Here is a 72,089-nt window from a genome sequence, read left to right on the forward strand (position 1 = left end):
ACTTCTAGCTCGAGGAGGCAAGGAAAAAAAGAAATAAAATAAGCGATGTCATTAGCTAAAATGCTTTTTAGTCGTCACATCATTAACATTCCCTTGGTCGGTTCTTTGATGAGCTGAAGTTATACAGAATTTTGCAACTACATTACAAATACTGGTCAGAGACAGTTGTACTTGGGCTCGAGAGAGCCTATACAAAACATAGATAATAGAATTTCCTATTCTATGTAATTCAAGTGTACAAGTACTTTCGTCGCCTCACAGCAAGGAGGTCCTGGGTTCGAATCCCCGTCGGCCGGGGCCTCTCTGTGCGGAGTTTGCATGTTCTCCCCGTGTCTGCGTGGGTTTCCTCTGGGTACTCCGGTTTCCTCCCACAGTCCAAAGACATGCACGTTAGGCTGATTGGAGATTCTAAATTGCCCGTAGGTATGAGTGTGTGAGTGAATGGTGTGTGTGCCCTGAGATAGACTGGCGACCTGTCCAGGGTGTATTCCTGCCTTTCGCCCAATGTATGCTGGGATAGGCTCCAGCCCCCCTGCGACCCTGATCAGGATAAGCGGGTTCAGATAATGGATGGATGGATGGATGGAAGTACTTTCGTAGAGGTATCCAACAGCAAAATGAAATTATAAGTAAACAATGGACTTTCTATCAACTTTTCCTAGAGTTGGCACATTTTTAGAATGAGAAACTATTATGCATTTAGTCTGCTGGAAACTTGTTGTGAAAAAGACACTGACATTACCTTATTTCTTGAAATATCTAAAGCAATGGCATCTTAAAATAGGTTATACAGAAGAACCGTGAGTTTTAATGCTTGCTGGCTGACACTTATCTAAACTAGTCAGATAAGGACATGCATGCACTTGAACTGATTTGATGAAAGATGTATGATCAGGTTCTTGAGAAATTTTCAAAAATAATTTATTTCAGTTTGATTATCATATATTTTTTTAAAATAATGATTTTATGTCAAAGTTAGTTACAAAGATGTTTTTGGACAGTTCGATGCAATTTCACCAGCAGTTTTTTAGCCTTGCATCAGGTTTGGGTGGGGGGTTGCCCTCTCAACTTTATTTAGTTTTTTGGGGGAGGGGGCGGAGGGATGAATCAATTCCCCCAAATAGATGGTGTATATGAGGAAGACCACACTCCCTACTTCATATAACATGCCTCCCCAAATGACACATCTAAATGTCACTGTCTCACATCATGTAGCTGGTTATTTATGTTAATGTGAGCTGTCTCTACACTTACACTGAGTGTGGTAGTGTAATATTTCCCGGGTTGATGTTAGCTTTAGGGCTTAATTTATTGATTATAAATGTAATTTCTTGTCCTTTGAGGCCTTAAAGAGCTGTAAGTAACAATACAGGGAGTTCCAAAATTGTTACATTTTAATATTTTTATTGTGAATATTAACTTTAATATTTTTATTGTGAATACTAACTTAAATATTTTTATTGTTAATACTGACTCCTACAAAACGCATTGACATGCCAACGCAAGTATTTCTTAAATATTCAAGTATGGATTCCACTGGATACTTTCATACTTACTAAGTGATAATTCTGGAGGTTTCCAGATGAGGAGCATTAAGGTTACCCAGCTGAAACCACCTTGGAATTCATAATAATTGAGCGGCTAAAATTCAGTTAATATGAGTCAAATGGGTTCCAGCTACTAATGATAACATAAATACATTTTCTGCTTTTGAAATAATTTGTCTTACCTTCTTTGTTCATTATTACAATATTTAGTGGTCTGTCATTATTTCGTTTTTATACTTTCTTTATTAAGCGGAGTTGACAGTAAGAGAAAGTGCTTTGTGATTCAGTGGGAATATAGAAGGTGCCTCAATTCAGGAGATACTTAAAGCCACCATGTAGCAGCTGTAGGACAATCATCTTCTCCTAAAGATTTGAGGACAATGGGTGTAACAAGTGCCAGAGATCTAATCTTTCACATTTATTTGATTAACAGTTGAGTAGGTGTTGGAGGTACTCTGCATTTCAACATTCAGACTTGAACACTGAGAATATCTTTGCATCAAACTGCAAATGGGTCTGTATAATGTTTTCATTCTAGAAATACGAATATTGAACATAACACAATTTCATGTCAGCTGCAAGTGTTTTATTGCTGAGCTACTAATTACTCACCCAAAGGGTCTCCAACCGCTCCTGTCTGCCATGGATCCTGAGATTATCCCAGGGGACCAGTGACATAATCAGTGTTCAGGGATTATGTCAGAATGTCTGGAACAAATTTTAAACGGATGACAGGTATTCCCTAAAGTTTCGGCATCGTCTCGAACACCTGGCACGCGTTCCAGCTCAGAGCATCTGCTGATGTGTAGACTCCCAGCATTTCGGGAGGGTTGCGGCCGCACCCATCCCTTCCGCCTGCCCTTTATGTAATGGATTCAAACAACTGTCTTTAGCTATGGCATTTAAATAAATGGTATATCAAAGGTGCATCATAGAAACTTTCTTGGCTGCCACTTAATATTGTCAACCAGATGCAGTTGTAGCTCCTTGTTATGTTGGATATCTAGCCAGCTGTCTGTCTCCCTAGCCTCAGTGGTTTTCATTTGCTAATACATTCAGTGTGCATTGCGGCATATCACTTTTTCCTTTAACACCTGAAACAGACTTATTATGGAGAGTTTTGGACATAAACTTAAATGACTCAGTAGTTTGTCCGCCCTCGCCCCATGGTGTTCATCGTTTCGCTGTGTTCCTTTATAAATGCCTGTAGAGAGTGCTTACCGTTAGTCATCTACAAAGTGCTGCCTTCCATGTGCTAATTCTGGTGACAAATGTTACAACGCGGCTCAGTGGTTGGAACAAAAAGGGAGACAACGGAAAAGATTGAAAAACCAGGGAAATGTAAGAAAAGAAATGATCAACAGAACACAACATAAACATAAAGTGTTTGACGGCAACAGGCCATTCAGCCTAACTTGGCTCGTCATTTAATTTGTTTGTTTTTCACATAAAGCATAAAGCAATTTATGGGGTGCGTACATCAGTAAATCAGCAGTGTAGAGGAGCGGCAGCAGTGAAATGCAGAGGTGTTGTAAAGTGTGCGACTGAACAAACACACACACAGGCAACACACCGAGTGCCCGATGGGTGGAAGGGAAGAGTGGGATCCCAGCTGAAACTCCCGCTGGCCCAGGTGTATCCAAACAGCCTAACGATTCCCAAGCCTGCACCTGCCCACATACGACACAGCCAAGCCAAGAGGAGAGAACCACACACCCGACCCACGCCCTTTATTTTACTGAAAATAAACAAAACTGTAAATGACTCTCAAGTTAATCTTCCCAGACTCATCTGGGATGACCACAGTTGAACAGGAGGGAATGAGTGCTTGAGTGGGATAAAGTAGAGCTGCTCAAGAGGATGTGATGCCGTGTGACACTCATTCTGCTTCACGAGTCCGGTGCAGGACAGTGGACAAACGTGGCCCACGTTTTAACACAAGTGCTCACTAAACTCACTTTACACATTCCTAATTGTCTTCAACAACAGTTTAAAAGGTCTTCAGCAGTGCTCTGACAGACGTTTTCCCTGCTCCACACTGCCTAATCAGCTCTGATGGGTCAGCACCTGCAGCATTTCTCCAAACACACACATCTCCTGCCCTGTAATGCTTTGCTGATTGACGGTTAAAAAAAGCTGAACTCAAGTTTCACAGATGCAGATTAAGCCTAGTTCAGGATGAAATTAAATTTTGAATTCTCCATACAGAACTCAGAATCCAGTTTTTTATTTTTTATATGATGTGAATAATTATATTCAATTGGCTTATTAAAATGCTGCCACTCTAAAAGAAAAGAAAATATGAATGAATGGAATAATAAAAGCACAAAACAAGCTTTTCATTTCATTACCACACACAATATGAACAGCTGAGACCACTCAAGTCTGTTTGGGTCCTTCTAAAAAACTGAAATCCAAAAACTTTGATAAATCCCACATTATTTGTGTAGATGCGTTTCCCAATTCAAATTGATTTGGCACACGTTTGATAAACGAGGCCCTTTGTTTACCAGTGGGAGTTTCCTGGGGCTTCATCATCCAGTTAAAAGAATGAGGTGCCTGCTGGTTTCATGATTCCACCAAGCGATATGAGTGGAGTGCTGTCCCACTACCCTGAAACACAGCAACTGCATCCATCCATTAACAGTCGACTAACATTTCTCCTCATCTTTTACATTGATCCGTGCGCAGAAAAGAGAATAAATAGACTGAGAAACAGTGGAGAATGAGAGAGGGAGAGAGACAAGGGCCCTGGATCATCTTGTTTGTGAGAAAATTAATGTCAGGGTTTTCAGTTGCGAGTGAGACAGGGAAAAGAAGCAATTTGAACATGGTATACTGTTTAATCACTGTTCATTTTTCAGGAAGAGAGCAGAACGGTTCAGGTGTTTTATTCATTTTCTTTTATCAGCTAAGATACATACAACCTATCTTACATGACACAGGGACAACATTCATATCCATATTAATATACATCACCTTTAAATAGTTACTGATCACCTTCAGCGCCGATAGAGACATCTGAATGCAATATGGGCACCAAGGTGAAAAGTCACATATGCTCACATACATAATAGTGATTATTATATTATTATTATTATTATTATGTAACTGGAAGGAAAAGAGGTTACCTGTAAAAATACACACACATTTTTACAGTGACCAGGGCATTTGTGTTTTAGGTAGTGTTTACAGGTGCCTGCCAGGATGTGGTCTCTGTACCTGTGTATTGAAGGGAACTGAAAAGGCCATGCCAACAGCACGAGTAAAAATATCCAAGCATCTGACCATAACTATCCCCAACTAGTTATGAAGTTGCAGGGATGATTAAGTGAAGAAAATATTGAGCATTGTTGCTGTTTTTTTTATTGAGCATTGTTGTGGTTCCACCACTTCCATTGTAAATAGGTCCATACCATGCTGCTATTTTTCAGCAGAATTTTATTTTGCGACAAGTCATTTCTTGGATGGGCTAGCAGTATATATGCATAAGTGTTACGTACAGTTGCAGAATCTTTCAGTGCATTTTCCAGTGTAATGTTAACACCAATGTGGAAGTGATACTCGTTGCATAACAAAGCATCGTCTGCCAGCTGTTCTGTGAAGGCCTATGCTGCTCCTTGTTGGGGCATTACATTTAAGTAGACACAAAATACGTTGATTTGATATTGTTTTCTGGCCCCGTAATCTCCTACAAACCCCACAATGCACTGGGTGCTCACTGTCCAGACTGAGCAGTGGGGCCAGTGGGTGACAGAGAGTTGCAGAATTGAAAAGCTTGCCGTCTGGTACACCGATGCACTCTTTTCAAGTCTTCCCCCGCAAAGACAGATTCAGAGTTTATGTAAACACCATGTAAAATCTTGAAATAAAATTTCAGTAAGTAATAATGCTGGTGAAAATGCACGTTACTTAATTATCTCAGGGCAGCCACCATTCACGTGTTAATATTGAGAATGCAAACATTCTGGAAATCAAATTTCGTTTGACAATAAATGCAATCCACACACTGCTTTCAGAATAGTATAGGCCAGTGGTTCCCTAACCTCTCCTCCCTAGCCGGGGTGTCAGGTGTCCTTGAGGTGGAACACGTGAAATACCTGGACCAGATGAGGGTACGCGAGGAGAGGTTTGGGAACCACTGGTGAAGGCTATGTAGGAGAATGTCTGGCCTGCATGCTCCATTTTTAACAAAACAACGCTCCATAATTATCTTCAGCACAATTTCTCTTGTTGGGCAAAACCTGTACTCTGTAGCAGGAGTCATGTTGTTGTCTTCTGTTTCTGCTCTCGTTATGGGTAAATTACAGATCGCTCAACACACGCTTGAACATTTTTACACATAGCCCTAACAAGGCCTTGTGGCGTAAAATCAAAGAGGCTTGCGGCTTTCCCTCTGTTTCTGCCGGACTCTGATGTGATGTGCATAGATATAATAAATCTGCCCAGAATTGTTTGAACATTTTTAATAAGTCATACATCGCTGAAGTGTGTCTTTGTGCTTTGTGAATAAATACATGTTTGTATGGCTTTCCTGTGCATTTCCTGCTGTGGTGGTTTGGACAACATGTGCCCAGTGATCCAGCAGCCCCCCTGCCTGCCCCCTGCTGGGCCGGATAAAGGTCAGGACTGGACAAGACTAATGAGATGAAGGCTCCCTTCACAGCCACACTGTGGTCTGAGATCCTACGACTACAAGAGGGATTAACGGTTTGCATCTGAAGTATTTCTCTTACATTCGCCAAAAGCAGTTTAACATATGCTAATGAGAATTAAAACTTTGACAGTTTTCGCTTTAAGTTCCTTGTGCTATTCCAGTGTGTGTCTATGTTTGTCTCGTCTGCCACCAATTAAGGACGACTCTGATGTCATTTCATGGAAGGCTGAGAGGTGGACTCTCTCTCTGCTCATACCCAGTGCCTCCAACTGCCTACTTCCAGTACCTGTTCAGACTCGGTTCCATATTAAGTTAAATCCACAGTTCAATTCGCCAAAGGAATGAAATTAAAAGTCAAATTAGCATATGTGACAGATGTATTCACCATGCCTGTTTTGCACGATAACCACAACATGTAGATTTTTTAACTCCTGATTTTACATATAGAATGCACTGATGAGTTCACACACACACACACACACACACACACAGGCACACGCACAAACATACATGTGTTCACACAAACAGATGCGCACACACACATACATCTGTTCACACATTCATATAAACATGTTGCATAATCCTCTACACACTGATATTTTTTAAATGAATATCTACTGTACTGTACAAAAGTTTGGGGGATTGCAGCACACATTTTTTATACAACTGCAGTCAGAGATGAGACTGGAACACTCGTAGCACACAAGCATACATTGTACAATAGCAGCGCATCTTAAAAAATGCTAATCATCTTAAATACACCCCAATTAAGAAATTCTTTACCAGTCAAATACCCTCTATAATGAAGACGGTGAATGTCTGAAAAATGTATTGTAATTAACTTTGAGCAATGCAATGATATGCTAGAAGTCATTAATGTGATATGACAGTGAAACTGCCTTTTTTTTGGTAGGCTTAAAGCAATGGCATCCACAGAGGACCGATGGCCTTTACACTAGCTCAATGAGCTAATTATCTAAACACAGCAATGCCAGTTCATAGGTTAGACCACAGCAAAATGGCATGTTTTAATCTATAATTTCATGAGCTGAGTTAAACACATAACAGACGATGTAAATCAGGACTGCCAAACCCTGTTCTTGGAGATCTACCTAACTGTAGCCTTTCATTTCAACCCTAATTTGGCACACCTGATTCTAATAATTCGCAGCTCAACAAGATCACTAGCTGTTGAATGACTTTTTTATGGTTTGACTGAAAACCTGCAGGATGGCTGATCTTTAGGAAGAACATTGGGTAGCCCTGCTCTAGCTGGTGAATGAGGTGTGCTTCATTAGGGTTTGAATGAAAACCTGCAGCTGATCTTCAGGAAGAGGACGGGGCAGCTCTGTTGTAAATCATTTGCCTTAAAACAGGAACAGGCCTGGAATTCAGAATGGAAGAAGCCAATCTCCTGGCTTAAAGAATCCACTGATTCTTGATTAATATCAACCCTGTTGCCTGAAACCCATCTGCTATGTTGCTCATGTGACTAAGACATCTGTAAGAAATCTACAGCCTGGTCAGATGGATATGTATTCACTGTATAGCCTGGTCAGATGGATATGTTTGAGTGTGTAGCCTGGTCAGATGGTTATGTTTGAGTGTGTAGCCTGGTCAGATGGATATGTTTCAATGTGTAGCCTGGTCAGATGGTTATGTTTTCGACCCTCGTGTGAGATGGCTGCAGGCGTAGTGGAAGTCTGTGCTGGTTGGTGCACGGAGGCAGAAGGCCATTGTGGGTATCACTGCTTTCAGCCCCCCCTCCCCCCCCAGGCCTGTGAACCCGTGGGCAGCCTCAGTGTGGGAGGGGGGACTCACTGTACATTTATTTAAATCTGCTCCCTGTGGCGGTCCTGTGATGCACATCCAAACCTTTTCTCTTTTTTTTCACATTACATTTTTTAAACTTTTCAATTTTAAGTTGGAAAAATAACACTCACTCCTGTCCATTGCTTCCAACATCCAATGAACACCGATATAAAGAAGCAAACACAATTTTCGAGTACTAGTGCACTACATATGTTACCAGTATACAGCATTTATGGAGCAATTCTTGTACACACTTGAACACGGTTTGTGAACTGGATGAGTTTTGGTCACTGTAATGACAGGCCATTGCTGTGAAAGGCCGCGGCAGTTTGAGCTCAAGAGTTCAAGGGCTCACCAGGCCCTCGGTGTTCTTGGCGTGAACTTGCTGTAATGTCTCTTTCACACAATGGCAGGGTTTTTTTTTGTTGTTTTTATGTACGGTTGTTGTTGTTGTATGCAGTGAAGCTCGTCAGAAGCTCCAGTGTCTGAACAAGGAGAGGGTGGGACACGGGGGAGGGGGTCTTGGTTGGTGAACAAGCTGAAGAAAGGGCTGTATTTATAGTGGAGCTTGCTTGCAGGCCAGAGAGAGAGAGAGAGTGTGTGTGTATCTGTACGTGTATGTGTGCCTGTGCATGTGCTAGTGTGTATGCATGTGTGTGTGTGTGTGTGTGTGTGTGTGTGTGTGCGTGTGCGAGTGTGTGTGTGTGTGCGAGTGTGTGTGTGTGTGTGAGTGTGTGTGTAATATCAGGCTCAGTCGGGGTAGATGAGGAACCCAGAGAAGGTGCTGTATTTGTTGGTGTTGCCCCCGTGCACTTTGCCCCCGTCCAGCTGCACACACACCTCGTCCCCCACGTCCAGGTGCAGGATCACACTGTTGGAGGCGTAGTCGTAGTTCTGATCCGCGTCCTGGGCTATGGCACTCGCTCTCACCTGAGAGACAGTCAGAGAGACAGAATTTAGCTTTAAAAACTCCTTTAACCCTTATGTTGTCTAAAGGGTAAAAAAAAATGATCCCGTAAATGATCTTTTTTCAGCTTGAAATTTCATGACAAAGTTGACAGGTTGTTTCTTAATGCAAAATAGATTTGAGGGTCAAAATGAAATTAAGCTGCTTTATTTCAGGGGTTTAGAAGGCGGGTAATTTTTTACCCTTAGAACAAGGGGAGTATGCAGAATGTTAAGACTACAAGGGTTAATTGAGAATTAAAATAGTCTTCCTTAGGTATAAGTCAATTCATGGACAAGAAAATATATTCAGAAATTAAATTCAGGAATTAAATTACGTCAATACACACTCACAAACAAAAATAAGACATGGGGAAGAACAATATCAAAACGAAAGCATATTATCTTCAGCGGTATATTACCTATACCCAAAATAAGTAAAGAAAAAAAAGTGTCAGAATCAGGCTATAGTAAGAATGCTCGATTCAAAGTCTGGCTGCCAGCATCTGTGTCATCATTCCAAGAGACCCTGGTTTCTGGTTTTTCAAATGGCCAGTTTGGCCAGTCCTGACAGGTGGTTCAATGAAACATGTACAGACTTCATACTTAGGCCCATAAATAAGCATTTCAAGGGAAAATGTTTCCCCCATCTTTCTAAAAGAATACATAAACACAGTCTGCACTCTACCTATGTGCTAAACAGCCAAGGGTCTGTGTCTTATCCCGAGTCCTCACGACTGTGCTCCCCAGTCCACGCTCCAGTCAGTGTCCGGGAGTCCACACTTGGAGCGTTCAGAATGTTTTGTTCATCAGTGGGACACACTTTGTGGCGACATCTGACCCGTTACCTTCAACCTCTGACTGTAACTATTGGAACATATACCAATGGCATTGACGTTGCACTTAGTAAATGAACATCAGATGAATGTGTGCCGTACAAGTACAACTGAAATAGTCCGATAGCTATATTTACACTCAGAAATAAAGGTAAAATTAAATGTGTCTAGCTAACTGCTTCAGTTGAAGAAGAAGCCAGGTCAGTGGATGCAGTGATAGCTGCCTGATATTAATTGCAGCTTGGGTCAACTTTCAGTGAAAATGAAAATAAAGCTGTTATTGTCTTGTGAGTGACTGTCTGTTTTCATTATTTTCGTGTTGTTTAGGAGCTGGGAAAGCGTCCTTATGGGGTCTGATTCACGGTGAAATGGTGAGATGGGCTGCAGGCGAGGATCCTTGCTAAGACTGGACAGCAGTACTTCCCCAGAGAGCAGCGCTACTTGGCTACACTGGTGAACATTATCACAGTACATACGCTTCATCTTTAAAAAGAGTGTTGCTTTAGGTCACATATTGTTTTGTTCATTCACATTGTACCACTTCATTAGCATAGAAGATTATCATTCTGTCTTTCCAGTATCTCAAAATATTAGAATATTATATAACACCATAATACAGAAATGTTGACCTTCTGAAGTATGTTCATTTATGCTTGGTCGGGCGATCATGGGGAAGACCGCTGACTTGACTGTTGTCCAGAAGACACTCATTGACACAGAAGGTCATTGCTCAAAGGGCTGGCTGTTTGCAGAGTGCTGTATCAAAGCATATTCATGGAAAGTTGGCTGGAAGGGAAAAGTGTGGTAGGAAAAGGTGCACAAGCAACAGGGATGACCGCAGCCTTGAGAGGATTGTCAAGCAAAGCCGATTCAAGAACTTGGGGGAGCTTCACAAGGAGTGGACTCAGGCTGGAGTCAGAGCATCAAGAGCCACCACACACAGACATGTCCAGGAAATGGGCTACATGTGTCCCATTCCTAGTGTCAAGCCACTCCTGAACCAGAGACAACATCAGAAGCGTCTTACCTGGGCTAAGGAGAAAAAGAACTGGACTGTTGCTCAGTGGTTCAAAATCCTCTTTTCAGATGAAGGTAAATTTTGCATTTCATGTGGACATCAAGGTCCCAGAGTCTGGAGGAAGAGTGGAGAGGCACAGAATCCAAGTTGCTTGAAGTCCAGTGTGAAGTTTCCACAGTCAGTGATGATTTGGGGTGCCATGTCATCTGCTAGTGTTGGTCCACTATGTTTTATCAAGTCCAGAGTCAACCCAGCCGTCTACCAGGAGATTTTACAGCACGTCATGCCTCTGTCTGCTGCCCTGCCCACAGTGCCAAAACTACTATTAACTGGTTTGCTGACCATGCCATTACTGTGCTTGATTGGCCAGCCAACTTGCCTGACCTGAGCCCCAAAGAGAATCAATCGGTTATTGTCAAAAGGAAGATGAGAGACACCAGACCCAACAATACAGAAGAGCCGAAGGCCGCTATCAAAGCAACCTGGGCTTCATAACACCTCAGCAGTGCCACAGGCTGATTGCCTCATGCAACCCCGCATTGATGCAGTAATTTCTGCAAAAGGAGCCCTGACCAAGTACTGAGTGCATAAATTAACATACTTTTCAGAAATTTTTCAATACATTTCTGTATTATAAATCCTTTTTTTGATTTGTCTTATGTAATATTCTAATACTTTGAGATACTGGATTTTGGATTCTCATGAGCTGCAAGCTGTAATCATCAAGATTAAAACCAAAAAGGGCTTGAAATATTTCACTTTATGTGTAATGAAAGTTTCACTTTTTGAATTAAATTATGGGAAAAAATGTTTTCCATGATATTCAAATTCTTTGAGAGGTACCTGTATGCAGGTGTGAGAGGTCAAAGAGACACTTAACAAAGCACTTACTTCATCAATCAGACTTTCACAGCAAAACTACAGGCTAATTATTCCTGTTAAGCCCATTTCAGCATTTGAGAAAGAGAAAGAAATACAACAAGACTAGACAAGCCTGGACCCCCATTCCGAGCTGGACCCTGGGTACTACCTGGGGGAGCAATTTCTCTGAGAAACTGAAGCAAGTCGAAATGTTGAACCTCAGCATTTCAGCTAAGCAGAAAACCTTCAGCATTTTAATGGATTCTGGGATAAAAACGAGCATAACTCTCAAAACAAATCTGTTAAAAACTACACAAGACTCTCGATACAAAACTCAATTTAGTCCAGGACTAAGCTTGGTCTGTGCCTGTGAAACTGCCATGTCAAGACCTGTGTTAAAGTCTCCCTTTCTAACCTTTCTACACGTACAGTGCCCTGCATAATGTCTGGGACAAAGACCCATTATCTCTTGATTTGCCTCTGATTTGCCACAATTTTAGATTTGGAATTACACAAGTAACATTTTATTAAAGGGTACTTGTATAGATTTTGGTTTCACCATCTAGAAATTACAGCTGTATACATAGTCCCTCCATTTCAGGGCACCATAATGTTTGGGACACTTGGCTTCACAAGTGTTTGTAATTTCTCAGGTGTGTTTAATTGCCTCCTTAATGTAGGTATAAGAGAGCTCGCAGCACTTAGTCTTTCCTCTAGTCTTTTGATCACCTTTGGAAAATATTATTGCTGCATATCAAAATGGGGACCAGTTGTGCCAATGAAAGTCAAAGAAGCCATTAAGAGACTGAGAAACTAGAATAAAACGGAGACATCGGCCAACCCTTCGGCTTACCAAAATTAACTGTTTGGAACTTACTTAAGAAGAAAAACAGCACTGGTGAGTTTACTAAATGCAAAGGGATTGGTGGCCCTAGGAAGACCTCCACAGCAGCTGCTGATGACAGAGGAATTCTGTCCATAATAAAGAAAAATCCTCTAACCGACAGCTTTACAGAGAAACCGGTCCCCAAGAGAATGCCTAGGGCAACAGTGGCAAGCAAAAACTCCCTGGCTAACAGGAAGAAACCTTGAGCAGACCCTGACTCAGTAGGAGAACCCATTTGCCGCTGGTTTGTTAAAAGAATGGTCTTAAATACAAACAGATGAATAAAAGTACATAAATGTCCAATTAAATGTCCAATTGAGATGAGGTAGAGGGATGGCAGGGGTGGCTCTCTCGGGCGAGGAGACAGGCCTGGTGCTACAGCTGAATCAGCAGTGGCAGGGGGGGTGAACAGCTGGTCTTGGGCTGGAGCTCCGGGCCAGGAGGGTGTGCTCAGGAAAAGTTGGACTCGTGTTCCGGGCAGGAGCCCAGAGCGGGGAGAAGAGGAAAGTAAGATTGTTAGGGGGTTCAGATGGTAATTGGTCAATCACAGCAGGAGGGAGAGGTGCCTGCGTGCGATAAGGAGAACCCCGGCAGAATAAGGCTATGGCAGCATATCTAAGGGAAACAGAGGCAGTGGCCAACACAGCTATGAGGGCAGGCTTGAGACGGTCACCACCATACCATGACTGGTTCAGCATGACCAACAATGATCCACAGACAGCAGTGACCGCAAAGTCCATCAGAGACTTGGTATATATACTAATAAATAAAATATGTATAGAACTGTATATAAAATACTGAATATAAAAGGCAGTTAAATGAATCCCAAAATGCATATTCCCATAGCCAACAGTACAGCACTGTACAAATAAAACTGTCAATCAGACATCATTTGGTGTACGGTCAGCGTAACTGCTTTATCACATGAGAGTAGTTTGTACTCAGGACTGGTTTAAAGTTTGTTGTGAGGGTGTGACTTTTTGAAAGAAAAGTGGCATTAAATCTAAATGGCACAATGACATTAAATCAAAATTTGCTATGCTTTTGGTAACTCCATGCTCTCTACGCTCCATCCCTGCGCACCCCCACTGTCTCTCCATCAGTGTCTATAAAACTGACACTGTGTCTCATAAATCATCAGTCACGTAGCAATGCGGTCAGCCAGATTAAACTAGATTATGGTCATTTAAATGTTAATTGCTGGGGTGGGGGGAGGGAAAAGGTTTATGTCTTATTTGTGTGACATTTCACAACTTTGCTGCCAGCAGCCAGGCCACCTTGCACTGCCCCTCACACACTGTCTGTCTGCTCGCTGTTCTCCGTAACCGTCTCTTTCCTTGATCAGATCAAGTCGCCCTGAAAGGTCATTTCGGACCTGAGAAACACGGGTTGCGAATCTTCGGCTCTGACTACCCAGACTACACTGTTTTCTTGTCTGTTCACCAGTGGAGGCCAATCAATAGTCTCTCTCCACTCCATCGAGGAATGTTTATGTTATAATCGCATCACTCTTAATGTAAATACAGTGTCCAGACTCAGAAAGTAACAATATTTGCATTTTAGTTCAGCCAAGGATTAGTACACAGCCGTCCAAAATCATGATAATGTGGTTTATTTTACTTTTTTTTGCTATATCAGGGAAAATCTGAAACAAATTTTTAAAAATCAACAAATAACCACGCATTACAACAGTGATATACAGAAGAGCATCTCTGAACACACAACGTATCAAAGCTCTAAGTGGATAGGCTACAGCAGCAGAAGGCTTAATGAGTCTAAAAAAGAAGTCTAATAAATACCTAATAAAGTGCTCACTGAGTGTATGCAGTATGTTTTACCATTTTACAGGGACAGCATTTCATCGGCTTGAGCCTCAGCTGTGCAAAAGAGAGTTAAAGGATATCCGATCGTTCTTCACTGTTGCTCACGTGTTTCCTTTTGCATGGATTATTCACACGTAAAGGAACACTGTGTGTATAATCTTGGTTTTCGGTGCAGAGTGCATTTGGTCTCAGAAGGCATACACTGGCACAAAGACCAGGTAACTATGGCTGAAAAACAACTGATCTGATCGCTGAGCGAACAGAAGAAGTCATTAAGAAGGATAGCACAGAAACTGGGCATATCGACTGCAGCAGTTTAGAAGGTCCTGAAAAAGAACCCACTGGTGGATACACAGTCGGCCAAAAACCCCCTAAAATAACAGGCAGTGACATCACCAGCAGTCCACAGAGGCCGGGGGTGGAAATATCACAAGATTTCTTGAGCAGAATAATAGAGGCTTGCATGGCAGCCAATCGCTGTTGGTGTGTGAGTGTGTCTATGAATGAGTGAATGAAAAGCATCAATTGTACAGCACTTTGGATAACAAATAAATGCCAGCCATTTACCATTTACATAGCATTACATAGATTTTTGAGTTAAAACATTGTTAAAAGACCATTGTAAATCCCTTCCTATTATTGAAAAACGCTCACTGAGTTGTTGACTCAACCTCTGCCTGTGTTTATAGTCCTTAAATTCAGGTGTACATCTGAGTGTACTATCCAAGCGAAGACTACATATCTAGTTATAAAACAATACCAGTTTGCTATCAGTAGCAACAAGAAAATTAGCTCTCGTTAGCTTGACAAATTTACAAATATCCACTTATGGTAAAATATAGGCAATACGAATATATTAGCGATTGCACAAGTGTTGTGCCTCAGGTGGATATTTGTAAATTCGGGAAGCTAACTAGTAATAGCTAATTTGCTTGTTATAGCGAACTGGTATCAGTGATCGCTTGTCTGGAGTGCAATCTGGGCAGCTACACGTTCCTTTTATCTCTTTACGTGTTCAATCATCCGTGTTCAGAGTCCAGTTCTATTCATAGACTGTGGGAACAGTGTTGTGGTTTGAGGTTGTTTGTTGCTGCAATTCCTCTCTTGACCGTTAGGAGTCCGAAATTACCTATTGTACCTTTAACTCATGTCATCTATGTATACATGAAATAGTACCTTTTACACTTCTTTAATATTCACAAAGCCAGGGCCTTTAATATTCACGAAGCCAAGCCAGTTTGTAAGAATTTTAGTTATAGAATGATAGCATTGTTTTTGCCAGATGGAGATTTTAAGGAGGGGAAGTACTTAGGGAAGTCTGCACAATGCAATGTGTGCGTACACAGCCACCTAGTGGGTGGACAAAAACCTATTTAAGATATTGTTTTCTTAACCAAATGTTTTAACAACGATAAAATGTAGGCTATACAATCTCAAGAAATCTCATAGATTGCCTATGAAACTAATTTTTTACTTAATGTAGTAGGTAAACTCATATTGCTATTTAGTGATTATCCATAGCAGTGGTCCCCAATTTCTTTTTTAATGTTACATATTTAAATACATTACATAGCTAACGTTAATTTTAGATACATAGCTAGCTATGTAAAATGCTGTAAAGTTAGCAGCTAGTGCTAGCTAGCTGCAACAGGCAACACTAACGATACCCTAGGTTAACCTCATTCTGTCTTCGTAACATAACTTACTCCCTCAGAATTGACACTTACTGTTATTAACTGTCATATATGTTTTTTAAACCTTTTTGGTATAATGAAGCCCCCGCTTCAATCATTACAATATCAGAGTTAATGCGGCGTTCCAGACAACCCAGAAGTATGGTTTTTCCAACCTCCTACACGGAGAAGTGCAATAGAACGTCACCCAACTACTTGTGAACTTGGGGCAAATCGCAGCACCCATGGAGGCACACATCGTAAATAGTAAACCATCAACTAAGCCTGAAGCTGATTATGCCAGAGGGAACATGACATTACATTACATTATTGGCATTTGGCAGACGCTCTTATCCAGAGCGACGTACAACATTGCATGACGACAACCTCCTGGTGTTCTTGCATCACTGAAACCCCAAAGTTTAATAGGACAAAGATGTTACCGTACCACTCACACTAGGATCGTTTCGTGGAACATTGTACATCAGAAGCACTGTTCATGGCACGTTCATGCTTCAATCTATACGTCTGGCCTGTTGAAATGATTTACTGTTCTTCTGAACAGACCCTTTTACTGTGGATTGAATCACTGCTTCCCATTGTTAGGGTGGCAGTTGCGAGCACTTCCATTTGTAAGGGAAGATCCTAAACGGCCACAGGAAATGAGGCGAGCTGCCTTTCACCCCCCCCCCCCCCCCCCAACCCCCTCCCTCTCTCCCCCCCTCCTCTCCTCCTTTGTCACACGTGCAGCCTTGATTATTTCCTCGCCCCGGCTCTGGGGCTTAATGTCATCCATATTGGAGATGGCTCCGCTGACAGGGCCCCCTGGCTCTGTGTGAAATGGATGAGCCGGCTGCTGACCCCATGACCCCGGCCCTGCATTGAGAGGCATCCCCACTCGCCTTTATTGACCACGGGGGAGCCGGCCAACTTTCCACAGCTCTAACCTGTTGAAATGGGCTGGGGGGTGGATGGGTGCCAACCATGCGCAAGGAATGCTTATACGTTGATATACATTTGTGTACGTGTCTGTGTGTGTGTGTGTGCGTGTGTTTGTGTGTGTGCGCATGTGTGTATGTGTTTGTGAGTGTTTACCCATGTGTTGTGTTAATGTGTGTGAATGTTGTTATATGTCTGCGTGTGTGCCTGCTGTATGTTTGTGCACACCTGTGTGCCTGTGTGTGCATGTGTGTGTGTGAATGTGCATGTCTGCACCTGTGTGTGTGTGTGTGTGTGTGTGTGAATGTGCATGTCTGCACCTGTGTGTGTGTGTGTGTGTGTGTGTGTGTGTGTGTCTGTGTGAATGTGCATGTCTGCACCTGTGTGTGTGTGTGTGTGTGTGTGAATGTGCATGTCTGCACCTGTGTGTGTGTGTGTGTGTGTGTGTGTGTGTGTGTGTGTGTGAATGTGCATGTGACTGTATGTGTGAGAGTGGGTGTGTGTGTGCACATGTGTGCGTGAGGGTGTGTGTGTGTTTGCGCGTGTACACGTGTGCACATGTGTGAGGGTGTGTGTGTGTGTGTGTGTGTGTGGTGCTGTAGAGGGAGTGTGGACATGTCTTCCAGTGGTATCGACCTGTTGCATATATTCCTGAGGAGAAAGTCATTTGCATAATATCGAGTGGTTGTGCTCTGGCCAGAGTGAGCAGACACATCTACGTGCCGTATTGACCTGTAACTGCAGAACTGTTTACTTATTTGTACAGTGTATCATATTATTTCTGCACTGGCGCACTTACACGCAGGTTAAGCATTGCAGTGATACCACTGACACAATGCTTTATTCTGCATATATGTCCGTTTTTAATGCCTCAATATTCTTTCTTTTACATCTGCTCTAGCAGCAATTACTGAAACTGTTTCTGTATCTTCAGTTACTACCACTCTCATGGTCTGTGCTCAAACAGCATATTAGTGCTGCATTCAGCATGGCATGGCCTGACAGCTGTTGCTCTCTGCAGTGCTATAGAGCGAGCCGTCACATCTATATGCTGCATGTGAGTTGCACTGTATTGACTGCAACTATTATTTTGAACTATTTTATTTTCAATTCCTTAACAAACACCTAAAATGATTATCCAGCATGAAAGTACAGCAAAAGCTAGTTTGTAGTGTTCACTGTCACAATTTTCTTAGCATAAACCCTTATTATCCTCAAAAAAGCAAAAACCATGTAAACCATTTCTACTAATACTGAAATATTTAATAACATGAAATACTAATAATTAATACCTATGTAACTGAATCCTATATATATTTTTTTTTTTTCCAGGAGTTCTAAATACAGTCTTTAAATGCAGAGTGAATATACTGGTGCTTCAAAGCCAGACCCATTTTCACCGTGTTTGTTGTCTTCACCACTTCCTGACCCAGCAATAACCAATCTGTTCAGGACCGGACGCATGGGATCATAAATACTGTGATACGTGACGTGCATATGGACAGGCGATGTACTCGGGAAACAGACAGACAGCCGTGATCACGGCAGGGACACTCAATCACTGTCACGGGTCCCACACGTCCAGGCCCAGCCACCCCAACCCCAACCGTGCGCTGCAGCTAAAGCTAACGGCTAAGGCAATCAAGCCACTGTCTGCTAACCACCCATAAAAATCCTTGTCTCTTTACATTTTTTGACACGTGTTGAAAGTTAAAAAAAAAATTATATTACCCCTTCTCTCTGTATGTCCCCTGTATATGCTGTGCCCAGCCAGCATCCCACATGTCTATCGGTGAGAATATCCGTCTCTGCTTCTACCTTTCCCCCCGCCCCCCGCCCGCCCCCCCCCCAGTCTGGAGCCATCCATCCATCTTACCCGGAATGAGATGCGGGTCACGGAAGCTTCTGGGCTGTGAAGCGCGTCGGGGAGCAGCAGTTAAGCGTGTCCCTGTCCAGTTTAAATCGGATTGATTAACAGCCGAGAGGTGGCCGGTCTCGGGGGACTCCCAGTTTCCCGCTGCTCCTGCAGCAGGGCTCAGTAATTGCTAACTGCGCGGCCGTAGCGGTAAAGCTAACAGCTCGTGCTTTTTTATAACTCTATACAACTGCCATAAACGGCGACGGCAAGAGATCCCGTGGTCAAACAGAACAACTGGTGAAAAAAATTAAATATTATAGGCCGGCACACTGGATGATAGACACACCACTCCTAAAATATATCCATTACATTACACTGCATTACATTACATTGCATTTATTTAGCAGATTCTCCAAAGTGACAATCCAGGCTGCCTTTATCTTTTAGTAAGATACAGCTATGAATATGCTTCATTGAAATCACTGAGTAAGGAAACTTACGATCAACTAACAGCCTAGAGAGGTTAAATTATTTATTTCTGTAGTGGTTAAGGCTATTTATGTGTGAAAAAAGGCTATTCATGAGTGGGTTAAGGCTATTTATGTGCCAGTTAAGGCTATTTCAGGGAGCAAAACGCTACTCAATGCCACTTCAATGACAGAATTATGTGGATATCTATGTGTGTGTTCGTATGGATGAGTGAGAGACTTGTGTATACAGTAAAAATATTTTGAAGGCAATGGACAAAATGCTGCGGGTACATAGTTTTAACATTTGTACAGATAAATGCCATAAGATGTGAGCAGCCTACCACATAAAGAATATTATTATTATTATATAATAATAGTCACATATTTTACAGTATGATTATGAGGTACAGTGTTGCAATATGCAAGAATTCTTAAGTGTGATTTTTTCTCATTTTGGGTTCAGCTCTACAAAACTTGTATTATCTCTTACAGAAGAACATGCTGAAGCTTGGTCTTATGACACCGTATGTGTTGTATTGGTCTGAAATAAATTATAAGCCTTATTATACAGTGGGGTGCAAGAATTTGGGCATTATTATTTGAATTTTTTACTGTTGATGAATTATAAAAAAAGGAAAATGGCCCTGTGCAATAGTTTGAGAACCCTTTTGGATTATTCTTTGTAAGTAAAGTAAAGTAAAGTAAAGTAAAGACAATTACTAAGGCCCAGACCTAAGTGATTTACTTGTTAGGGCTTCAATGAGTCAGGTGAATATAATTCCAGGGCTGAACTTTTTATTCTGAAGTAACTGAAGTAAAATTTCAGAATGAAGATGGTTAATTTCAACCAAGAAGGAGAAGGCCACAAAGACTCTCCCAATGTTTCAGAGAAATTTCCACGGTCAGAAACATTAGAAAATGGAAGATAAATGGAACAGTTGAAGTCAAGGCAAGGCCTGGAAGACCAAGAAATATTTCAGATAGAATGGCCCAAGACCTGGTGAGACTTTTGCACAGGGACTTTTTTACTTAAATTTTTATTTTATTTTTATTGTATCAAATTTGAAGAAATGTATCATGTCTAACACTGTATCATTTAGAGGTCAGGTTCGCTTCTGTTCACATAGATATTAATTGTAAAAGGCTTTTTGACCATGGGTGCCCACATTTTTGCACGCGACTGTAAGAGACAAAACAACCAATGTGGCACCACCCTGATTCAATATGTAGTCAGAATGCCTTGTCTAGACTAATTACACAATAATGTCTAATTTTCCACAATTCACAGACTTAGTTTAATTAGTCTGCAAGTGAAACGTGCAAAGTACTGTTCTTTGTCAACACCTTTCTTCTTCTAATCTTTCTTTTTTGTAAACACATCTAGTCCTGCATTTTCTATACTGCCCACACAAAATAAATACAAATGCATACCATCATTTTGTAAAGTATGCATAGTATTAAAGCTGAGATAAAAATATTTTTACAGTTACATGTATAATAAAACACAGCTTGTAGCAGCCTTTAAACAAATACGCCTTCCAGTCTATCGGTCTAACCGAAGCCCACCATCTATGCTACACTTTGCTAACATTTAATTTATAATCCATGTATGAAGAGTTTTATTCATTTCATTGTGTTATCATTACATCATTACAGAATATGATTAATAATAATAATGATACAGTAATAACAATCACATCAATAATGCCATAAAGAGTACTACTACTGCTACTACTACGACTAATAATAACAATAATATTAACCATAATAATAATAATACCTTTCCATGATTCATCCTACTCACACACTATTTCTTGCCAACTAAATGAACCCTTACAACACATGGTCATAATAGTCTATCATTTGTCTTTCTGTAGGGAAGACGTTTTGTACCTTATCATACAGTACCACACACAATGAATACATATCCAACACAATACCCAGGGAAAAGTGCTATGACATGCAAACGCAGAGTTTCTGAAACTCTCAGGACCAGTTTCCCAGACTCCCCGGGCCAGGTTCCCAGACATGGATTAAGCTTAGTCGTAGACTTAAAGAAGAAAAATCAATGAGGATCTTCATTGAAATAAAAGATTGAGATCCAGGACTGAGCTTAATCCATGTCTGGGAAACCCACACCTAAATCTAGTTTATCTGTCCTCAAGCTAGTGCTTTATGCTGCGCTGCTTGTATCTGTATAAACATGGACTTGTGTGTGTGTGTGTGTGTGTGTGAGTCTGTGTGTGTGTGAGTCTGTGTGTGTGTGTGTGTGTGTGTGTGTGTGCGTGTGTGTGTGTGAGTCTGTGTGTGTGTGTGTGTGTGTGTGTGTGTGTGTGTGTGTGTGCTATAATTCTTAGTAGTATAGCTCTTATCATGATATTAAAGCTATTCTTATTATATGGCATGCATATTTATGATCCATATCGGCCAGTTGTACATTAAATAATTAATACTATTGGGCTGCACCACCAGGCCATGTACAACTCCTGCCACCGCTGGCCATTCAGGCCGAATACGGCTGATCGGCTTATTACTGTTTTGAACACGAATATTAAATATACACAAGCATGAATCAAACGTGATTACATGAACCATAAATGACCGCTTGAAATAATGGACACTGCAGTATGATATATGAACCCTTCACACAGTTCTGTGGTCGTTTTCATGATATAATCCTTTCGATTGTTCCATTTTTATCGGTACAGTTGAATTGCTAATAATTTCTTGCAGTGGAATGTAATAGGCTCTTGTACTTGTGAGCAATAGAGATTGATGAGTGTGGCACAAGGGAGGCAGAGATCCTGCCTTTAAACACACCTCACCTATCAGGTTTTTATAGCTACAGTACTATAAATTACCAGATTGACCCTGTGACTTGAGTTTGTCCAGTTCTTCAGGATATGTATGTTCTGCTAAGAAATCAGTGATAAGTTACTCATGACGAATTATGATCATGGCAGCATCAGAACTGGGGGCAGCAATTCAAACCAACTCAAACACTGCCCAATGTAATACTGGCTAAAGCTTGTAGAACCAATTTACCTAGCCGGGCGCTCTGCAAAGAGGTGTCTTGATTCAAGGCAATTGTTAAACTCAATCTTAGACGGAAAAATCTTCGCTTCCAATTAGTTTTCTTTTACTGTAGCAGACAAACTTTGAGACTTTGAACATGTTGGTGCTTTTACATGGGAATTTAACCTGCTGATATACATTAATGGATCTTTATTTTATCAGTATATGTGGAGAACAAAACAGAGTGCATTTGTCCACAAGTTTACATAATAAGTACATTAAGGTAATAGATATAGCCTAATTCGCCAAAGTTACGGTCTAATGGAAAATAATGGTCACAGAATGGAGTTGGGAAGATGCATCGATATTGATTAACTGCTTTATTTGTTGGCAGCAACGTGGGCTGCAGTTTGACCCGACCCCGGTGTACTTGCACCATCACGTCACACAGATCCCCAGTGTTTCTCACCCAAACACACATCTTCAACTGATCTCCATTAGGGCCTCATGCCTTTCCACTCCCAGGCCACTGGTCCTGTCAATGTGCTAACCTCTATTATAAAACGGGTAGTTTCGATCCTGGATGCTGATTGGCTGAGACGGCCTTCTACAGTGAAATCCAATACAGTGACAGTTAATCAAACAGCCTGTTTGTAAACAGTCACACCACACACAAAACATTACTTTCAAATAATATTAAAAAATAAATTATATTGTGTAAATTATATCATCAATTAATTATTGCTATATGTAACCATTTTCTAAGAGCAATACGACACTCTGGGCCATGCTGTGTCATGACTGTGACAGAATCACAAGTGTGACATCAACCGATCGTTTCCTGTTAGTCAAAACCTACTCAGGCAACTTGAAACTTCACCAGAAGACCAAAAGGTCTGCAGTCTTTTAGTATGATACACTAAATTTAAACCTTTCATGAATAACAAGATGCATTGTAATAACATTATCTGCCAATGTTTTCAAATTAGGCAAGAATGCCTCTGGTTATGCCCATTTACCAGATCTGATCACAGATATACCCCTCCTAACTTCCCACTTACCATATCTGATCACAGATATACCCCTCCTAACTTCCCACTTACCATATCTGATCACATCTACATTACATTATTGGCACTTATCCAGAGCGACGTACATTTACTTTGACTAAGCAGAAGACAATCCTCCCCTGGAGCAATGCAGGGGTAAGGGCCTTGCTCAAGGGCCCAACGGCAGTGCAGATCTTATTGTGGCTACACCAGGGTTCGAACCACCAACCTTGTGGGTCCCATCGTGTACCTTAACCACTACGCTACAGGCCTCCCTCCCAGATACATCTAACTGCCCGCTTACCAGATCTGAACCCTCCTAACTGCACACTTACCAGATCTGATCACAGATACACCCCTCCTAACTCTGCTAGCTCTCCTAAAGTACCCTCAACACTGAAGATTGCAAAATAGCCAGTGCCTTGCTGGTAACTGCAAGACTAGAAAAATGATTTAGCTGTGATGCGAAGCTGTATATTGATATAAATGATTTTGCGAGTAAATCAAGCCCAAATTGTCTGTGATGCCTTGCTGGATGCCTCCATTGTAGAAGTGCTTTAGAGAGGATCTCAGAGACGTGGCTACGGAGAGGGCCAGTGTCAGGTTCTCTACTCAAACAGGGACCCACAGGGGCCCTGAAATCAGACGACACTCTCAGGGCAAACTCTTTCTCTTTGTTTTTGCATTGACAGGAAAAACGGACGGTTATCAGTTTGCAAATTGGGTCGCCTGCCTAATGCTAATTTGCAGACGGAGACCCTCGGCTATATCCCCTGACACAGCCACCGCGGAGCTGTCTTCCTGAAACCAGATCTCTGTCAGCGCGGAGAGAGCGCTCTGCTTTGACACGTCCCGCCAGCTGTCACCGGGCGTCCAGACTGCGGAATTGAGCACCATATTAAAGGACCGCGCTTCGATCCAGAGGCAGGCCTTCTGAGTGAAGGTTATCGGTACTGTCTGTCAGCGACGTCTCCTCGCTCTCAGCGAAATAAAGGATGTGCAAGGCGATCAAAGGCTATGTCATGCTGTGTATGGCAGGGTAGTGTACGTTATGCTGTTTTTACATTTCACTTTTGTTTGGACGAGTCCCCCTCTGGTATTTTTTATCTCGGCCTTTTTGCTGTCGGCAGGATCTTGGCTACTCGCACAGCCACTGGTCGCTCTTAAAGGCGCTCAAACGCACAACTGCAACCTTCATGAGTTTCACTCACTCCAGTCCATGTCCACCAGGTGAAATGATATGAAAAAGCCTCTGTATAGGACAGCACATTGCAGAAGATGCAGGAAGGGGAATGTTATGAACCCAGTAAACATGAATTGGGCCTGGGTCCAAGCAGGGCTTGGCTACCATTCTGTAATTCTACTTGTTTCAAAAGCAGATTTTGGAAATACAGAAGTCCTGACCCATATGATACATACAAAATTGGGTACATACTGTAGGTACCATTGGGTACATACTCTACTCACAAGGAACACACTGGCCTTGAACCGATGCCAATAAAGGGCACAATATCGGATTTTCGTCCATATTGCACTTTGTAAAATAGTTCTCTCTTCAAAAATAGTACTCTCCTCTTCAAAAGTTGCCCTGTCAGAAAAAACATAGCCTTTTAAAGTCTTAATTCATTACAACTGGCTTGATCCAATGAAGTAACTTGTCATTCACATTGGCTTCATTAAGACTCCAAGCATACAGCATTGGCCAAATTGAAACACATAGTGGACAAAACATGAACTTTTTTCACTTAAAATCTGTATTACTGCAGAGGTTTATTTATATATTCACCATTTCTGAAGGGTATCTAACCCAGCGTATTTCTGAAGGGTACCTAACCCAGTGTATTTCTGAAGGGTACCTAACCCAGTGTATTTCTGTAGGGTACTTAACCCAGTGTATTTCTGAAGGGTACCTAACCCAGCGTATTTCTGAAGGGTACCTAACCCAGTGTATTTCTGAAGGGTACTTAACCCAGTATATTTCTGTAGGGTACTTAACCCAGTGTATTTCTGAAGGGTACTTAACCCAGTGTATTTCTGTAGGGTACCTAACCCAGTGTATTTCTGAAGGGTACCTAACCCAGTGTATTTCTGTAGGGTACCAAATCCAGCGTACTTCTGAAGGGAACCTTACATTTACTCTGTGGCTGCCACTCATTCATGCTTTGAACTGCAAATTGATAAAAATCATTGCATAACATTAACACCATTTACTGTATTGTAATCACGATCAAACTAGTAAAACAAAAATTCTTACAGTACCTGAAGTTAATTAATACTGATCCATATATGGGATGTCTCCTGTCTGTTCTACCTCCCCCAGTGGTGGAATGAGCTTCTGCCCATCTCCCCACTGCAGTCAGAACAGCAGAAACCCTGCCCATCTCCCCACTGCAGTCAGAACAGCAGAAACCCTGCCCATCTCCCCACTGCAGTCAGAACAGCACAAACCCTGCCCATCTCCCCACTGCAGTCAGAACAGCAGAAACCCTGCCCATCTCCCCACTGCAGTCAGAACAGCAGAAACCCTGCCCATCTCCCCACTGCAGTCAGAACAGCAGAAACCCTGCCCATCTCCCCACTGCAGTCAGAAGAGCAGTTTCACCAGTTTGTGGATTGACGATAAACCCTTGACCTGCTGTATGCTAATACAGTGGTGCATGCAGTGCCACTGCCCTCCCCCCTCTTGGCAAATCCAGATCACAGTCTAGTTCACACGCTCCCCCTCTATAAACCCCTGGTACAGCTTCTGCCTGTGGCCTGCCGTACCCTCAGGAAGGGCTCAACGGAGGGTGAGGTTCCTCATGACTGTTTTGAGTGTAGAGGCTGGGAGGCATTGCATGGACCACAGGGTGAGGATACAGAGGGGCTCACTCACTGTGCAATGGATTATATTATAACTCTTGCTATCCCAACTACGACTGTTCGGTGCTATCCAAAAACAAATCCTGGATTACCAGGGACATAAAGGATCTGCTCAATAGTAGGAAAAAGGCTTTTGGAGTGGGGCATAGGGAGGCCCTTAGGGGCACCCAAGGGCAGCTTCCAGCATCAACGCAGGTAGACAGACAGCCGTCTCTCCTGTCCCCCGGTGATGGGAGGGGTTCAGCCACTCCGGGTGGACAGCGTCTCGTTGTGCACCAGTGACCCTGTTTGCTAATTGTCTCGTTGCAGGTGCACCTTTGAGCGGAACGTGAAATGTCTTCCTCTGACTGGGCGACGTGTGGAGTGTGGAGCGATAAGAAGCCGACAGGCTAGGGCCGAGTCAGCACTCTCTCACGCAAGACGCAAAGCAGGGAGCCATGAGCACGGGTGAATAACACCGCCAATTCCACAATGGGTGGAAATAAAGAGGAAAGTAATAACAACAACAATACTACTACTACTACTACTACTAATAATAATAATCATATTGCCAAAATAAGGCTTTTTGCAACTTCAAGCTGCAAACACTTGCTATAATTGTTTAAATGTATTCTATTCTCTTCACTGGTAGCCAGACAAAACCCATGCCAACAACCATAGGGGTGATATCTGAAATACCTCAATGATAAACAGTCATACATACATAATATTCACATCACAAAAATGCTTAAGGGAATCATGTTTGGCCTGAATGTATATGTTGTCAATATTTAAATCAGAGATTAAGGGCAAGAATAAATCTCTCCACAATGCATTCTGTTCAGCACTTTCCGTATATGTTAATGAGTGTCAGTTTTTCATTTTAGCCCAGAATGTTTGTATAATTGTAACAGGATTGGACTGCAGACATGTGGGGTGAATGGCTGCTCCGAGCTTTCCTGCTGTAACTGGATACCCAAGCAGGGAGCTCATTATTTTAGCACCGCTGGGAAAAAATAGCTTTTTTCCGAGATACATGAACAAATAGACAGTACTTGTCACAAGCTCACAGAGATTTCAAAATGTTCACAATCACCAGCAATTTTAAATTAGGATGTATGTATTACTCATTTATTTCTTGTCTTCTACAAAATCTTTCTTCATATAATGTCATTTAAAAGCTAAATTGTGTTCGCATGGCAATTGACATAGCTTCCCACTGTCCTTTGGGTGTAAAATTAAACCTGACAGCAATGCAAATTTTTATCTTCCCAGTTGCTGCTCTTTCACACACGGTGAACACACAGATACAGTTCTGGATCTTTGATGGATTGTTCTTATGTGAGGCTGAGAGGCAGGCCAAACTAGGTATATAGTATTTTTTAGTATTTGTTGTTTTCTTACCATAGATATCAATGAAACAAAAAACAGCACTCTGTTTTGGGGGAAAGGGAAAGGAGAGGGAAAGCTGGATCATTTTCAGCTGTGAAGTAGATTGATAGCAACGTGGGAGTTGGTTTCAGTCTCCTGCAAATCTGGGGGTGGGGTTTCTGTCGAAGAATTTCATTAGATGGCTGTGCTAAATACAACTGAGAGGGTCCAAGCAGGTCTCATTTTGGTGATGTCGGGATGATGGGGTTTGGTTTATGTTGTGTTAAGTTGACCTGCTCTACTGACAGTACTCATTCACGGTGGTGTAAAGACCCATTGGGGCGGAGATGATTGAAAAGCAGCTCTTAAACCTATGGGCCTCTGTGCTGAGAGGCGGGGAAGAAAAGAAGTATGGGGTATTGCATGTTTATAAAATAGCTTTTCCTCCACTTAAGGGGGTGGGAGTGCACTGCAGCAAAGGAGCTCATGGCGCAAATCCACCTTCACCAGGAGTCACTGAGAAATGTCATGCCAAATGCCCCAAGGTGTTTAAACAGGATCTTCACTCTCCACTGTGGCTAAACTAATTTCTTTCACATCTACACTGTGGTTAAAGTAGCTTCTTTCACATCTACACTGTGGTTAGAGGAGCTTCTTTCACATCTACACTGTGGTTAGAGGAGCTTCTTTCACATCTACACTATGGTTAAAGTAGCTTCTTTCACATCTACACTATGGTTAAAGTAGCTTCTTTCGCATCTACACTATGGTTAAAGTTGCTTCTTTCACATCTACACTATGGTTAAAGGTACAATAGCTCATTTTGGACTCCCAACTGTCAAGAGAAAAATTGCAGCAACAAACACCTTCAAACCACAACACTGTTTATCTCTTCTCTGTGAATATGCAGATGTTGATAGCCCCCCCCTCGCTCCAGGTTTTGGAAAGCTGGCAGTAACAAGTGCGTTCTAGTAAGAAAATCTTTGAACATGAAACTTGATGCTGACTTTATAAAATGTTGACTTTATTCTGCTACACAACACTATTTATATTTTTGTCTTTTTGAAGTTTTAACTAACCAATTATATTATGAGCAAGCGAATTATTTGGCTATGTATCGAGCTGGTTATATAACTAAGATATGATGATATGATAGTCTACTGCAAACAATGCAACTGAAACTTAGAGTTTGAGACAAATATAGGTTTAGCTAAACACGCCCCGAGATTTGTCGCTACGCACACGACACATAGGTCTCATTTTCTTTGGTTTAACCACAGGAGGTGTAGGATCTAAGGATCGCTTGCTTGGTAGGCTCAGTCATTGTTGATGGGCAAGGTTATGGTCATGCATGTTTCAGAATAAGGCCCCCCCCCCATGCCATTGGCCGTGGCAATTAGAACCAATTTTAAACCAATGAGCTTGAATTATTGTACAGCTGTACAATGTTTTGGTACAGTGTGTCATCATTAACTGATTTAAAGACTATAACCACAGGCAGAGGGTGAGTCAACATGCCAGTGAGCCTTTTTCAACGATAGGAAGGGATTTACAAATGGTCTTGAAACAATATTTTAACACAAAAATCTTCCCATTAAACAAGCAGATGCCTTTATTATATTGATAAGTACAGTTACAAATTTTGATTGATGATGAATATTTTTTTTTACCAGGATGGTCTGGAAAATGTATAACATTTCTTTTGCAAAAATATTTGTGTTTGCTGGGCTAATGCACATGAAAACAGTAACAGAGTAACTACCCTGCAAATCACATCTCTTTCAGTTTGATTAAATCTTTTGATTGATTGACCGATTTGATTTGAATCAACATAAGCATACTTTTCAAATTATAACATATTTATTAGTTCCCCATAAAGGCTAATTTCATGAGCAGAAGTGTGCTCATGGCTGCCCAGAGCAGGCACACATTACCATGGATGACCGACTCTATCAGTTGACATTTTTAATACTCCTGTGTGAAAGAACCTGACCTTTATGTGATCTATTAAAAGAGCGTATGACGTTTGAGGGAGAGAGAAGAAAAAAAACATGCACAGGAAAAAGACAAAAGAAAGTAAAGGAGATGGGGTCTGTTAGTTCCGGGGGATGGAATAACAGTTTCCAGCAATTATTTTAGCATTTTAATATTCAGGGTGATGACGAGGGAAAGGTGAGATCGGACATGTCAGGGAAAACATGCCCTGTGAGAAATAAAGCTAAAAAAAATCTCCATTATCACCCTGGCTCCATTTATTACCTCAGCGCTCCACCCTTGAAAAGACGTAGTTACTGTAAATAAATGAATTAAATAACCTCAATACTTCTACTTCTTTTTCTCGGTGGTGGCTATCTCTTTCATTCCCCAAATGAGCAATTACAATTCTCATAAACCCCTTATGAAGAAATAAAATTTCAAAAACAAATTATTTTTAAAACTACATGAGCGTTCACATGTGGGAAAAAAAACACTTAATAATAAAGGTGAAAAAATGGTGACTATGTGATTTCAAGTCACATGTTTTGTTTTCACATGTGGAAATTGAAATGGTCATTCACATTTTAAAAAGTGAGGTGTGTAAATGTGAAGATGAAATTGACTCATTGTGTCCTATTTACTTTACACATGTGGAAACTTTCACATGTGAAATAATCACAGGAGAAAATGTCAGGTGTACTTCACTGATTTCCCTATAATTGTAATAGAACAGCAATATACATTTAACCAAACAGTTGTTACATTACAGTGTGAGGTGGCCTGTAGCGTAGTGGTTAAGCTGCATGACTGGGACATGCAAGGTCGGTGGTTCTAATCCCGGTGTAGCCACAATAAGATCCACACAGCTGCTGGGCCCTTGAGCAAGGCCCTTAACCCTGCATTACTCCAGGGGAGGATTGTCTCCTGCTTAGTCTAATCAACTGTACGTCGCTCTGGATAAGAGTGTCTGCCAAATGCCATTAATGTAATGTAATGTAATGTAACATTACGTGACAGTATTGGGTATTTGTATAGGTGTATATTTTATCTTGAGAAGGCAAGACAAACGCACAGCCCAGTGTCATGGCATTTACGTACTTCAGAGAACTTTTTGCAGAAAGCAGATTACAATTCTCACAGGCACACTTTGCCGCAGTTTTAAAACAAAATCTCCACTAGGGGTGGTAATTTGAGGAATGTAGCATTTTTAAATCCTCTGGAAGGTCTCATTTTTATAAATGAGGTAATGTGGTGGCTGTGAAAATTTAACAACATAACATAAGATTAATAGAATTAATAGAAATGAAGCTTTCCTCCTGCTTGATTAGTTTCGATATAATAGTTGTTTTATTTACCCCAAGCAGTCCGATATATTATATAAATGTCTTTTTCGACGGAAGATCACAAATGGGAGAAGCTATGGTGCTGGATTAAACCACTACTCTAAACCAGTGGAGTTGTCACACCCGGCTCCCAAGCAAACATGCCCCTTCTCCAGTAATTTATGTCTAAGCTTCCCTTTGGTACCATCAGTGAACATTTGACTTTGAAACTGCAGCAAAGAATACCTGTGAGCATGTAATCTTTGTTCTGCAAAAAAGTGTGTATTTGCCATGAGAGTTAGAAAATGTAGTCATTAAGCTGATGTACTGTATGACATCTTATCTTAAAAAATGGCGCTTTCACATTTCTGATGATATAAGGAAACACAACACCAGTAGGAGGGTATGCTTATCTTATCTGGTGCTGTTATATTTAAGTACCTAATTATATGTTAATCTCTCAATTTAGCAGTTTTCAAATGATAAAAAAAATACAATACCCTCCATAATGTTTGGGGATAAGACCTATTATGTCTTGATTTGCCTCTTATTTATCAGAATTTTAGATTTGGAATCACACAATTAACATGCCGTTAAGTGCAAAAGGGCATTTTTATATTTTAGTTTCACCATGAAGAAATGACAGCATTGTTTATACATAGTCCCCCCTTTTCAGGGCAGTATAATGTTTGCTCAGGTGTGTTTAATTACCTCCTTAATGCAGGTACAAGAGAGCTCTCAGCACCTAGTCTTTCCTCTAGTGTCTTTCGATCACCTTTGTAAATTACTATTGCTGTTTATCAACATGAGGACCAAAGTTGTGCCAGTGAAAGTCAAAGAAGCGAGACTGAGAAACAAGAATAACACAGTTAGAGAGATCAGCCAAACCTTAGGCTTACCAAAATCAACTCTGGAACATAATTAAGAAGAAAGAGAGCACTTGTGAACTTGCAAATAGCAAAGGAACTGGCAGGTCAAGGAAGACCTCTACAGCTGATGACAGAATAATTCTCTCCATAATAAAGCTCCCCTAACACCTGTCGGCTAGATCAGAAACATTCTTCAGGAGTCAGGTGTGGGTTTGTCAATGATCAGTGTCCGCAGAAGACTTCATGAACAGAATACAGAGCCTACACGGCAAGATGCAAACCACTGGTTAGCCGCAAAAACATGATGGCCCAGGTTAGTTTGCCAAGAAGTACTTATAAGAACAACCACCATTCTGGAAGAAGGTCTTGTGGACAAATGAGACATAGATTAATGATAGCTAGAGCAAAGTATGGAGGAGAGAAGGAACTGCCCAAGATCCAAAGCACACCAGTTCAACTGTGAAACACGGTGGTGGGGGTGTTATGGCCTGGGCATGTATGGCTGCTGAAGGTACTGGCTCACTCATCTTCACTGATTATATAACTGCTGATGGTAGCAGCAAAATGAATTATGAAGTGTACACCCACATCTGCTCAAGTTCAAGCAAATTCCTGAAAACTCATTGGTCGGCGGTTAATTCTACAGCAAGACAATGATCCCAAATGCACTGCTAACCCAGCAAAGGAGTTTTTCAAAGCAAATAATGGCCAAGCCAATCACCCGATCTGAGCCCAATTGAGCATGCCTTTCACATGCTGAAGAGAAAACTTAAGGGAACTAGGCCACAAAACAAGCATCAGCTAAAGATGGCTGCAGATGGATCGCAGACTTCAAGCAATTATTGCATGCAAAGGATATGCAACGAAATACTGAACATAACTATTTTCATTTATGTACACATTTCTGTGTCCCAAACAGTACGGAGGGACTATGTATAAACATTGCTGTAATTTCTACATGCTGAAACCAAAATGTATAAGAGTGCCCTTTAGTAAAATGTATACTTTAACCACATGCAATTTTGTATATTACAAATCTCAAATTGTGGAGTACAGAGGCAAATAAATAAATGAGGGGTCATGGCATTCGCGTGACAGCAGCAGAATGAATACCAATGCACCCGTGTTATCACTGTATTAGTGTTGGCTGATGGCGGGTTGGAAAAGTGGTCATTAATTCAGGAGTAACTGACAGTAGCTCACAGCACCTGCTAACACCTCCTCTCAAACACTTGGTAATTAGTACCTTCTAATCCTGATGAGGCCTGCATTATGCTGCTACATGAGAAGTGAACATTAAGTGCCATTCTATCAATTGCTTCTGAAAAATGAACAACCAGCTGATTTAATTAATTAATCTGGGGCATGCGTCATATTAAAGACACTGATGAGCCTGTTTGCATATTGCTCTGTGTCTTCTCCCACTCTTTACCAAGAAGTATGGCATAGTGTATGTCAGATTATATGAGTATATGAGTCATTTTCTTCTAATGTTGCTTAAAAATATGTAAATTAAAGAAGTACACTGTTGTGTTTTCTGATAACGGTGTCTCTTAGTGTTTTACGAAGACTTTGAAAGATATACCTTACTAAAGTTGTTCACTTTTCTACGTGTGTTCCCCGCACTCTCACTTAGGCGGTTGCTTAAGCTTCTACATGCGACGTTACCAGGCCCATCGATGGCTCCACGATCGATTATGCACTCCATGCAATGACTGCTTAACTGTGTTATGAGAGAAAGTTGTGTTCTTTATAAATAAATCACTGCAGGAATACTTAATAATATTGTATTTATCACAAGTGGTGGGAACTTATCAATAAAATTAAAAACTTATAAACTGAATCCTAAACTTATCCAACTGTATATATATATATTGGCTAAATGGGTGCAAGAACCCGGTACCAAATATTGTGGTATCACACCTCGTCCCACGACGCTACCTGGCAATACGGCGTTTTTGGCATGTCGTATTTTATTTACATTATTTTAATATCTTTGACATGGTGCCTTAAATTAATTCAGTGTTGATCTGCCAGAAGCACCATCACATGACGGCTGTAATTCACTACTTTCTCTTGATTGGCTGACATTTTCAATAAAAGCACACCAACAAGCAAAACGCACCAACACGAAAACAACAAGCTATGGTGGAAAAAACAAAACACAAAGCTTCACAGAAACGAAATTGAAATATGGGTAGAGGAGGTGGCGCTGAACAAAGAAACATTATTTTTCAGTCTTAGGGCTACGGTGTCCAATCAAACAAAGAAAGGACTGTGGTTAAACATCTCTCCGGCCCACAGACAGAATGGGAAATCGTCAGTTTATCAATATCATTTAAAAGGCAATTTGGCAACATGTTCAATAACGTGCAACATGTATTCATCGCACTGTACACTATTATTCTTTGCATGAAAGTACGATGTACAGAAGGTATACTTAGCTAAGAACGTTTCGGGAAACATGCTGAAACATTAAGGTACAGCTTAAGGTGTAGCACACGAATGACGTAGCATTAAGAAGGCTTCGGGAAATGCAGGCCAGATCCTTGAGGTCTTGTGATTTAAGAGGGTTAAACAGAATCTCCATTTCCTGTAAAAAAGTGAATTCTTGAAGCTGAACTCCAGGGAACATACTCAGCACATGCATATGCCTGCATTCAATTATTATTTTTCCTCAATTTCAGCCCAGATTCTACTGAGCAATTGTCATAAACTTGTATTAAAATGCCAGGGTTATTTTATTAAATTCAAAGGTTACCTTTTTCAAAAGATCTTTTTGAAGAGTTTAGCAATCCCCAGACTGAACATGTCAAACCATATTTTTGATGAAAAAACCTTTTAGCTGTGAATTAAAATGAAGGATAAACTCCTAGTTTTATAAATATCATGAGTCCCCAGACCTTTCATCTACTTATTCATGTTATACATTTTTAATCCCCATTTTCCTGCTCAGCCTGGAGTGCGCTGTGGTGGTCTGAGGGTGTTGGAGTGCCCTGTGATGGTCTGGGGGTGTTGGAGTGCCCTGTGATGTCTGAGGGTGTTGGAGTGCCCTGTGATGGTCTGAGGGTGTTGGAGTGCCCTGTGATGGTCTGAGGGTGTTGGAGTGCCCTGTGATGGTCTGGGGGTGTTGGGAGGGCCCTGTGATGGTCTGAGGGTGTTGGAGGGCCCTGTGAGGGTCTGAGGGTGTTGGAGTGCCCTGTGATGGTCTGAGGGTGTTGGGAGGGCCCTGTGATGGTCTGAGGGTGTTGGGAGGGCCCTGTGATGGTCTGAGGGTGTTGGAGTGCCCTGTAATGGTCTGAGGGTGTTGGAGTGCCCTGTGATGGTCTGAGGGTGTTGGGAGTGGCGTGTGGGGGCAGCAGGGATGCCTTCAGCCAGGAAACACCCAGGTGGGAGATGCCCAAGATTACCAGAGGATTAATACTACTGCTTACAAAGGCATATATAGACACAGAGGCGCCCTACCAATCCATTTAGCAATCAGCTATTCTACTCATAGTTATAAGCTCACTAGCTAAACTCGGTACTGTTTTTGGTATATTTTTTGGTGTCAAAGAAATTTTATGTACAGGGGCTGATCGGCAGGTATTTACATACACTATGATTGTAATGTAATGATTAAGGCTGGGTATTTATCATGGACAATTAATAGATCATGTACACAGCAGTGGGAAACAACTGAAAAAGCAAGCACACAACTGTCGCAACAGTAACAACTGCTTGAAGTTTAAGAAAATCAACAGGATGGAGTGCTTCTTGTCCCGGAATGTTGCCAACGTAGCTGACAGGCCATCACATGTCAGACTGACGATGACGGAAATCTTCATCCCAGCACATTCCAAATATCTGTCACCATTTTTTCACTTTTTTCTCCCAGCCTTTGGAAAAATATACATATACATGTACGCACATGGTTGTCACTGCTCTGAAGAGTATGAAGCGGCTCTTTCAGAGAGGGTTGGAATCTTAAGCAATCTGCCCTGTGGTGAGCACATTTTGTTGTTGTTTGAAGTACAGTAGACATAGAGGGCTGTAGAAAGGCAGAGATCTGTGCTGATACACCTTGATGGAGACCAGGCTGATGTTAGCATTAGGACTGATCAATTTCAAGTACTTTTGAGGCTTTTGACAAACACAAACATTTCACTTAAAACATAGTTTTTATGATTTTTTACACTTTTTACACTTTATGAGTGTTTACACTATGCTGAATCTATCATTGTATCCTTTATGCCCCCTTGTTCTACTAAGAGAAATCTTTATAAATGCTACTATACGTACTTCTACAGAAATAATACTAAAACACACAACCAGGCAGTGGATCACTGAAGGCCTGGTGCTGGTATGACCATACAATGACCAATCACCATACGCTGACCAATCAGAATTATATGTGCTCACCATACGCTGGCCAATCAGAATTATATCTGATCACCATACGCTGATCAATCAGAATTATATCTGATCACCATACGCTGGCCAATCAGAATGATATCTGCGGTCCTAAATGAGCTGCTGTCCCAAATAGTTATATTGGCCCAGTCCATACATCCAGTGCAAGTGTTTCAAAAACAAGGAAGAAAATGGCAGCTCATTTTCCCTTTCCGTGTTATTCTAAAATATCAATGCACTTGTACTTGGCTTTCTGCATCATCAAAGCAGGAACGTGTGTGTTTTAAAATCCTTCATAAAGCACTGTATGTGCTTATGAATGTTTTATAAATGATTGATGTGTTTATGAAGGGGGTGGTCAGATTTATCTGTTGTGCTGCGTTATGTAAGAGAGAGTTGTCTCATTAAGACTTTGGTAATATATAATGATTTGTACTTTTTCCTTTATATTTTATGTACATTTCATTACATATTTATTTCAATGTAATGGCCTACCAGCGAATATTTACATTCATGAGACTGCGTATTACAGCAAGTGTGAATTTGATGGATTATCCTGTAGTCGCAATAACAACTTGCATATTAAAAACAGCGACGTGTAGTAGCTTCAGAAGAACTAATTGTGACAGTTCACTTCAACTGTTAAAACTGTAGAAAAAATCCTGCTATTCAATCATGTGATACAGTCAGAAAAAGGTAATAATTTTATTAACATACTTACAGTTCATTTACACCAGGTTCCATTATCTCTTTATCGTTATCTCTTAACCTTGTTATACTGTTATTTATCATGTGTTTGTCTATACTGCTATTTATCCTGTGTTTGTCTATTTCTGACTTCTGAAATGGAGTCTGAGCCAACTGCCAAATACCCGATTCTAAACAAAATGGACCATAAATCTATTGAACTGAATTTCGGGGAAATCTCTGCAATGGAAAATGCAAGTGGCCACTGTCTCCTCCGGAAAGGGAGGTACAGATTTTGTCTAAATGGATTCATTCCTGTGTAAAGTGCAAAGCCCCTCTTCTGCTCATTATGTGGAAGACTGTGGAAGCAGGTCTGTGGAGGAACATGGCATCTAAATGTAGACACACTGACTCCTGAGAGAGAGGGAGGTGTAGTGTGTGTCCGTGTGTGTGTGTGTGTGTGTGTGTGTGTGTGTGCAGTGCATGTGTGAGTGTGTGCTTGTGTAATTTCAAAGGATATACTTTCTTGTAGGTTTTAACTGAGCTCTAACATGACAATTAGTAGATTTAACCTGTATTCTTTATAACCTCTACATTTTCTAGCTCAAACAAGGTAGTGTTTTCTTCAGCAGCAGTGGCTCGCTGTCTTTCTTCTTAATGATGTTCCAAACCGTTTCGTATCAGTGGCCAATGTCTCTGCCTGTCTCTGCCTGCCATTGGCACAACTCTGGTCCTCATGTTGACAAATGCCAATAACAGACTCCAATGGCAATCAAAAGCCCACAATCTATATACTGAAAGCTTTCTCATACCTGCACTAAGGAAGCATTTGAATACACCTCACTAATCAGAAACAGCTGAGAAGCCAACTGTCTAATTACTTTTTGTCCACTAAAATGTACATGTAAAGGGTATATGTATTTGTGAATGTATTTTGGTTTTCACCAGACCAAGGTGGACAGCTGACCACATTCTGTTTTAAATTCTGTATTCTTTTCCTTTGCATTCAATTCCAAATTAAAGTTCAGACAAAACGACGAAGCGACAAGCTGCTACTGCCATCTCTTCGCAAAACTCATGGTTTGCAACATTACAGAAATGACCCGTTCACATCAAAGAAACGAGATGATACAAGTTGCTTATATTTGCCATAGAAACAATCCTATCCACTTCCTTGTTTAGAGTACATTTTCATGACAGGAAACACTGACCTAGCATGCACAATAAAAGAAGCACGGCATTTTTTTCACAACACTTAACATGTCTACTTCTTTAAGCCTTTGCACTTGCCATTGGCTCAATAACATAATATATAAATCTGCCAAAAACACTGAATAGCCTAGCTACCTTGACACAAAGGTGAAAGGAACAATACAGATAGCTAGCTTTTAAAGTATGATCACAGTTGGCTGTAGTGCTTACAAAGCAAATTCTTGAATTAATTGTAGGATTACCTATTTCGGCCCTTTAAATTAAGCTGCTACACACAGTATGCTACACACGCTGCTACATGTGAAAGTGTTACACAACGCCAATCACATACGTTGAATAGAGGTATCTGCTGAAATGATCCTCAGCAAAAATAAACATTTAAAGAGAATAAAACAGCTTATTGCAATTTGAATATTATATATAATATAGGGGGCAGCCTAGTGGCTAAAATACATTACTGGGACCCGGAAGGTGAGTGGTTCAAGCCCCGGTGTAGCCACGGTAACATCCGTGCAGCTGCTGGGGGGATTGTCCCCTGCTTAGTATGATCAACCGTAACCGTCACTTTGGATAAGTGTTAAAAATAAACAGCTAAATATCTGTACTGTAATGTAGTGTAATGAGTATGGGAGAACAGCCAATGCTGAAGATTGGTGCCCTCAGACCACAGTTGCTGGGAGACCTTCCTGAGGACAGCACGCTCTCCTGGAACAAGCTTATCCAGCCAGCGACGGCAGCAAGCTCCACCTAGCTACAGGCCATGTGAGAGAAGCCCCCTCTGCCTCAGCCCCCTCTTCCTCCTCTTCCTCAGCCCCCTCTGCCTCTTCCTCAGCCTCCTCTTCCTCAGCCTCCTCTTCCTCTTCCTCCTCTTCCTCAGCCTCCTCACGTGCCTGGCTGTCAGAGATCCAGCTCAGGTGGGAGCATGAAAAGACATCAAGGACTATATCGGGGGCGACATTGGCTCAGGCAGTCTGGCAGTCGTCTGGTTGCCGGTTCGATCCCGCTCTGGGTATGTCGAAATGTCCCTGAGCAAGATACCCCAAATTGACAAGCTGGTTGGTGCCTTACATGGCAGCCAATCAGCATTGAGGTGTGAGTGTGTGAATGAGAAGCATCGATTGTACAGCGCTTTGGATAAAGGGCTTATATAAATCCTAGGGAAGTCAGTGCAGTGGACCCGAGGGCAGCTAGGCAGGGCAGAACGGCAGACTTGCCCCGCCCCGCCCCGCCCCGCTGCGCCTCCTCTCCCCTCCCCTCCTCTCCTCTCACTATCACCTGCTTTTCAGAGCAGGAGCCTCACACACAGACACGTGAAGATGCTGCTGATTGCAAAGTATAATCGCCTTGAAAATACAACCCAGTGAATGATTAACACACACACACACACACATACACATAGACACACACACACACACACACTGACACACACACATACACATACACATACAGACACACACACACACACATACACATACAGACACACACACACACACACAGACACACACACATACACATACAGACAAACACACACACTCACACTCACACTCACACACACACACTCACACACACACAGACACACACACATACACACACACACAGACATTCCCTCGATTTCGTAAACCTGGTAAAGCTTCACTGAGAGCGGCACTCTCTCTGATTTTAAGGTAAACTGAGCTTAAGTCTCTGGTTCTGTCGTATTTGTCTTTAACTTGTCCTGTCGTTTTGCCTCCGCAGAGCTCTGTCTGTGGGCTTACAGTCCTCTCCCCGCTGTAGTAATCCATCTTCCTCTCTGCCCTTCATCTCTCCCGTCAGCTCCCGTGTCTGTTTCTGCCATCCTTTTTTGACATTTTTTCCATCGCCCATGTCTTCGTGTTCTTTTGCCCATTCGCTGTCCGTTGCTAAACTGAACTTGTTTGACAGCACTGAAAAACTAAGGGTTGTTTTGTGATGTTTCCTACACTTTTTTGCTAATTTTCAATAGTTCTGAGATCTAATGAAAGTACAAATACTATTTTTCCATCGCTCATTCACTGTATCCTCACCATTTCCCCCATAGTACAGAAACTTCAAAGAGAAACTCGTGTAGCCACAATAAGATCCGCACAGCCATTGGGTCCTTAATCCTGCATTGCTCCAGCGGAGGATTGTCTCCTGCTTAGTCTAATCAACTGTAAGTCGCTTTGGATAAAAGCATGAGCCAAATGACATGTAGTGTGTATTGTGTTGCTGTATCTCTGTCCAATTAATTGTAATTCTTTCTACTTCTGTGTCAATAACTCTTTCTGGTATAATCAGGACATTTTTCCACCTCCAAAGAACAGGCACAAGCAAGACGGAGACACAGGCAATGCACTTAGAATCTTTGCAACAAGAATCTCACTATTACCACTCCCAGAGTAAGAAATCATAAAATAGTCCAGATTAAGCAGTCATGCACAAAGCTGGGTGTTTGTCACAGAGGATATTGGCTAAAGTGAGGGAGCAGTCATGGAAAAATTCTGACAAATCACACATAAAAGAGAAAAAATTGCTTTTTAAAATTATGTATAAAATTGACCAACAGTGCTCATGTGCAGCAGAGGAAACTGATCAAAATATGTTATTGTAGCAACTGCAATAAGTGCTTGAATTTTATTTTTATGTATTTCATGGCCTGTACTGAATTCACTTCTTATGTTTCTGTAAGTTTTATGGTCTACACTGAATTCACCCTGAAGGTACAGTTTTTATAGTCTATACTGGATTCACTCTTTGTTTGTATTATTTGTATGGTCTATACTGAATTCACTCCTGAGGTTTGTATAAATATTATGGCCTATACTGAATTCACTTCTGAGGTTTGTATTATTTGTGTGGTCTATACTGAATTCTCTCATGAGGTTTGTATACATTTTATGGTCTATACTGAATTCACTCCTGAGGTTTGTATAAATATTATGGTCTATACTGAATTCACTCCTGAGGTTTGTATAAATTGTATGGTCTATACTGAATTCACTCATGAGGTTTGTATACATTTTATGGTCTATACTGAATTCACTCCTGAGGTTTGTATAAATTGTATGGTCTATACTGAATTCACTCATGAGGTTTGTATACATTTTATGGTCTATACTGAATTCACTCCTGAGGTTTGTATAAATTGTATGGTCTATACTGAATTCTCTTCCGCAGTCAATCCTGGTGACTCTACTGTAAATTATAGCAGGGTACAGACTAGTCTCCAGCCCAGAGGGCATTGGGATTACTTTGTTCAACAAGTTTGCCGTAATCTTATATGGCAGTAATCTCTGATGGCTGATTTGGGCAGAAGGGCCAGTTTATCATTTCAAGCACACATCCCAGAGACTGTGTGCTAATCTTGCACACTCATCATGGCCGTGGTACTGGCCACTGCTCTCGTCTGGATTCTCCACTGACCTTTCCCAGTACTACGTGTGCGATACGGTGGGCTACCTGCAGTCAGGACTTCAGCACTATGTCCAGTGTTGGGGAAGTGTAACATCATACAGATACACATAAAAGCAGAAGTCCAAGATCATTTTTGTAGTTAATTAATAATGATTAACCCAGGCGGCTTAACATTTAAAAACAAGTTGAAATCAACTTTTCCCTCAATTTAGTAAATTCTTCATAACCATACAAACACATCCTAAAGTATTTATTCGAATAAAAATAGTAGTACTGCATATTTTCACACCAAAGTTGTTTTCCATCCGCTTTCTGGAAAACGAGACACTGTACTTTACGTCATCGTGTACCAGTAGGTGTGTACGGCAGTTAAATGTCTGACAATTTTCCGTTCCCCTCTACTCAAGATCCTTTTCATACAGTGGCGTGCGTCCTCATTCAAATCGACTCCCCGCCCTTCCCTACAAAAGATCTGTTTTACTTGTGTATCCGTAATACCGCGTAAGTTCTGCTCTAACCTCCGTTTCAGCTTGTCCAGAGTGAGAGAAAGCCCCAATTCTGGATTTAGTGACCCAACCCAACAAACAGCGAGCACGTTTGGCAAACACGGCCTGTTGACATCGGTATTCCTTCTGGCGCACTGCAGTGCCGTTGGTGTTTTGGTTTGGTTTCTGTCAGTTTGTCTGGAGGAAAGGTTTGGTTTCTGTCAGTTTGTCTGGAGGAAAGGTTTGGTTTCTGTCAGTTTGTCTGGAGGAAAGGTTTGGTTTCTGCCAGTTTGTCTGGAGGAAATATTTGGTTTCTGTCTACGCAGGCAGTTCTGTTAGTGCTTTTTTAAATGATTTTTAAATAATGCAGGACACCGACTCCATCCGGAGTGCCTGTTTACTAATCTGTGTGTCCGCGTTTTTAATTTCTCACCATCAGAAATGCAAAGTTTGACGGGTGTGGAAGGACCTGAAGTGGGTTAAATAATTTAGGTGCCTGAAAAGATAATTAATGGGGAATCAATGGACAAGCAAAAAGGGGTGGGGAGGAGGCGGGGGGGGGGAGGGGGGGGGGGGCAGGTGAGAAAAAGGGAATCTCATCTCGAGGCTATGAATGATTTAGCAGAAGGAGAGGACATGAATGACAATACATGACTGTATGTGGTCACCCCCTCCCATGAAACAGTCTTCATTTCTGCCTGTCGGGTTCTAGATGCTCACACACGCCTGCAAACACACACACACATACATCCATACACGTGCACAAACATACACATACACACACACACACACACACACACACACACACACACGCCTGCACACACACACACACACACACATATATCCATACACGCGCACAAACATACACACACACATACACACACACACACATGCCCGCACACACACACATATATCCATACATGCCCACAAACACACACAAACACACATACATCCATACACGCTCACAAACACGCACACACACACATATATCCATACACGCGCACAAACACACACACACACACATACATCCATACACGCGCACAAACACACACACACAAACACACAGGCACAAACAGGCACACACACTCACACACACACACACACACACACACATACATCCATACACGTGCACAAACACACACACACACACACATACACACTTACATTGATAAGTGACTGCTTCACCAAGGTGCTCTCGAAAGGATATATGTGCAGTCCATAAGTACTTGGATAGTAGATCACCCAATATGGATGTAAATACCCTCAAATTAAAGGTGACATATTATCTCATATTAGCTCATATTAATTATTTAATTCCAAATCAAATGCACTGGAGTACAGATTCAAGATAACAGAAATTGTACCACTGTCTAAATACTTATGGACTGCACTGCACTTGCTTTGCAAACCACAAAAGAGGATTTTAATTTAACATAATTTAGTTTTTTTGTCAGAAGGCGAATTCTTACGAAATAGTTCTACTGTCAGCCATATCGTGAGAATTGTCAAATCCACTGTAATAAACGACAGAGGCTCCACTGTAGCCACCACGTCACATTCGATGGCAGCGTCAAAGTTAGAGAATCGCCGAGGTCCATTTCTCAATGGTTGACGGCACTTTCCCATTTAGTGAACTGATTTTAATGAGAAATTTAGTTGTTCTTCTTGTTTTTCCTTATTTAGCTCCATACAAATTATAAAGTGGGTGACTATTGACGTCGGCTAAGTCATCACAGTCTGTAATTTAGCCAGCTCATAATTATGGTAGTCTGGGGCTAGCTAGCTAGCTAAATTAGCTGGTTACAACTGAACCAGAGCATCGTTGCTTAAGCTAATGAGTGAAAACATCATAGCTGTCGACATCAAATGTAAAGTGAGCTAGAAAAACACAACAGTAGGCTGTCAGATTAATTGAAGATGGCGATTCGATGGCTGCAGTGGTGCCAGTGGAATGTGAAAATGACGGCTGATGGTGATGGCTGCAGTGGAGCCATACCGACCAAATTAATAGAGAATTGCAGGCAAAGAGGGGAATTTTGAGGTGAACAATATGAGTACCAACGACTCAATTTCCATGTTCAGGTTAGACAATGAGCATGACGAAGAAGCAGTCTGACTTCACTGCATTCTGTTATCAGGTACGAATGCCCCCCCCCCCCTCCACAAAGCAGTGAAGCACATTTATTTATCAGATAAATGCAGTCCTTTCACATTGCTTTTTTAAAGTAATTTCTCTCCCTCTTGTCTTTTGCTTATTTTCCTTCCCCACTCCCCCTTTTTTTTGTTAATTAGAGTCCAGGGAGTGAAAACTCTGCATACTGTTGCATATTTAACTCCACTTCACAATCTTGTTTATTTATGTGATGTGCAAACAAGTGTTTTCCATGAGGTATGAAAGTGACAGGCTCATGAGATGTTTTTGCCCTTTGACTGTAAGGATATGTAAGACAATAAGATCATTAAAACAATAATGTTATATTCAGATTCTTCTGCTGGTTTATAGAAAAGGTACCTTAAACTCTTGTTTTGTTTACGTCTACTGTTATGTGTTAACAGGTCATGCTTTGAGAACACAAAATAAAAATATCTGATGTAAGGTCTGCTTTCTGTGATTAGTCATTTGACAGATGGTCTTATCCAGAGCGATAGACGACACGTCAGGGGTGTGAATGGTTAAATGTTTGAATGGTTACCCAAAACTGAGTTGTGCACATTTACCAGAAATTGCAAACCAAAAGCCTGAAGCTGAAATGGTAAGCTCAGTTTAATTAAATAAATGCACTTTATCGCCAGTGACACATCGCACAAATTGGTCGGACAAACAGAACTCAAAGATTCTGGCTAATAACTTCCGGCCAGTTCTAGTAAGGCGTGTCCTAGTAAGGCTAGTCCTAGTAAACAGTCTTTGGATATTTCAGGGGGTTAAGAATGTAAACACCACAGGAAATTGAATGCTGCAGTATTAGAGTTATCAAAGAATTTCTGTGTTTTTTCTGTAGCTGGTGGTTGACTTATGGTGTATTGTATGGGGTTTCTTAAGGTTCACCGAAGATCCTGTGCTTATCGTTGACAGGCAAATTCAGTCACCGGCAAACTGAACGTAGCTTTCCACTATGCTGTAAAAACAAATAAAGTAATACATCACTGGACAAATGTGGCACGCAACATTAACCTACTAAGTAGACAAGTTGAAAAATAAAGGCTATACTTATGTGTAACCACTGCTCATAATTTTTTATTAAATCCAAACATTTTTTGATTGAATCTAACTTATATAGCCTACTAGTGCCATCACTATCCAACGTTTCTTTAAAGTGTTGTGTTCTGTATCTGGGTCATTCTTTGATTTGTGTTGCAAACCATCTCCGAGCAGATTTCACTCTGCACTGTATAAAATCAAATGCAAATCAAAGTTTACTGTTGCATAAAAATATAAACCAAATTGTATAGAACCCACTGGCATAAACCATTAGAGCAGTCGACTATGACATCTGAACAAAACCCCATTTATATATATGCATCATTTCCGTTGGATTCCCGGCCTAAAACAGACCAGATTTATGGTGTCGCCACCACGAAACGGTGTTATCATGTTGCTGCATATCACACAAATATTGGACATTAATGTGGTTAGGGAATTTTGAGTTCACAAGCCTGTTTGTAACAAAGTTCTCAATAGCAGCAGATGTCACATCTGTTAGGCAGAAGCCATAGGGAAGAGGGATGAAAACAGAAAGAATTATAATGGTGACCGACGCATTTTTTAAAATGACACGCGATAGACCAGCATGCCTGGACGTAGCCAACACGGCTTTAGCTACACACTGCTGGAAATCTGTGAGCACGATGTCAATGTAAATCCTTAATTTGGCAATTAGGCTATGATCTGACTTACAATGTTGACATTTAAATGAAACTATTTTAAGATGGCCCAAAATAAAGTTTGAAAATGCAAATACATTTTTGTCTGTAGGCTACTCTAGTTTTTTAAATTTTTTTATTTTATTTTTATAAATAAGATATGACCCCTAGCGGACATAAGCAGTATCGGTTACACGGTTAACAGTTTTCAAAATGGGATGGTGACCGTTTACAATAACTGATGATTTGTCACATCCCTACTGCCCGTGCATAACCATTACCAGGGACACATGTCTTGAATACGTACAATTCCACGCGCTAGAAGTGACCACTTATAAAATCTTGAACCCTGTAGATTAACTGAATGCGATCAAACCAACCAGGAAGAATAATTAAACAAGTATGCAGAGGCAATTACAATAGACAGCATTCATAGTAGGGAGAAGAGGGGAGTCTTCAGTCTGCACTTGAAGGTGGTCAAAGTCATTGCTTTTTCTGACCTGATCAGTGCTTAGTGCACATATAGCAGGAAATATTACGATAACTACCACGTACGGGATAATTTAATTCAGTCCTGGTCCTGGTCTCAAAACAATAATGTAGCCCGAAGCTCTGCAACTGTCTTCCAAGATATTGCAATCTGTTTTTTCATGAATTGCTCTGAAATATATTTATTAATATGCAGCATATCCCATTTCCACAACGGCCCTGTCTGAAATGAGCAGCACTGCAGACTCTCAGCAGTTTCAGCTCGGTCTGAAATGAGCAGCACTGCAGACACTCAGCAGTTTCAGCTCGGTCTCTTAATATTAAGTAGAGGATTACTGGGCCCCAGCAAGGTGGCAGCCCAATGATGCAGCCTTATGAACCAGATTCACTCCAGGTCTTTCCTTAATTTGTCCCACTATTAAATGCTAACTATTTAACTATTCCACAAACACATTTCATTCAGGTTTCTCCAGAATTTCTGTCTCTGTTTCCTAGCTGTGAGTTACTGTTAACACAGCATAAGCCACTGTATACTAAGCAGCACCAAAGTATTTCATGCTATGCAGAAGCCAGTCGTGTGATGTTTTAAATTGATGATAATCCACCAGTCAACAGTCAGATCAAATTCCCCAACCTGTCCTTTAGCAACAGATGGAAAGTTTTGCTGCTTTGTTTGTTTGTTTTGTTAGATCTTTTTTATTTATTTGTCTTAAGACGGTAAATCCTCTGAGGACGGCAGCCCAGCTGTTGCGTTCAGCTCCATTCCGCACCGTGCTTCAGGATCATCACAGCGCCTGTCTCTGCCTGCGTTCTGCCTCTCTGCTCCTCAGGGAACACGGTCCAGTGCTAACTTCAAACGAGGGCTACGACCACCGTACCTGATGACCATGCCCACTAAGCCAATTTTTTCCACTCATCGGTGCCGTGGGCTTCATGTAGCAGCCTCACCAGCAGGTCTATTACGGTTTCTGGTGACTGACAGGCGCAAAGACCGAAGAGGAAGCAAGTATGTTCACATAAGAGAGATTACAGACAGGGAGAGACTGCAAGAATAGCAGGCTTTACTCCCAAAGACTCACATACAGTATACTACAGTATATTCTTTAAAAAAAACAAGGACTCACAAGCAGAAATGCCGGGGAAGGGAAGAGGCTATGCAGGGACATGGTGAGCAACTATAGTAGCAAACCAAAAAGACACAGAGACGCAGCTAGCTAAATGGCAGATAATCCATTTTTGTTTAGGTTGAGGAAACTTGTGCATTTATCATGTGTTTGCCAGATCACACGTTCGTTTTTACTTTGAGAAACTTATCAGTGTGTTCTGGGCGTAGAAAAGAAGAGAAAAGTTTGAATAACTTTGCTGCTGCATTGTTATTCACGGCAAACCTCACCGAAACGCTTTGTGCTATGCAGCTGGGAGGGAGCCGAGGCCGGGGAACAAGAGCACAGACATGCAGAAACAGACCGGCGGTGTCAGCTCTGACCTGGCCGTTCTTCTTCAGGTCCGCCCACATGCTGGTGCCGTCCCCTCCCTTCATCAGCACGTGGTAGGTAAAGTAGTAGATGCCGGGCAGGGGGCAGGTGAACTTGCCGGTGCTGGGCTCGTAGTAGTTGCCCACGTTGGTGACCACGTCGTCGAACTTCAGCACCTCGTTGCTCTCGTGCTGCTTGCGCAGGCCGGCGTAAAAGGCGATTTTGGGGCTGTAGAAGGAAGGGACGTAGCCCCCGGGTCCCGGGCCGGGGGGCCCCGGGGGGCCCGGTTTCCCCGTCTCCCCGGGGGGGCCGCGCGGACCGGGGGGGCCGGGGAGACCGGGGCTCCCGCGGAATCCAGACTTCCCCCTCCGTCCCGTGAAGTCAGGGGGCGGCGGGGAAACGGCCACCAGCTCCTGGCCGCTCTGCGGGGGGGTGAAGGGGTCGCACACCATCCTGCAGCTGCCCAGCATCTCGTAGTGGGTGTCCCCGCCTCTGGCGCTGCCCCCTTTCGTGCTGTGGACCAATAGCGGGATGGCGACCAGCAGCACCAGCACCATGGCCACGCCCACCGCCGCTCCGATGACGCGCTTCCTGCGGCTCAGCCGAGAGGCGGCCAGCGTGAGGAAGTCCTCCTCCCGTTTGGCGGGAGCGCTGCCAGCCAGGGTGGGGGTGGGGCCGGGGGGTGGGGAGGAGGGCAGGGGCGGGGGCAGGGGTGTGATGTAGAGAACGAAAGACCTGGAAAACAAGACAGAAAGGTGTGTAAAATAAGACAGGTGTGCATAATATCAGGCAGAGGTGTGTAAAATTAGACAAGTGTGTAAAATAAGACAGATCAGGGTCGCAGGGGGGCTGGAGCCTATCCCAGCATACATTGGGCGAAAGGCAGGAATACACCCTGGACAGGTCGCCAGTCTATCGCAGGGCGCACACACCATTCACTCACACACACACTCATACCTACGGGCAATTTAGAGTCTCCAATCAGCCTAACGTGCATGTCTTTGGACTGTGGGAGGAAACCGGAGTACCCGGAGGAAACCCACGCAGACACGGGGAGAACATGCAAACTTCGCACAGAGAGGCCCTGGCCGACGGGGATTCGAACCCAGGACCTCCTTGCTGTGAGGCGGCAGTGCTACCCACTGCACCATCCGTGCCGCCAAAATAAGACACAGAGGTATGTAAAACAGAGACAAAGACAGAGAGGTGTGTAAGCTAAGACAGAAGTGTGTAAAATAAGACAGAGAGAGAGGTGTGTAAAATAAGACACAGAGGTATGTAAAACAGAGACAAAGACAGAGAGGTGTGTAAGCTAAGACAGAAGTGTGTAAAATAAGACAGAGAGAGAGGTGTGTAAAATAAGACACAGAGGTGTGTAAAACAGAGACAAAGACAGAGAGGTGTGTAAGCTAAGACAGAGGTGTGTGAAATAAGACAGAGAGAGAGGTGTGTAAAATAAGACACAGAGGTGTGTAAAACGGAGACAGAGACAGAGAGGTGTGTAAGCTAAGACAGAGGTGTGTAAAACAGAGACAGAGACAGAGAGGTGTGTAAAATAAGAGAGGTCTTAAAGAGCTGGACAGGAACTAGGAGGGGGAATGAAATGAACAGAAAAACAAATCAAATGTGAACCTAAAGAAATGTGAAAATAAGAAAAGAAAGACGTCTGCCGTTGGAAGGAGAGTGGCAGGATTGCGTTGGCTTACTTTAGGGGAGAGGATGATCGATCAGAGCCGCTCCCTCTTCAGGCTCCTCAGAAACCGCCCATTGGGCCCCCGCTCCGTTTCAGTCAGTGTTTTTACTTCCCCCTGCCCCCCCACAAAAATCTCAAACGCACACACACAGCTCAGCGTAGCCAAAAATGAATGCGCAGATCTGGGGTAAAACAGCAAATATGAGCCAGGCTAATAAAAGGCCAGCGGTACAGGGTTGAGCAAGAACCAGGAAGACAAAATGTTCTTCAGAGGTGGACAGAAGAGCGTGGAAATACGCAAGCGCCTCTCGTCAGCAGTCAGACACCGTCAGCAGTCAGACGCCGCTTTCTACCACTCCGTGATGGCTAAGACGGGAGGATCCACGTCTTCCTCGGTTTGGAGATGAAGGGCAGAGGATTGTGTTGGGTATATTTCACGTAGAGGCGAAGTGGTCTTGTTTTTTGGAGTCTAATCCCTCTGCAGTTAATCTCGTCCCCTACATTCACAACTCACTGCACTGGTCTAAGGAAGAAGGGTGGAGCGCCAATGCAATTCTTCAATCTGTGCAAAAAAAAAACATTCATACATAAAAAATCTATTTAAAAAACAGCCTGATGATGAATTTGTAATCCTTCTAATCCCACTGTCATTCCCTACGGTGACGCCACAGATAAAAGTCCCATGACATAGGGAAACAATGGGAAAACATTTATCAAACTACAGAACATTGCGGTAATTTCCCCCCGGGTGTAGAAACGACAGCGTTTAACTGGGGTTTCTGTGGAGGATCCCAAGCGTCAAGTGTTGAGCTTCCACAACTGTTCAGAGGATATTTTACTGGGGCGGTGAGGGAGAAATGCCTTTACTGCTTTCTGCACTCAACATTATCTGCACACACAACAAAACAGGATCAATCTCAAATTTCTACTGTGAGGAGTTTCAGCCTCACCACACCTGTACAGTTTACGTTAAGACAAAGTCTGTTTGTTTCCTTTAGCAGATTCAAGCAGTAACACTTTAGAGTTTCCATATTTTACTTGATTAGCCTAATGATTAGGTAACATGGCTCATGTAAAAATATATAGTAGCCTATTTTAACTAACAAAATATTCATTGTTAAATATTTCCTTTAAATCTGTGCCAAATAAGACACTTGAGTGCTTTATAACCTGTCAAATTTGAATGCATATAAAATCATGTGCGGTAGCCTTTATTTACTAATGGTCATCATCATCATCATGATCACCAGTCGCACATTAGAAGCATTAGTCGCCGATTATATAGATAGTTCAAGGGTTAAAAATGCTCTTAAAACCAAGCTCATTAACAACTTGTTCACATAACAAAGGTAGTAAAAATCGAAATACCCTACAAGGCAACGGATTTCAAAAAAAAAAAAGAGATGAATAAACAAGGGATATTTAATTGGAAATACTGGCCTTTTCTAACAAGCGCTAGAATTGCTGAGACTTCGTATACTGGACGTAGCCCACAGTAAAAAAAAAATGTTCAGATATGGACTGTAGTACTCAACAAATACTGCTTGCCATTTCAATTATTTAACACACTGTGTCTATTCTATTCTCTTTTTGTTCATCTTTAACCCAACTTTAAACAACAAGCATCTGTCACTCAGGGAATGAAAACGCTGACGGAAAAAATAGTTTAGTAACGAACTTAAATACGCCATCAACAACGAACTCGAATAGTTGCATAGCCCTTACGATGTGTAATAAAAACATAAATGATATATGTGTATGTTTTTTTAACAAAAGAAGGGTAAGCAACAGTCTTACCTTTTCTCCCCGGCTGTCTTTCTGGTGAAAAGTGAGCGATTCTCCACTCGGTAATCTCTGCGGTGCCGCGTAACCCGGGGATAAACGCACTCCGGTGCTCCACACTCAGTCTGAACTCGAGATGAAATATTTTTAGACAATTTGCGAATGTCTTCTCTTCGTGGCGACCTTTACCCAAAACATTTTAGGGCTACAGATAAATAACAGCACAATTTCGACGAATAGGCTATTCGAAACGGAAGAAATTGAACAATGGAACTCTTAACGATATTTATAATAGTTTAGAATCTCAAGATTGCCTTTTCATCGGAACTAGAGCGTGTTATTATTATTTTTATTTATCAATCAATAACTGACAAATGAGTCTGTTAAGCAATAAGCGCCTACTAAATACATACAATGACATTGTCGTCATTATTGGACAAGTAGCTTTGGTCGTATTTAAATCATGTTTAAATATTCAGAATCTTAATTCGAGATTTTTTTCCAGAGATGTTTTTTTAGTCCCTAATGATCTTTCTCCACAGAGCAACAGTTTTCTCACTTCGTCGACACCTGTGAGATTTCTGGCGGAGCTTCTCCGCTCGCACTCCCCCTCCCTCATACAGACTCTGACTGCTCTCTCCCTGCTTCAACAGATTAAACAAGTTTTTTTTGTGTTATTAAGCACCAGTAACTAAATTATGAAGTTCAGACTACCATCACAGCACCTACTGCTCAAAACATTTATTTTATTTTAATCACTTGTAAATTTCTGCTGTGTGAATGGAAAATGTGCCATTTTTATTGTAAAAACAATCAGCACGATGAATAAGGCTAAAAAGATGGTTGTCATTCCTGGCCAGTTTGCAGCTGTCCACATCAAGGAGTCATTCCGGTGGTGGCCAGGGGCAGCAATTAGATTACCATTTGGTCATAGAAGAAAATCATTTTTTCAACATTTTTTTCAGTCGGGGAGACCGGGGCACAAACTAGCACGGGGCATGTTTAAACAAAGGGTTTTTACGTTGTATTTGCTCAAGAATAATGGGTTTGTTTTCACTTATGAATTATAACAACCCGCTTCTCATGTGTGAGTGGCAGGATGATTTGAAAACTACATCAAGCATTATTAACAAATCTATGTTTTAGCACCATGCAAGCAATGTTTTTTCACCAAAGTTATTTTTGATTAACTGATGATGTGTGAACGCCACAGACACCAAATATACAGCATTTAAATCATTGTCTTGTGGGTTATAAGGAAGTGTAGTTTTTGAAGTGTATCACGAGCAAGCAGAGACTGTGAGCCATGCAGGAGCCGTGTATATTCCATGTGAGCCATGCAGGAGCCGTGTATATTCCATGTGTGCCATGCAGGAGCCGTGTATATTCCATGTGAGCCATGCAGGAGCCGTGTATATTCCATGTGTGCCATGCAGGAGCCGTGTATATTCCATGTGAGCCATGCAGGAGCCGTGTATATTCCATGTGTGCCATGCATCAATTCAGTCCTAATGAGCAATCGCTCTTATCCATTTCTGCCGAGACATGTATTACATATTAATGTTGTCATATGCGGTTAGTATATACAAAATACAGATAATTTCTACAGGACAATTATCAGATGAACAATGTAAACGATAAGACATTTTGGATTTGCCAACCTTTGACTTCTATCAAAACAAACCATTTTTCCAATCTGCTTTCTGACATTGCAGACACTGTTCAACGTGCCCCAGAGCTGTTTCAACATGCCCTGTACTCGGGGCATGTTGAAACAGTTTCACTCCCACTACTTTCCACTGAACTGTAATCGCCAGGAATTTCCTAGATGGTCTATATTCATAGCAAAGACATGTATCTTCTTTCTGGATTAAAAATATTTGCTCTAATATGTGTATATATTTTGAATTAAGCAAAACCTAAAAGTGTTTGGTTGTGCCCTGGTCTCCCTATCAGATGGGTAGAACAGAGCAGCTGAGTTGTTCAATTATGCCATTAATAAGCCATCGCTTATCAAGAACAAAGTGTCTATTTAAAAAAGCAGGGTGACCTCTTTGTCACTTAAAATGTTTTAATAATGTTGAAATGACTGTTGAATGGTTTCTGTGCCTTTACATATTGTGCCTAATGATTAAATTAGATATAATTGCGACTCGTAAGTTTAGTAGGAGGGCAACTGGAAGGAAAAAAAGCAAAAAAGCAAACTGAAAATCTGTAAGACAGGGAGATAGAGAGGCAGAGAGAGAAAGTGAGAGGGGCAGAGAGGGAGAGAGAGAGAGAGAGAGAAAGAGAGAGAGAGGGAGAGAGAGGGGCAAGAGAGAGAGGGAGAGAGTGAAAGAGAGAGGGGCAGGAGAGGAAGAGAGAGAGAGGTAGACAATGAAAAAACGAGAGAAGTGTGTGTTCTCCAGGCTGTGTGTGCCAGTGTCTCGGTCTCAGTTTCTCCAGCTTTCAGACCTCATTAGTAGTGATAGACACATTGATACTGACAACCTGCCCCCCCTCCTCACTCCCTCCCTCTCTCCCCCTCTCTCTCTCAAACTCTGAATATTTCTCTCTTTCTCTCTTAACTCCTCCCCCCCATCCTTTGTGTGTATTCCCCCCTCCTTATTCACACTGTCCCTCTCTTTCTGTTGACCCCGCTCTGATCCTCTGATGTGTCACACTCCTGGAGCTTCTACGGATATTTAACAGACAAGATGGAGCCACATTCACCATGACACCACCATAGAGCTCTCAGCGCGGCCTTTGGCACTGCATTCGGTTATAACAGGATTTGAATATTTAACACTTATTCCGCCCACTTAAATATACCTTTCGTTGCGTAAATTTAGAGAGAAAACTCTCAACTGCATCCAAAATTTCATGGGAGACTATTTAGGATTTAGGCCTGGATTTAAATCAATATTTTAAATGTTGATTAAAAGAAGGCTTAGTGTCCTCATAGACAAACCAACTTGAGAAGTGAAGTGATGCAGTTTTAACGCCGTGAAGTGTTCACAGAAAATATTGATTTGATTCAGTTTTTAACTATTCTCCCAAATTACTAAAATGTAATGTAAAATGTATAGTATGTATTTAGGACCTTTCATTGAATTATTTTTGAAAGAATCTTATCTGTTCAGAGTGTTATGCAGGTGCCTAAGACTTTTGCACAGTATTGTACTTAGATTGCAGTTTTCATCCTTCTTTGCGCCGGCTATGAGTGGGTGCACCAGGGGCAGCTGTTTGGGTCAGGTTTTTTAGTCTTATAATACGACATAAAATCTCTTTTTTTTTTTTCTCAAGTAGAACATTATTAGCTTCAAGCAAACCTTGAAATCTCCCCCCATTGGCATTCTTTTTGTCTTATCTAGCAAAACAGTAATAGAAATAAGATTTAAAGTCTAAAATACACGTTTGGATTGACTCATTTTATTAAATTTTTTTGCAATGTGTGTGCTCCTAATTTATAAAGGAACACATTCATTAATTATTGTTTCTGTCGGCCATTATTTTTGGAGAGATATTTTGCAGAGCACGTGGTAATTTCATGAATAATGCCTGAATATGGGATCAAAGTTTATCCAGGGAGAATTGTGTGTAAATCTAACCTTTCTCTCACCGCCCAGTTTAATCACACACCTGCATGTTTAATCTTTAATGGGGGAGGTGGGAGCACGGGGAATAAATACTGATGGCTCCCTTCTCATCAGTCATCAGTCTGCTCTATAACCACATTCAGACCCCGCCAGAGGAAGAGGGGGACTGGGGTGGGATGCTGTTCAAATCATGTGTGTGTGTGTGTGTGTGTGTGTGAGTGTGTGTGTGTGGGGGGGGGACTTAGAGACATTTAAAGGAAGTTAGTAAAATGTAAAACTTGTTGGCACAGAAACACAGTGGATGGCGCTGCCAGCACCCAGTTGGCGCACGGTCTGGGCGTGGCGATGGATTTGTCTGTGACCGGCGGGGACGTGTCGCAAGTCAGCGACAATTTACAGAGAATTGGATTTTTAGCAGCTGTTAAAATATTGCTGAGCTGATTAATATTGAAAATGTCCACATGTCTTCAAGCGCTCAGGTTTTTTATAGTTCACCTTCATCGTTTCAAAATGTCTCTCCTTTCTTAAGACCGTGCTTTTATAAGTGTGGGGATGCTGCCCAGACCTCTGTGTTACGAACAGCAGAATCTACACACTACTGAAAAGCCCAATTACCCAAGCTCTGACATCATTACCCCAGCTCTGACATCATTGCCCAAACTTGCTGTTACATCATTTCCCAATTGTGACAGTAATGCCCAAGTCCTGACATCACTGCCCAAACTCTCACAATAATGCACATTGGTCATGTTTACAGATTGTGTTTGAGTGAACGCTAAAATAGACTTTGCAGTCAGTATCTCTTCTCTGGCTCTCCACATGTGACAGGCATGAAAGCGGTGCCTAAGCTGTCATTAGAGGTGAAAGGTCAGAGGGGGTCACATGTTACTCAGACTGCAAGCAAATAAGGAAGTGGGAGAGAAGAGGGCCGGAGGGTCAGTGCTTTATTAACTGAGCGAGAGAGTGTGGGGGTTGGGGGGGCATCGCTAAGCCAAATTACAAGTAATAGGAAGACATGACCTGACCCTTGCACCTCAGAGGACCAAGGGGCGGGGGCCTCGGCAGGAACGCAGTGTCGCTGTGAGACAGAGCTCCTGACAGTCCGTCAGTGATGCTCCACCACGCAGGAAGGGTGGAAAGGAAAGAGCTTAGGGAGATGTGCTGTAAAAGGGGGATGGGAGAGAAAATGGAAATGAGAGAGAATCTATTCATTCTGTAATATACAGCAGGCTCCGGAATTATTGACTGGCAATGCACAAAGAATACAAGAACAATATGATACACGCTAAATGCAGAACATGCAAAAAATACTGTACTTTATTCATGTCTCAATGGAACAAACCAAAATCAAACATTCATAAAAAATAGATTTCACCAAAATCAAGGTTCCATATTTATTGGCACCCCTGTTGTAGTACTTGGTGCATCCACCTCTGGCAAGGATAACAGCATGGGGTCTTTCCTTGTAGCTAATGCTTGACAAGGTTCAAAAACACATTTGGAGAGATTTTGGAGAGTCACTAAAGCCACTGAAGACACTGAAATAGACTTCATCAGTCCACTCTACAGCCACATTCAGACCCCACCAGAGGAAGAGGGAGACTGGGATGGGATGCTGTTTAAATCATGTGTGATTTTTCATTTTTTTAGTTAACCAGATTGGCGGCCAAAATTGGCTGATACTTGGGGGAATCTATTATACCACTGATTCTAGCCAGTGACCCTGGACCTCTGGAATGAAAACAGCCCCAAAACATCACTGACCCACCAACATATTTCAGCATGGGTATGAGGTGCCTCTCCTATTATGCATCTCTGTTTCAATGCCAAACATGCTGACCAAAACATTCCATTCGGAATTTAAAATTCATATTAAAAAAATTGGTAACACTTTATAATAACGATCCCTTATAAGTCAAGTTACTAGTTATTGATGAACTAATCATGAACAAATTATTTGTAAATTATGAACAGATCATTTGTACATACTGTATATAGACAATGTTGTAAGTCATGAACTAGCTAATGAACTAATCATGAATAAAGCATCCCTGTCGTCCGTCACTGATCTCCCTGGGAGAAAAAATAATAAATGAATAAAACGACAGCAAAACTGTCTTCGGTGACACTTTACTTGAACCCCTCGTCATAAGTCTAACATAACACTGTTATATACATGACATAACAGCCGTCACAGGATTGCATAACAGAAGAAGTCAGTTGATGTTGAATGATATTAAACTCATACTTTTATCGATAAATGTTATTACAGATGTTGCCATCATAAAATTTAGAGTATGAGTTTTATGTCATTAGACATAGCCTAACGTCGTCTGTTACGCCATCTTGTGACAGTTATGTCATGTGTTTGACAGTGTTATGTCAGCCTTATGGCGAGTGATTTAAGTAATGTGTTACCCACTCTATAATGGGTACAAACTAAAATAACAAGAACTTGAATTTATTTATTGTGATACTTTGGGAAATAAAAGAACAATGTGCAGTCTTGTTTTATACCCTCCACATTCCCAATACAATAGCTTTTATGTTGTGAGGGGATATTGTATTATACATGTTTCATTATAAGTTGGTTTATAGTGAATGGTATTTGTAAGTTGTATAGTAATTTGTACAAGTGTAAGGTGTAAAGTAAACTAGGTGTAAATCTCCCTGTGAGTTTTTCTAACCAAACTACATCGAGCACAGGTCTGATGCATCTGTTCTTGGAAACAGGAGTACTACAAACAGAGAAATACACTGCTACATACAGAGAAATACACTGCTCAAAAAATTACGGGAACACTTAAGGGACACATCAGATCTTGATGAACAATTTATTAAAGTTTAATATCTTTAATGAGGTACATTTTATAATTTGTTGAGAACAAAATGACGTAACAGTGGTCAAAGGAAACCAAAATCATCAACCCATTGAGGGCAGGATTCAAAATCACACCGAAAAAGTAAAAAATTTAAATCACAGGCTGATCCAACAATTTTATCACGGCTGCACAGAATGTGACTCAGTAGTGTGTATGGCCCCCGCGTGCCTCCCAACAACGTCTGGGCATGCTCCTGATGCTCCTGATGCTCCTGATGCTCCTGATGAGTCAGCGGATGGTGTCCTGGGGAATCTCCTCCCAGACCTGGATCAGGGCATCAGTGAGCTCCTGGACAGGAGGAACCCAGGGCCCACTGGCAGTGCTCCTCCTGTTCCTGCTCGCACAAAGGAGCAGATACCGGTCCTGCTGCTGGGCTGATGCCCTTCTACGGCCCTGTCCAGCTCTCCTTGTGTAACGGCCGGTCTCCTGGTATCTCCTCCATGCTCTTGAGACGGTGCTGGGAGACACAGCAAACCTTCTTGTGACCGCATGTATGGATGTGCCATCCTGGAGGAGCTGGACTACCTGTGCAACCTGATTGGGCTGCAGGTACCGCCTCATGCTACCAGTAGTGACAAGGACACGAGCAGAACACAACACTAGAGAAGAATCAGTCAGGAAGGATAAGGAGAGAGCAATTGTCTGTGGCCACCACATGCAAAACCATTACCTTTTTGGGGGTTGTCCTGCTTTTGCATCTCCATTGCACCTGTTGTCACTTTCATTTACACCAAAGCAGGTGAATTTGATTCACAATCACTTGTGCTTCCTAAATGGACAGATTGATATCCCTGAAGTTTAACTGACTTGGTGTTACACTGTGATGATTAAGTGTTCCCTTAATTTTTTTGAGCAGTACATTAACCACACAGACAACTTACAGGTAGACCACCTGGCTGTCTATGAATAGGATACAAGCTCTGTTTGTGAGTGCAGGGTATGCGCGGCTTGGCTCACATACAGGGACTTGAGCTTTAGTGTTAGCTCTGTTTGTGCTAATATGCCGGAGAACAAACTGGAATTCCACTTCTCACCATTGGTACTATCTCGTTCCATCTCAGTAGGGCAGGGTTCCCACAGTACCCCAGACTTTGGCTAAGATCGGCCCTAGCGTATTAAACCTCCAGTGTATTTGCACACATTTTTTATTTAGTATTTGTCTTAATTCCCTCCTGGTATGATCGTGTGAGCGTCTTGCTGGCGTGCTGTTTCATTAGGGTCTGATTATGAGGACTGATTCAGAGTGACACAGCACAGATTGAGTTGCACAACCATTCTGATTCTCTCAATTAATAACCCATGCTCCCCACTGCCACCTCGGACAACATTTATTTATCACAATTTGTCATCTGCCCAGCACCCCCCCTCTTCCCCCTCCTCTCCTTCTCACTGTCTATTTATCTTCAGCTTTCCCCTCACTGGCTGAGAATGTGGTCACGAATACTGAGAGGTCTTCTCTCCTCTCTCTCCCTCTACCTCTCTGACTTTCTCCACTCCTCTCCTCTCACTCCCTCCATCTCTCACTCTCCTTTCCTTGCTCTCCCTTTCTTCTCTCCTCTCTCTCCCTCATCTCTCTCCCTTTCCTCTCTCCTCTCTCTCACTTTCTCCTCTCCCTCCCTCCATCTCTCACATTCTCCTCTCCCTCTCTCCCTCCACCTCTCTGACTGGCACAAATCTCCACATTCGGATTCCACGGACACTCCCAAGGTTAAGCAAAACATCTGACCCCGGCCCTCACACCGTTCATCTGAGCTCAGTTATTGACTGGTTCCTAAAGCATGACGCTCGTTAACAAGCAGAATAATCATCTGGAATATTCCATGGTGTGGAATCCCAGCGAGGTCCGACAGTACGTCTCACTTGCTGGGCTGCATGTGCGTTTACTCCAGCATATCATTTTCATTGCGTCTCCCATACTTGTTATTGCTGTATAAATTTCAGCACAGTACTGCCCTCACCCCAGAACCATTCTGGTGTCCAACTCCTCTGTTTTCAGTGGAGCGTGAAAATGTAATCGATAGTTACAGCATGTTATTCAGTCCTCTCCTGCTGTCCGTCTTTATTTTTTGTGTGTCTGTTTTGTTCTCCTTCTTGTCTTTCGCCATCATTCCATTGGTTTGCCACTGGCCCCACATCTTTTCCTCTCCACCCCATCCAAAACATGCCCCTCAGTGAATCTGCCCTGCTACTCAGTCTGAGCCAAAGGAAGGTGTAAATTGGTCATGTACCCCTTCTCCCAGTATTGCAAAATATTTCTATATTATTGTTTGATAAGAATGATGGTTTGGCTGGTTTATATTGTGTCACATTTTGTTCTACCAGGTGGGGGTGGGGCTACCTCTTTAGTAAGCCGCTTTTCCCGAATGGCCACTGGCCTGTAATTCATTTAAACTTTCCAATACGTAGCAAGCTCGGACCTTAACCTGTGCTTCTGCCAGGCTCATGCTCGTATCAGACTCTGACCAATCATAGACGGCTAGATTCAGCTAGGGGCGTGTTGAATGAAAGTGGGTGAAAAATGACCTGTCAATCCCTCTGATTTTTCCATCACATTCTCTCAACCTTTCTCGCCCTTTCAGTTCCTGGATATAAACCTGTCCCCCAGAGTGTTTCCTCTGCAGAATTTGAATATTCTAGTATTTGCTGCATTGGAGTCATAGGTACCTGTTTGGAGGCTGTGACTACAACAGAGACCATCATGGCTCATGCAGTGGCCTCCTATTCTTTGTTCTTAATACATCAGATCATGTGACCTGGACTCATCCACCATGTTGGAGGACAACCTGCCCAGTACAACTGGTGTCAGCACCAGCGTACATCCAAAAGTTCATCAGACCCAACACGCATGCCAGACCTTTCCTTTCTGCTGCCTCTGAATGCCTGACACCTCCCCCTCGTCACACCTGCACTTCCCGGTCATGACTGCTGTCTGCTCTGACCCCACGGAGTGCTGTCTGCTCTGGCCCCATGGAGTGCTGTCTGCTCTGGCCCCACGGCGTGCTGTCTGCTCTGGCCCCACGGCGTGCTGTCTGCTCTGGCCCCACGGCGTGCTGTCTGCTCTGGCCCCACGGAGTGCTGTCTGCTCTGGCCCCACGGCGTGCTGTCTGCTCTGGCCCCACGGAGTGCTGTCTGCTCTGACCCCACGGAGTGCTGTCTGCTCTGGCCCCACGGAGTGCTGTCTGCTCTGGCCCCACGGAGTGCTGTCTGCTCTGGCCCCACGGAGTGCTGTCTGCTCTGGCCCCACGGAGTGCTGTCTGCTCTGGCCCCACGGCGTGCTGTCTGCTCTGGCCCCACGGAGTGCTGTCTGCTCTGGCCCCACGGAGTGCTGTCTGCTCTGGCCCCACGGAGTGCTGTCTGCTCTGGCCCCACGGAGTGCTGTCTGTTCTAGCCCCACGGCGGTGGAGTGACTGCTGTCTGCTCTGGCCCCACGGAGTGCTGTCTGCTCTGGCCCCACGGAGTGCTGTCTGCTCTGGCCCCACGGAGTGCTGTCTGCTCTGGCCCCACGGAGTGCTGTCTGTTCTAGCCCCACGGCGGTGGAGTGACTGCTGTCTGCTCTGGCCCCACGGCGGGGGGATGACCTTCCTGTGGAGGATAGAGCAGTAGAGACTCTCACCTTCAAGCGCAGACTGAAGACTCACCTTTTCAGGTACCTGTACCTGTCCCCTCCCCTCCCAGTCCCTGATGTCACACCTTCCTCAAGTTTTCGGCAATATGTCTGCTCACTGAAGTGTTATGGGACCGTCATAATCCAATAAAATAAATGAAGTATGTCGTTATGCGTGACTTATTTAGCCTACAAGAATGGGAAAGGTTACTTTTATGATATATTGAACACTTTAACCTCGTTAGCACTGCCATCTTCTATATAACTTCACCGTAATTGAATGCTTATCGTTCTACTGACCAAGTACTGTTAGAAAGCAAATTTTATGGGCTAATCATAAAATAACGTAAGTCTTTAAACGAGGACAAAATCTGGTCATATAGTAAAATAATAGCATTTTTTAAAGCTGCTGTACGGCTTATTTTACAACAAACAGATTTAAAAACACGGATTTACACTTTTATTTACCTGCCAAGAAATCCGTGGCTATCAACAGTTAAGCACTAGCCCACAGCACTAGCCAAGCATAAAATTACATGGAATGTTAGCTAGCTAGCTAGCTGAAAATGAAACTGATCAATTAAATTCATGGTTTTGGTTGTTCCTTAGGAGCAACTAGGAGCAGATAGAACATGTCCAGTAGTGATTTATCTGTCAACTGAGTTGGATAATTTGCCTACTCTGTAGCCACATAAGGACAGCCCTCGAGTCCCATATTTTGGCTGCTTGTCTTTAAATACTACGATTGAATGCAATTTGCTGAATTTTAATCTGTTAAAAAACTAAAATAGCAATGGTCAATGATGCGTCCCTATTCAGAATAATGGCAGACGCGGTTTGATTTTCCCCTAGCAAGGCTCTCCTTACCTGCCTATGACGTATTGCCAACTGCATCTATTGACAGGTAACGACTTTGTAGTTGATTGCTTAGGTTGGAAAGTTAGCCATTTGTCTAATGCGTATGTGTGTGTGCTTTTGCTGGCCTGAAAAACAAAGCAGTAAATATTCAACCTGACAGCACCACGGCAACTCTCATAACCATGACAAGTAGATTATCTTCCCCTTTTCAGTATCAGACAATGACTTGCAAAGTTGAAGTTGAAATTCTTGTATTTTATAACACACCTCCAAACACACGCGATTCAAGGCTTTTTATTCAGATTTCTGTCCCTCCCAGGTCTATCACACATCACATAAAACAAAATATTTATTAACAGAGGCATGGTCGTAGATAATGTCCTAACCACACTTGCATGCCAAACATGAAAATCGCCAGCTTTGTCGTTTCACCATTCTGGGACCAATATACATGAAAAATCTTTTGGTAAGGCAAACGCGCTATTACAAACAAATCCTGAAAATCTCATAAAAATCAATTTGTGTGAAAATATGAGTATTTTTGTAAGAGTTTTTTTGTGCTCTCTTCTATAAACTTTTTAAAGCATTTTACAGTTTCTCACCCAATTAGAACATTTTGGTTGTTGATTCAAAGAGAATATTTGATTGAATCCTCAGCAGCCTGCCCAGTGGTACATGTTGTTTGAAGTAGACCACCATAGTTACAGTATATTACAGTACAATATTTGCATTAACAAGCAGGTGCACAGGTGTACCTAATAAAGTGCTCAGTGAGTGTATGTATCAAAATGACACATTTTTATTTAATATCTCAACTTTATTTTGTAAAACACTATTAAATACAGTTATAGATTGTAAACGAAAATTGTGTCTGTCATAATAGCCTACTGCACACTGATTGGTAGTGTGTAAATGTGCTTAGAATCTGGACATTCTGGTAGCTCCAGCCATGAAGAGGGATTGTGACAAAATTGCAACGTCTTGTTTTTGATACCAGCTCTTGAACGTATGTTGCATATCATGCAACCATCGCTCTTCACTGTTTCCTGCCATTCTCAACTTATAAACTATAGTAAAGCAGACATACCTTAAAAACAGTAACATCTACTGTATCAGTTAAATATTATTAAAGATATTGCTGTACATTACTGTAAATAACGATACACCCATCATCGATATATGAAGCACTGTTCTAGTTCAAACTGGAAATGTGTGTATGAAAACAAGTTGTGTGACACAGTATGTGCTCTGTGTGTGGTCTATGGTTGCAAAAGATTTCTCTTCTTTGCCTGTTCTATATTTTCAGTAAGAACCCCTGAAGAATCTATCATGCGATACAACAAAGTCCTCAAACTTGTCAAAAGTGGCTTAACAATGGTGCGCAACAGCATGAATGTCGACAGAAACACAAACGTCATTCAAGCACCTATTGCAAAGCTGGCAGCTGTCAACCCAGAGAGGTTCAACTCTCTCTTTTTAAGAACGAAGGTGGCATCCAGAAATTTGCAGGCAAATGTATGGCACAATCTATTTTGGACCCAAATGCCGGTTTCATTAATGCCATGAAACAAGCCAATGACCTGCCAGGAAATTAAGGTAGGGCAACCACCCTTTTAACAAACTCTTACAAATGCTATTTTGTCGATACACGACAATACTTCTAACTCACTACCAAGCAGTGTTTTGCTGATGGCTAAGTTGTGTTTACTATCTTAAGGTGAATTAATCAAGGGTTGTAAACTTATATAACTTATATTGTGGTCTTTGATGGTAAGCAATTGCAGTGGAAACAAGATGCCTACACAACAGGATAAATAATCAAAAACTGGATGGTTACACAGCAAACTGATTACATGCATACATTTTGCTTCCAGTGGGTTACTTTTCTTGCAGTGACACTTTTTCTAGCAACCAGGACTTTGCTTTTCTCCTAAAGTTCTCTGAATTGTCAGTGTTTTTAATGCATGCGGGTAACTTCCATTCAGAGGATCTTGAACACATCTTGTGCTTGTGTTTGTGCTTAAAGTGCTTGGTATAGGACTGATAGTCTTTGAAATCGTCTGTTCTCAGCTGAATGATGGTATACGGTTGCTTTCAGTTTGCCTTCAAGAGAACACAGATGGGTAACCCTGGAGAAAAACATACTCGGCTGCAGCAATAGATTTTTCAATATTACTGTGCATATTGTCCCAGTGTTGAGTGGTTCATTGTGAGCTTTGGTATCTGAGGATGCCTGTGTAAGAAATCTGCCATGGTAAAAGCCATCACTGAGTTTATGACACACTTCATGTTTTGTTACATTACATGTCATTTGGCTGACGCTATCCAAAGTGACTTACACTTGATTAGACTAAGCAGTAAACAATTCTCATTTGGAGCAATGCAGGGTTAAGGGCCTTGCCCAAGGGCCCAACGGCTGTGCGGATCTGATTGTCACTACACCAGGGATCGAACCACCGACCTTATGGGTCCCAGTCATGCACCTTAACCACTACGCTACAGGCCACCCGTACGTTTCAATTTCGCTTACATTAGGATGATCCCCTAGTACCCTCTCCAGAACCTTTGAGAGGGCATGGGCAATGCCATCACCCCCTCCTCCAGACACTGTTTCAGAGGGTATGGGCAATGCCATAACCCCCTCCTCCAGACACTGTTATAGAGGGCACGGGCAATGCTATCACCCCCTTCTCCAGACGCTGTGTCAGAGGGTATGGGCAATGCTGTCACCCCCTTCTCCACCTTTTCTAGTAACTGAGCCATGTTATGTTCTGAATGTTTAGTTTTCACTGATGACAGCTGATTTCAGCACAGGCGAAGATGGTTTTGCAAATGAAAGCTAACTGCAAGCCGCTCTTTGTCTGTGTGACGCATGTCCCATATTGCTGGCGTGACTATGCTGCTCATGGGATTTTGTATCCTGATGGTTTTCCAAGATGCCGCTACACGTGCTCACACTGGCCACACCGTGAGACCTAGGGCTATGAAAACTACACACCGTATCCTCAGAAATCTGCTGTTGCTCAACTGATAGCGGGTACAGCATGACATATAGCAGGTACAGCATGACATATAACTTATAGCATGGAAAAATGAGACTTTACATTTTAAAATTTTTGTTAAATACGTTTATTTTATTTATTTTATAAAAATCATATAAAAATTATATATAAAAATCAACAAGTTAGCACATTTCTTTACTCCGTGGTTCCCCTGTCTCAGACGGAAATAACCTCAACTAATTATTCAGGCAGTTCAGGAGTGCACCTACTTAACTAGAAGGTGTGCCTACAAGGTCAAACAACAAACAGCCAAGCATGCCAGAAGGGGTACAATTCATATAGGATTGGTTGTAAGACCATTAACATTCATATGTCCAGTACACAAGGTAGATTGGCCAAGGGTGTAACAACCATACCAAAGACTACAACTTGAGGAACTGCTGTACCAAGACAAATACAATGTCAAAAGTCCTAGGTCAAGGTATAAAATACAAAAGGGTAAGGAGACAGGTGAAAAACAAATGAATATAGGTTAGGAGTGAAGGTGCTATGTGAAGAGAGAAGTCTTCAGACTGTGGCGGAAAATGGAAAGCAAGTATGGGGAAGTCATTCCACCTACAGCGAGCTAGGGTGCAATGACTTGTATATCCAATCTCTTGGAGGTCTGCAAGAATATAATAGAAAATGTTGACGAACATATTATTTCAAAGTGATAGAGATAAAGTGGTTATTTAACTGCTGCGGTTCAGAATCGCTGATGTTTGCTAGCTACTGGTTATTGATATAACTAACAGCATTATAATATTTCAGCTTAGATATAGCTACATAGCTGTTTCATACATTGATAGCATTTTTCAAATTAGACCCCATTCATATCGTATTAGCATGTTAGCTAAAACTATCGATAACCGAACTTGTCAAAGTTGGCTACAAATGCATTTAAATATTTCACTTCACATCGTAGGCCTATTTCATTGCATTGGCTACATGAGTAGCTGTGTGACAGAGAACAGATGGAGTGCTAGCCTGTAGCCTGTAGCCTGTAGAAACTAGAGGCTATGCAGTGAACGCAGTCTAGCTTGTCAAATCAGCTACCTAGTTGTAAAGCTAAGATTAAATCATGTTTATTAATTATATTGTTAACCAGGTAGCTATCAAGCCTCAGTGTTCTTACACATTTTAATCTTCCAGGCCAGAGATTGGAGACATGGTCCCATAGACTTTCTATTGTAAAAAGGTATTAAAATTCAATATTTTCTGAAAACATCTGGTCCAAAACAATCATCGTTTCATAAACTACGAGACATTAGAAAATGTATCACTGAAGAAAATTTAATCAGGTGTTCCAAGTTGTTAAATCAGCTTGGGTTTTTACATTGAAGGCAAAAACCTCTTCTGCGTTCAGCAGCTATACTTCCCGTGTGCCGCATTGCTGAGGTTGCTTTCCTGTCTGGTTATATATGCATGTTTATGGTAAGCCCACACAGTCCACTTTTGCCACAATTACACATTACATTACAGCCATTTAGCAGACGCCCTTATCCAGAGCGACATCGAACACAGGAACAATGACCCAAGATCTGCAGTAATCTACAGTCTACCACTTCTGCAGTAATTTACTATTCACATTCATGTAAAATTCTGTGCCATATATTCAGGTGACCAATTTGGTTTCAGTTGGCAGTGGTTATTCAAGTGCCTGTGGTCTATTATGCCAGTGGTGGCTGGGAGATCACTGACAGAAAAGAAGCAATGGTTGACTGCATGCGTTTGGCAGGGCGCCTGCGCTAGTGTGTGCCCTCCTGAATTTAAAAGCTTGGCCTGCGACTATGAGGCCAATTCTAAATTGGTAAGAACTGGGATGGAATGGGAAACTGTATTTGCAGCTCTACCACAGGTTTTCAGCGCCGCATACAAAAACAATCCACATTTGAGCAGCTTCAGGTGTGAATGAACAGCAATTATTTTTCTATTGAACACAGCGTTCTTCTTTGGAGTCTTATGTTTATGGAAAGTATCTGCAGCAGAAACTCGTACATTGTGTGTGTGTGTGTGTGTGTGTGTGTGTGTGTGTGTGTGTGTGTGAAGATGCAATTAGACAGGTGCAAGAATATTTTATCCACTATTAATCAAAATCATCCATCGACTTTAACCACTGCAATTTTGCATTATTTAATGTCTCCTTCCCCACTGTGAACTTTAATTAAGAGTCTTGTCTCACAAAATGCCCCCGATTCCTACACATTTCAAGAATGAAACCAATTTGTTATATTAAAAGAGAGGTCAGGAGGTGGGGTGTTTTTAATTTTTCAAGTAAAACAGCCATTTTCTCTCTGCAATCTGTGACCCATCCTGACTGCTGTCACTTTCCATGGAGCCGCACTACATTGCTACAGTGGTGTACAAACATTTGGGCACCCCTCATCAAAAAGCATTTTACAATGAAGTGAAGAGAAGCAAACCTGACCTCTAAATGGTACAAAGTTAAACATAACACATTTCTTCAAATTTTAAAGCGAGATTACTTTTTATTTTTTACTGTTTCAAAATAATTACAAAAGGAAAAAGGCCCTGTGTAAAAGTTTGGAAACCCTGTCAGTTAGTACTTTGTAACTCAGGCAGCAATAACAGCTGCAAACACTTCCTGTAGCCAGCTAAGAGTCTTTCAATTCTTGCTTTTAGAATTTTCCCCCATTCTTCCGGGCAGAAGACCCCTAGCTCAGAAATATTCTTTGGCCTCCTTGCATGTATGGCATGTTTGAGATCTCTCCACAGATATCCTTTGGCCTCCTTGCATGTATGGCATGTTTGAGATCTCTCCACAGATATCCTTTGGCCTCCTTGCATGTATGGCATGTTTGAGATCTCTCCACAGATATCCTTTGGCCTCCTTGCATGTATGGCCTGTTGTTGTTGGAAAGGCTTCTTGGGCTTGCCATGTAGGTCTTTGTTGCTTAATGTTTTTATTGTTGTCCTGTGAACAGCTAGACCTGTGTCTTTTGCAGTGATGTGTGGATTCTTCTGAATATTTCTCACCAGGTCTAGGACCATTCTACCTGAAATTTTCTTGGTCTTGCATACCTTGTTGCATTTATCTTCTATTTTCTGATAGTGTTTCTACAGTTGAAATAGGTTGTTTGAAACGTAAATTTCCACCTTCTCTTGGTGGACATGAACCATCTTCATCCTGACATCCTTGGATAGCTGTTTAGAGGAACCCAAGGTTGTTAACATCAGACAGAACAGCCACTGCAGTTGGATTGACATTGCAACCCACGACATTGCAACCCACATCTTGTGCACACCACTGTAATTCCCACTGTACCCCCATTTTATAATTACAACTGAACTAGAACCAGCTCAAAATATATACCAGTCCTGGGTCCAGAAATCTAAGACAAAATAAGGCTTAAAAATAATTTATAAGTTAACTTAAAATTAAGGTAAATTCACTTCCAGGAAATAGAAATACAATGAACTGAGGCCTGAAATTGAACTGACATCCAAAAATCAGCCCATGTGCCAGGAAAGAGGTGATGGATAAAGGGATATATAGAGCCAATAAATGGAGCTTTGGACCAGTAAGCAGTGTTATGCGTACTTTTTAAGTCAGGTGATTGACTTGGCCAATCAATAATGTTACACTTTTTGGCTCTGAAAAACTTCTTGGTTGCTTTAGCAGTATGTCTGGCGTCATGCAGCTGCTGCAAGCTGAAACACTGTACACTGTACACTGATCTGAGAAGATAAGATGTTTCTGTACACGTAAGAATTCATCCTGCTGTTGCCATCAGTCACATCATCAATGAAGACAACTGAACCAGTTCCAGTGGCAGGCATGCATGTCCAAGCCATAACACGACCTTCACCATGCTTTACAGATGAGGGGGTGCTTTGGATTATGACCAGTTCCTTTCTCCCGACTTTCCTCCTTCCATGTCTTTGGTACTGGTTAATACTCAACTGTCCTTAAGACTTTTTTTGGGCAAACTAACTTGGCTGTAATTCCTGCATGGATCACCTGATATAGATTTAAAATGCTAACTATTCTCTTTGATGTCTTAACTGAAGAGTGATGGTTCCATGGTGATGAGCTGCACTAGGACTACAAAGACGCTCAGATATCAAACACAAAGAAGAGGAATGAAATGCAGACAATGGAAGATGAACAAGGAATTAGTGTTGGTCTGACACTTATTTAAAATGCTTATTTTTCCTTTTGCAGTGCTTTTCATGAGGATCTTTATTGTTCATTTATAATGAGAATAATACTACACTATAAATTACAAACTATAATTATGCTATAGCTGTGACTACCTGTTCAGAGGACCCAGATGCAGACCAGGGAGTATGCAGAAAACATTGCATTTAATCAGTCCAAAGTCAAAGCCAGGTATACCAGGAACAGAAAATGCCAGAATCGAGGTTCAGAAGAATAAACCAAAAAACAAGGCAACAGGCAACAGGCAGAGGTACAAGAGGGCTAGGTAAAATCAAAGTCGAAAGAAGAAAAGATGTCAAAAACCAAATAATCAGATGTGCAGACAAAACAAAGGATAAGGCAAACTCGAAATCAAGGCAGAAAGGTGTCGTTACAGAATCTAAAATAAACAGGCTTATGAATAATCAGCGAGTATTGATCAATGTTCTGATAAAGTATCAAGCAGACACTGGGGTTTAAATACATGAGGGGAAGTGACATACTAGGCGGGGCATGGGAGTGAGGAGGGCTGAACTAATAAACAACAGGTGAACATAATAGGGTACTGAAACAATAACAAGGGGGAAACAAAAACGTGGACTGGGTGCACAAAGACCAACACATAATACAAACGGCTCCGGATTAGGGAGTGGACATTTGCATAGAGTTGGAGACATAGTGATAGTAAGAAACAGGTGCGAATACTTTGCTGAAACTAAGCAAGTAATCAGGGATTTAGTTGTTTAGTTGACTGTTAGGTTATCAGTTAGACATTAACTGTATTAATATGATTAGTACTGTACAATATCTAAATTAGTAGTTGTTAGTAAGAATAGTGCATACATAACTATCGAGAGAATGCGGGGCTGGAAGAAATGTTGAAAACCCGGAAACTACCAAAACCACCCGAATAGTGCAGCATGCAGACAGGGGGTGACTATGGCTCAAAAACATCCTGACACAGACATAACAGGGGATGACGAAATGTAATAAACAGTAATGGATGGTCAACAGAAGACCAGATATGATAATGAAAAATAAATTACAAGAATAACAACAATAAACTAACAGACAGACTCAGAAACATAACAATAGCACCATATCTTTGTCTTTCTGTTCATTGTAAGCCATGAGCATTTCATTAGTAAACACTATTATTGAGTGATGTGATGAACTCATCCCATGTAACTGTCAAATTAAATGTTACGGAGACAGATGCGTGGGGGGTTGGACCCAAAATGCACGCCTCAGAAACAGTGGTTTAATAAAGTCCCGTCAGGGCTTTGTTCAGGGAATATCCAGAGAGCGTGGTCAGAAAAAACAAGCAATGTTCATACACAAAAAAATCCAGCCAAAAAACCAAAGTGCAGAGAAGAGAAGGCAGTCTCGTAATCGGTACACCAAGCGGGAAGTCCGGTAGCCAGGAAAGCTGTCTGCGGGGCAGAAGTACAGCCTCAGGGTCGATGACGGTGCAAGAGTCAAGACGGAAGTCTGCTCCGCGGGGCAAAAGTACAGCAGGCAAAGTTGTGGTACAGGCGGGCAATGGGCAACAAAACAGAAGTCAATAATCAAACAGGAGGCAAACAATTTCACAAAGACAAGATATGAAACTGAGCTTTATATGCAGGTGAAGACAGGTGTAGACAATTAGCTTGAGAGCAGAAAGAGAATGTAAATCAGGTGTGGAGGATTGACAAGTTAACGAGGTAATTAGTAATCATTAGTAATAAACCTATCCTGCCCTAGCATTAGTAAATTAGTAAATGACATGCACAAGAAACGTAAGGTAACATGAACACATGATTAGAATGTTAGTATTACCCAATCCTGATCTAGCATTAGTAGATTAGTAAGTAGACAAGGGAAATTGAAACAATTAGGTGTGAGTGACAGAAAGGGAGAGAGAGAAAGCAGGAATGCAAGATTTGCTGAAAGAAAAAATGTATGCTAATCAATGACCAGTACAACGTAACATGAAACATAAATTGTGACATAACAAGTTTGCGAAATATAAACAAAATAACATGACATGGCAAGACTAACAATTAAATCGTAACAACAACTAAACATGAAACATAACATGACATGAAACATAAAAATGTGGTGATGCTAGACTAACATAATCCGTGACATGACAATAACATAACCCGGACAATAACTAAACATAAAACATGACATGACAAGCATGAAACGTGACAGTTACTTTCATATTAAAATTACAATTTCACTTTGAAGCATCAAAACAAGCAGAAGTTCCAATTCCCTGATGTTCTGCCTGAGTTAAACCAGAAATGAAAACGTGATTCTGGGGGCAGGTAGTTTAGCCATTAATTGATATATGTATCAGTCTGTGCCACTCTCATGTTTCATGTTTTTGGTTGGCTGATACTTGGGGATTTTCCTGTTGGTATATAGGTTTAAACTCATGGCTTATTAATGTGTGTTTCCTCTGGGTCGCTGTCCCACTCCGTATTGATAAGTGTCTGGGTAAGAATCTGAATCAGGTGTATCACAGTGACAGTCAGCATTCTCCCGTTGCCGTGGTAGCTGCCTTCCTCCCTGAGGTGTGAAAGCAGGCCCGCTCCATTGTTTTTGTTAAACAGCGCTGGTGTTTTGGGGCAGGGCTGAACAAATTTTCATGTGCAAATGTCAGTAATTCAGCTCCACGCAATCAGAGGCCGGGTTTCTCTGGAGAGAGAGGGGAAGAC

General features: G+C 41.9%; 1 protein-coding gene across 1 annotated transcript; it reads right to left on the reverse strand.

The window, feature by feature from the left end:
• Positions 1-8,766: 8,766 nt before the first annotated feature.
• Positions 8,767-48,344, reverse strand: LOC133110443 (complement C1q-like protein 4). Its single transcript, XM_061220548.1, has 2 exons — positions 47,793-48,344; positions 8,767-8,946 (listed from the first exon to the last, which is right to left on the reverse strand). Exons 1-2 carry the CDS (start codon positions 48,336-48,338, stop codon positions 8,767-8,769), a joined length of 726 nt encoding a protein of 241 aa, XP_061076532.1. The 5' UTR covers positions 48,339-48,344.
• Between the last annotated feature and the right edge of the window lie 23,745 nt (positions 48,345-72,089).

Source organism: Conger conger, chromosome 14, assembly GCF_963514075.1.
Source record: "Conger conger chromosome 14, fConCon1.1, whole genome shotgun sequence".
Taxonomy (NCBI): domain Eukaryota; kingdom Metazoa; phylum Chordata; class Actinopteri; order Anguilliformes; family Congridae; genus Conger; species Conger conger.

Excerpts from the sequence above, each read along its gene's own strand:
- LOC133110443 (XM_061220548.1), bottom strand. The coding sequence starts at position 48,338 with ATGGTGCTGGTGCTGCTGGTCGCCATCCCGCTATTGGTCCACAGCACG. Across the intron at positions 8,947-47,792 it reads ACCTGAAGAAGAACGGCCAG|GTGAGAGCGAGTGCCATAGC; the intron begins GTCAGAGCTGAC and ends ACTGTCTCTCAG.